This window comes from Uloborus diversus, chromosome 5 (genome assembly GCF_026930045.1).
Source record: "Uloborus diversus isolate 005 chromosome 5, Udiv.v.3.1, whole genome shotgun sequence".
In the NCBI taxonomy this organism is placed as follows: domain Eukaryota; kingdom Metazoa; phylum Arthropoda; class Arachnida; order Araneae; family Uloboridae; genus Uloborus; species Uloborus diversus.
The window spans coordinates 138,270,881-138,342,969 of NC_072735.1; positions in this window are offsets into that span (position 1 = coordinate 138,270,881).

Sequence of the window (72,089 nt, forward strand, 5' to 3'; positions counted from 1 at the left end):
GATTTTTTTCTTGTCGATCATTTAACATGCTATGAAACTTTAAAATTTGACACTGAGCAGAGTTCTATAAATCAGAAAAAAATATTTTTTAATAACAGCTACTGTGCAATTCAAACTGACACAGTATAGTTACGAATCCTTAAATGTAATCAGTATATTCGTGCTTCATTATAACGAGTTTTTCGTTGAAATATGATGCTCGTTCTGCATTTTTTAATCGTGTTCACATGTGCCCCGAGCTTGTTCACATCTGCCCCCTATAGGGGCATTTGTGAACAATTGAAGAATTATTTTAAAAATTCCTTAAAGCATACAATATTTTTTTAAAAAATCTGAAAAAAATCCACGTTACAAAGAAAAGACTATTAAATCATGAAGGCCCTTTTTCTATGAGAAATTGAAAATATTTCCTGAGAAATAAAGAAATGAAAAAAAAAAAAAGTTCACGTGTGCCCCCCTTTCCCCCTACATTTTTTAACAAGAACTTTTTAAACAAGTGTGCTAAAACGTATCTAAGTAAATAACAAGTACTACAATACATGGGTCATTCTTCAAAAAGTGTAACTTTTCTGTCACACGCCTTTTACAGTAAAAACTTTAAGGAGCAATTTATTTAACAATGATTTTCAATTTCATGAAAAATATATCTATTTAAACCTGCCAACAATTTTTTAATAATAATTATTATTTTAGCACATTTTTGGTTCGCAACATGTGAATTCTCACATGTCATACACCTTGTGTGACTGTTTATGTTACTTAATAACTTGTTTAATTAAAAGTATATATTTATTTATTGGTTATTCCTTTCACAAGTGTCTTAAATACTAATTGTTAAAGTATGTTTAATTTTTAACATTGTGTTTTAGTTCGCTTTAGTAGGATAAGAAGCCATGTCGCACAATAAATTCTCACCTCCGTTGCCTAAATACAAAATGCCATTCCTCATTAACATGTGGCAGTAATGACATCAAATTTTATTTTTCATGATGATACAAGGGATCCCCCTTGTTTATTTTCAGCCATAGTTGAAGTTGTGAGATTTTTGTCGGAAAACAAAGATAGATTTTGCTTCAAAAACTTAGTATGGTTATTCTGACTTCTCACCTCTGTGAACTTGAATTTCAGAGATATAAATTAATGTAAAAAAAGAACTGAACATGTTTTCATATGCTCAACATGTGCATCAATGTTATTATTTCTAAGGTGAAAATAAATGATGGAAAAGAAATACATCAATAATAGGCATTCTAACCAAAATTATAAATTGCTAGTATATCCTCAAATTTACTAAATACTATTTTTTTAACATACATTTGAAAGTACTAATTAAGCCGTACTTTAATTAAAAGAGCTTAATATTATATTCCCACTAATCATTAAAATAGATGATTGTTTGCGTAATTAACAAAATTACTACTTTGATATTAAATTGGCCTCAATTTTTAAATATTAAAAGTTTTTTATTTTTTTCTATTTCTATGAACAAGGCATTTTTTAAATTTTTTTTTATTTATGAGTAAAATAAATGCAGCTTAGCTGGGCCATTGTTTATGGTTACTTCTAGTAGGTAACACTTTCATGCAAGAACGAAAAAAAAAGAAAACAAAAGGTTTCGAAATTGAAAAACATTGGCGTTCAAAAGTTACCTTTTCTGGAGAATGACCCATATACATTTAAAAAATAACAATAAAAAAATATTATTTTCATCTATTTTACATGGGGTATCAAAAAACGGGAATAAATTTTAAAGATAAATGAATTAATAAAAACAAATCAAATGAAAAAAAAATAATAAAAACATCACTCATCTGGATTTTTAGTATGAATATTAACATTTTTTAATAAAAAAAACTCCAACAGGTCTGCATTACAATTTCAAACTCAAAACATCAAAGCGGAAATTAGCTGATTTAATTTTGTATGCCAAAAATATGGAGAAATCCCAAATTGGCCATGTTCTTTTTGAATAATTTCAGTTATGTTCGGACAAGGAACACTTCTTACAGATTTAACTTACTTATTACTAAAAAAATTACAGTCTGGAAATCAGTATACTTACGTCACTTCCGGCGTCTGTGCTGCGGAATCTCCACACGTTCCAGTATTTTCCGGAAATGTATTTTTCGAGCACGCACGGCGCACCACACTCACATGTCCTAGAAGAGCGCCCTCACAATGACTTTGATTTTTCCGTTCCACTTAGACTGACCGGTACAGTGGTCATCTAAGAACTTGATGGGAAGAGTTTTGAAATTCTAAAAATTGCACAAGGAAGACGGTGGATTTGATGCGGAGGGGAAATCAGAGCGGAACACTTTTACCTGACCTTCAGGCGGCCATGATTGGCCACGCAGCCGGCGCCGTCACCATGGAAACGATGCGCATTTTTAAGAGTCTAATCATCGGACATGTTCGACCACGCCTTTAACATGACGTTGACATTGAATAATTTGTGATGTAAAATTCTTTCGAAGAAAGAAGGAATTAATTTTGTTGATGGTCTGTTCGTGGAAAGTGTCAACATAGTGTTTTAATGGAACTCATGTTTCTTAACAACTCACTTATTGAAAAGCTTTGAAAGATTTGACTGCATGTATTTGATTGATTCTTTTTCCCCCCTGGTGAAACATTTAAAGATGAAATAATTTTACGTTGTAAAAAAAAATAATTTGAACTAAACACTTTACTTCTTTATAGCTGTCATTAGCTTTTTCTTTTCCTTTTTTCTTTCGGAAATTTTAATTTAGAGTTTTATTCCCTAAACCAGGAGTATTCAACCTTTTACACCCTTTATTTATTTATTTATTTTTTTTTTTTTTACAGAAACCTCATCTTGATGGGGGGAAAAAAACCTTATAAGAAATTGTTATTGCTTTTTTATTATTATTATTATCATTTTTTTCAATCACAACACAAACATCCCTTAAATAAAGATAAAAAATAGAAATATAGCTAATTCGGTTTTTTTTTTTTTCGCAGTTTTCTAAAATATATTCTGTGGCTAGTAAAAGAAATCAGCAGTATTTTAAATTGTAAAAAAAAAATAATAATAAATAAAACGTCGCTCCGAGTTCGTGTAATTCGCAGTAGCGTACTTCGGTGCATTATCGTATTACATAGTTCTGAAACTTTTATACAAGAAAAGAACAAGAAGTTCCGTCCAGAACTAAACGAGCCTACTTTCCCGTATACCATTATCGACTTTCTAGTATCTGATCCATATTTTCAAAATTAGCTGAAGTAGCAAATTATTTCAAACGTAACTTTTAGATACTTTTACCCGATTTCTAGAAATAAAATATGACTCGCTCATCTGAAGAAAGATATGCGTAAAAAATAAATAAACAAACAAAGTAGAAGCACTTTTAAACAAAGCCGCTAATAAATCTTTTTCCGTTGAAAAAAAAAAACTTTCATCGCTTTCAAAAAGGAAAAAAAAAAAAAAAAAAATCGTTATGAAAAATAATAAGCTCATTAATCGGAACTCCAGCGCTCGAATACGCTACCTTGCGGTGATTTACAAAACTGCCGATGAAACTAAAACATTGCCACGTTGCGTTCCACGTGTGTCTGTTGACGTAAACACAGGCAGTTTGTTCTGAGTATTTATTAACGCAATCGATGAGTCTTAAGTTTGCTTTCAGCTACAGAAATTAATTCGTCCCTTAGTAGTATTCTCGAGATTCTCAAAATAATGTTAGTTTTCCTTATTTCCTTCTAAAATATGAGTTTTTTAAAAATGGTGAAAGCGAAAACTGGATTAACAAACTTGGATAACGTTATACAAGGTAAAAATGTTTATTGTTTTGTATGAATTTGTAAGAATATGAGTTTTTTTTAAATCTTAAATTAATTTAACTAACCATCTTTTACAGCAGCATTTAGTTGAAATGGACGGTATGCAAAATATTTTCTTGAATATATTATCGTAGAACAAAATGAAAAATGTTTCACCGAGAAAGAATTTACTTTATTCCCTTTATTCTCAGCTGAAAGGTTTCGCCAAATTTGTTTAGGGTTATAGTTTTAGTATTGTGCGAGCAAAGTAGCCTTGGCGAGATTTCGCGTTTTTAGTTAAACCATTTTTAATTTTTATCATGAGTGGAATAAAATGGTAGTAAGATTACAGAATTCGATAAGTAAAAAGAAATAATGGTCAATCAAAGAAAAGAAAACTACCACCATATATCCGTAAGAATTCTGCAGATGATTTGCATAACTTGACATAATTAAATCGTAACTCAGAAATTAGAAAAATCGAAACAGAAAAATTTTAAATTAACCGATTCGGGAATTCGAGCGAAATAACTCAGCAACAAATGCAAAACAATAAGCGCTAGCCAAGCAAGGCAAAGAAGTATCATCTTCTTTCGATAATAATTTGTAATGTCATATTGAATTTTCTAGCATTAATTGTTGTTCTTGTCAGGCCACAATTATTATTTAGTTTTATCAAGAATTGATAAATATCGAATTCAACATCGTGGAAATAGCTGCTTAGAACTACGAACTACGTAGTTTGCATTAATCTTTGACGTTTAGTAATGCTTCTTGAATTCTCATTTCTTTCTACGTGGGCCAGAATATCCACAATACTTTGAAAATTAATTTAAAAAGAATAAAGCGAAAAATATCATACATACGAACAAAAATCACAACACTTTTAGCATTTTCTTCGTTACCACATGCGTTTGTTTTAGTTTTTAAGTCGGCCATTAGACTGACTGCAGTGCCCCCTATAGTTCGTTAGAGTTGCGAATTATGACAAAAAAAAAAAAAATCGTCTTTTCCCCGTTGCCAAAAAATCATTTAAAAAACGAATTTGCTTTCAAAATAAATAAAAAAAAACATCAACAAAATGTCAACTTAAAGAAATAATTTTCATTATCAAAAAAAAAAAAAAAGAAAAAAAAAATCGTCTGCGCATATCTTTATGTGGAAACATGAAGGACTCGGAATTTCTCCGCCAAACACTGAATACATAAATTAAAACTTAAGTGTGAAAATAAAGACAAATCATATCAACAATAATTATTTTAAAGTAAAAACCATGACTGTGGAGTTGGAGTCAATCTCGTTTCGGGGTAAAAGAGTCAAATTCGGGAGTCGAAGTTTTTTAATTCAAAGACTCGGAGTCGGAATCGGTCATTTTCCCTTTAAGTCCGCAACTCTGCCAATGTTTGCCGAGTCGGAGTTGGACTTATTTTGGGAAAAAGGAGTTGGAGGTGGAGTCGAAGACTTTAAGTTTTCATGAGTCGGAGTCAGTCATTTCCCTCCGTCTCCAAATTTTTGCCAAAGCTACGGAGTTGGACAAATTTTCGGGTACAGGAGTCGGAATCGGAGTCAACTGCACAAAAATTCGAAGAGTCGAAGTCGGGAGTTGGTCATCAAGAACTATTTCCAACAAAATTTGTTTGAAGTAAATCCGCTTTTAAGTTCGGAAAGATGCTTAAAAACATGGTTTTGTTTGCCAACTTCGGGGACTACGAAAAGTGATATTTTTCTGAATCCTTAGTGTCTACAGAAACTAACCTAATGTTTACAAAAAAATAGTGTCTCATAATTTTTTTTACAGACCATTAAAGATACATGAAAAGGAGTGAAACTGACAAGGAAGAGGCAGACAAATTTTAAATACATAAAAAATATTATACATGTACTTTTAAAATATTATGTATGTACGTTAAAAACATTATGTATGTACATCAAAAAATAGTTTTTTTCAAGAAGCAAACTCTTCATTCTGATGTATCATCGTCAGAATCACTGAATTCATTCATCCTGTTTTTGCATATGGAGTTATTTTCCTCCTGAGAGTTTATACAGCTACAGTCACTAGAGGAAAATTATGTGCACGAACTATTTTACGTCTTGCATGTACTACATCTCTTCGGAGAACACCGAGTTTTCGGGCATGTACAGGAGACTAGTTTTTGAACATTATCTGATGCAATGGAAATAGTGCTAAATTGTATTTCAATACTGCCCGCATTTATAGTCCATCCAATGTTCTGATGAACTGGGAGCATTGATTAAATCAGTGGTGCTCAACCTACAGCCCGCGGATCAAATGATAACCCATGTGCCCCGTCGTTGTATTCAGTGTTAAAAAACGAAAAATATATTCTAAAACCTTCCAAAAATACTATTAATCTTCTTTCGGTGTTATGAATTTTGAAGTCGAGTAGTCATAAATTGATTTCTGAAACACAGATGCAATAAAATAAGCATGTAGTAATTAAGACAGCAATTTTGGTTTGTAATTGTCTTTTGTTTCCCTTGTTTTCCCATGCTATCTAGAAAAACTTTAATCATATAAATAAATTTGATATTTGTTTTGGTACACGAGATTCCTATTAATGTGAGTTGTCGCCCGCAGGTAAAAAAAAAATGGTTATTCACCACTGGATTAAATTATTCAAGCATCAGCAATGAATATTTGCTTAATAGTTAGTGCACAAACGAGGGGATAGGGTAAGAGTTACAGTTCGGAATTGGTTCTTTTTCACTCTCCGTAGCCCTGGTAAAAACATTTGCGCTTTAATTCATTTCATTTTGATTCAGTCATATTAATCTCTGACTTTCATCAATGTTAAGTGTATGAGATATGATATTTCTACATTTATTAAAAACTTTCATTTTTATTTCTTGTCACCAAAATAAAATAATTTTTCGCGTTGCCGTTAATGCTAAAAAAATCGAAAAATTGCCCTTAAATGGCTAATTAAAATTTTTTTTTTGTAAAAATATTCTCATCAAGAGCTTTTTCCAACAAAGTTTTTCTTAAACAAATCCGTCTTTAAATTCGCATTTTATATTTGCCTTAAATTTTTCCCGCAAGCGCTAATATAAAGTGCTTTGAACTGTTCAAAATTGAACGAAAAAATATTCAAATCAAAAAATAGAATACCGGAATGAGGTGTCATCGGGAAGATCTTAAAAAAAAAAAAAAAAAAAAAAAAAAAAAAACCCGACTTCCTTTTACTCCAGTTTAATGTAATTTTCCCATTATTGGCAATTTTAATGTGATTCAATAGTTTACTCTCTGAATATCACCAACAGTGGCGAAAGAAACCAGATAAAAAAAAAAAAAAACGCCAAATTTGTAAACTTGGCGACCAAAAGACTGGCGATATATTGCCAAGTGTCCTCCAAATTATAACACCACTTGAGTTTACATCGAAATTAACAATGATTTCCTCCAAAAAAGTGGCAAAAGACCCATTTAGAAACACCCGAATGCAACCAACCAAAAGGGAAGTTGCACAACTAGACCCCACTAGGAGTCTACGTACCAAAGTTCAACTTTCTAGGACATACCGTTCTTCAGTTATGCGACATACATACGCACATCCGCACATATATACGTACGTGCGGACGTCACGAGAAAACTCGCTGTAATTAACTCGGGAATCGTCAAAATGGATATTTCGTGTGTCTAGGCACTTATCCACGTCTGGTCGAGTCGAAAAAAAAACTCAACATTTCATTCGGGGCTGAGCAAAATGGAAATTGAGGTAATTTTTGAGTGAAATTTTTTTTCGCGAATATAATACTTCCTTTTTTGTAAAAGGAAGTAAAAAAGTTTGTTTGAATCGAACGATTTGTTAATTTTTTTTGGGGAAGGGGGGGGGGGAGCACATATATCGACCGACAGACACATATTTTCCCCATCTCAAACCCCTACTTTTGAATTTCATATTTATTTAATTATGTTATCTATTTTTTTGACTTATTTTTTGTACTAAGCAATATTTTTACGATACATTAACCTTAGCACAGTAAACCACCTTTTATGTCCTTTTTTTTATATTACTTTGACGAGAAAGTAGGCTAAAAATGAACTCAAAATATCGTCTGTAATCAAAAAGCAATATTATTAAAAAAGGAAAAGATAAAACATCGTGATATGAAATATACTTTTTAGTTTTTAATTTATCGTCTGCTAATGTTTAATTTTATAATACTTTTTAAACATCGGTGGCATCTGTTAGAGTTGTTTATGTTCTTAAGATTTTGTAGGTCAATTATTGCTATTCGGTGATTCATTAGTCTCTTTTTTGTGAAGTAAAGTGCCTTCTAATTTTTTGTACTTAACAATGTCAATGTGCGCTGGCTCTAGTGTAATCATAGACTAATAATAAGAGTAGACCATAGACTAATAATAAGAGTAGACCGAGCTATGGCAACCCTTTTGCTGCTCATAAACCAAACCATGTGACTGGTGGATATCCTAGCAACAGTGGGCGTTAATCGTAGCAGACGATCAACGCCAGCGCGAAATAAAATAAATAGAATTGATGGAACACGGAAGAATGATCTTTTATGGAGTCCATTTGTAAATTTGTTATTCTAAGTTGTAAATATTTTGTTAATATAGTGAGTTTTTCGTTTAGATAGTATTGTGCATTTTCTTTAGTCAATTTCAATAACTCTCTAAGCAATAAAAGATGCAAGCGACCAAGAAGAATCAGCAAACGGTAAGATTTTTACCTACAGTTTCAATTTAAGATACCGATTAGTACATTTTTGCGTAACGCAAAAACGTTTACGCCATTTCGTTCACGCCAACGCTGACAGCTCCAAATGAAATAAAAGTTACCGAAAACTGATCAAAAACTATTACTAATGTCAAAATAATGCATAACTAAAAGAAAAACAGTTCAATCTCTGCACCTGGAAGTTTTTTTTAATGAAAACACATTGTCTTAAAATACATGTCGAGTGCCAAACTATAGATAATGCTGCCATCTAGCAACCATGCTGCCAAAGTCTTCGCCAAGCCCTTCCACTAGTCTCATGATACATCTATGAACCCATTTTCTTTATCAGCAAGAATGAGAAAGCTCGGTCTACTCCATAGACTAATAATAAGAGTAGACCGAGCTTTCTCATTCTTGCTGATGAAGAAAATTGGTTCATAGATGTATCATGTGACTAGTGGAAGGGCTTGGCGAAGACTTTGGCAGCATGGTTGCTAGATGGCAGCATTATCTACAGTTTGGCACTCGACATGTATTTTACGACAATGTGTTTTCATTAAAAAAAACTTCCAGGTGCAGAGATTGAACTGATTTTCTTTTAGTTATGCATTATTTTGACATTAGTAATAGTTTTTGATCAGTTTTCGGTAACTTTTATTTCATTTGGAGCTGTCAGCGTTGGCATGAACGAAATGGCGTAAACGTTTTGCGTTAACGCAAAAATGTACTAATCGGTATCTTAAATTGAAACTGTAGGTAAAAATCTTACCATTTGCTGATTCTTCTTGGTCGCTTGCATCTTTTATTGCTTAGAGAGTTATTGAAATTGACTAAGAAAATGCACAATACTATCTAAACGAAAAACTCACTATATTAACAAAATATTTACAACTTAGAATAACAAATTTACAAATCGGACTCCATAAAAGATCATTCTTCCATGTTCCATAAATTCTATTTATTTTATTTCGCGTTGGCGTTGATCGTCTGCTACGATTAACGCCCGCTGTTGCTAGGATATCCACCAGTCACATGGTTTGGTTTATAAGCAGCAAAAGGGTTGCCATAGCTCGGTCTACTCTTATTATTAGTCTATGAGTGTAATAAACGAATTCTTGAGATGAAGATCATTCAGAGCTGCGGATTGATACAATTTTTGATTTCCTTTTAGTTACAAAATTACTAAGCGAAAGTAAGTAATTTAAAAGGTATTAATATATTTTGCAACGAAAAATTGAGCAAAACAGTAAAATTTCGGTTGGAAAACTGTTTATTAAATTTTTAGATTATAAATATTGTGTTTAATAGCGCCATCTAGAGACAAATTTTTTTTGTGTAAGTGCTAACAGTCCACGGAACATAGTTCCTATTTCAATTACTAATTAAAACTTAATGAGACAATTCCAGCTTGTGAACATTGCATTTTTCTATTGAGTTCATCATTTATAATAGATTTCAAGCAAGTTCACGTAGTCCCTAAGATTGGTAAACGAACTTGAACGATATTTGCACTCGGCCCATAGACTACATTGACTTGCAGTTTCGCCGTAGGCACTAAATGCTAAGGGATTTGAACAACTCAAAATTGAACGGAAAATCGTTGAAATCAAAGAGATATTTTCTGTATACGGTCTTATTCAAAAAAATTTTTCCTACAAAGTCCGTTTAAAGCAAAATCACCTCTAAGTTCGGGATTGCTTCGAATTTCCCCGTAGGTGCTAATGTTAAGTTTTTTTGAACTGTTGAAAAATTGAACTGATAATCATTCAAATCAAAAAGTGAAATATAAGACTGAGGTGTCATCGTCAGGATCTTTCGAACAAAAAAAAAAAAAAAAAAGTTCAAATCGGACTGTTTACTGGAAAGTTATTAGGGGGAGACAGATAAACAGACCGACAAACCAACAGACATTTTTTCCCATCTCAATGCCCTACTTTCCAATTTTGAATTTTTCGATATTCATTTAATTAATTATTTTATTTATTTTTGACTTTTTTGTTTTTCGCGATATTTTTAAGGTGCATTAAGCCTTCTTTCATGCGTTTTTCTTCTTTCTCTGACTTTTACTGGGAAAGTAGGCTAAAACTCATCATTAACACTGTACCTTGTAGCGATGCTAATTGAGGTTAATTTTATTAATAAAAGTGTATTAGTGTTTAATTTTTTTTAAAAACTTGTCATTAAGTTTCTATCTTATCACAGCTAATTGGGTTGTTTCCCATTTTTTGAAAACATTTTTTCTGAAGAGTATGGTCGAAAACATGAGATAAATTACTTTTTTTACTTAATTTTAACTTTTTTTTTTCTGTTAAAAATTTTTTTTTAAATCACATTCATTGCTAAATCAGCAAATCGCTAGGGTTACCGGAATAAAGTTTCAAGATACTGCCAAGCTTCGCCGATATTTTATTTAACTAACAATTCTCGTTCCGCTAATAAATTGCTCGCGTGAAAAAAAAAAAAAAAAAATTTGAATTTTTGGCATCTTGAATTCAAATTATGCTTTTCGCAATCACGAGCGTGTGTGTTTGTGTAGGCGCATGTGTGTGGGTGCGTGGGTGCGTAAGTGTATGTATGCATGTGTGTGAGTGAGTGTTGTGTACGTGCGTGTGCGTGTAGGTGTTCGTGTGTGTGTGTGTAGGCTTTCGTGTGTATTTCTGTGTAGGCGTTCGTGTGTGTGTGTAGGCGTTCGCGTGTGTGTGTGTGTAGGCGTTCGTGTGTGTGTGTGTGTGTAGGCGGTGGTGTGTGTGTGTGTGTGTGTGTGTGTGTGTGTAGGCGTTCGTGTGTGGTGTGTGTGTGTGTAGGCGTTCGTGTGTGTGGGACATGGACGTCACCGCCCAGCAAAAGTGGATTTCGGGGGACAGTGATGCTCAGGACCAGCCGCGCCGCCGCCGGTGGACGGTGGTACTGCAGGCCTGGTCCAAGCTGAAAAAGGAACCGGAACATCAGGGATGGTCTAGTGAGAACAATAAGCAATCGTGATTGCTCAAAAAAAAAAAAAAAAAAATCATTAAAAGGCGATATCTTGCCAGAAAAGACAACCACGCGCTCCGATTCAAGATGGCTTTCATCACTTGTGACGTCACACGATGGAACATCTTTGTTCAATATCAGACATTTTCAAAAAATAATTAAAAAATAAATGTTGGAAAAATAAAAGTATTTTCTGGGTTCATGGTATTTTATTTTATTTTTATCATTTTTTCTTTTTGCTTATTCTACCGATTTCAGTAACTAAAAGGAGTACTTTTTACTGAAGAAAACATCCCTATTGTATTATGTTACTTTTTATAACTTATGAAATTTAATTTTGTATGATTCGTGTTCACTAAAACAGTGAAAAACCAATAATCCTCATATATGTAATAGCGAATTCGCTGATAGAGTAACGCTCTGATGTCATCAACAATGAAACTCGCTCCATAGCCTGCAAATATTTTTTGGTAAAGTTTGACATGCAGGGAAATACTTTATTGTGACAAAGTTGAACTGGATTCGGTACTCTTAATTACTTTACTGGTAAGACTGTAATTTAGGGGAATGTAGAAACGAAAAAGTAATTAACAATGAACGCTATTTACTGAAATTTAGGGTTAATCCACAGGACTTAGGGTTGAAATTTCTAGTATCAAAATATCAGCAAACAGGCCATCGTTCAATTGACGGGCGATTGTCTAGTTGAGTAAAAGAAATTTAATTAAAAGTGTCGCGAGATATATGTTAAAAAGTAAACTGGCTGTTTTTTCTGATTTCTCTAATTATTATGTGTTTCTAACGTTATTTTGCATAAGTAAAATGCATTAAACATTTTATTTACCCGTACTTTGTAATTATTGCGTGGCTCGTATTATGTTTTGTATTCAGTTAGTTAATTGTTAATAGTTTTTGTCTACTATAACAAGTTAGGTGATGCTACCTCGTGTGTGGCATTTTACCTGATGGAATGAAGCGAATTGCCTGAGTGTCAAGGCAATATGTTCCATAGCTGCAATTTTGTTTTTGTTACATCCTTTTAAATAGATAGTAAAGGAAGTATTAATATTTACGATACATTTTTCACTCAAATATTAACCTAAATTTCGGTTTTGCTCTCCTCCGATGAAATATTGAGTTGTTTTTATCGACCTGCCCGCTCGTACATATGTACCAAAGAACGTATGAACACCCGAAATATCCATTTTGACGATCTTCGAGTTAATTACCGTGAGTTTTCTCGTGACGTCTGTATGTACGTATGTGCGTACGTATCTGGCTAACTCAAAAACGGAATGCCGTAGAAAGTTGAAACTTGGTATATAGACTTTTAGTTGGGTCTAATTGTGCACCTCCCCTTTTGGTTGCATTTGGATGTTCCTAAAGGGGTCCTTTTCACCTTTTTGGAGGAAATCAGTGTTATTTTAATGCAAACTCAAGTAATGTAATAATTTTTGAACATTTGGCAATCTATCACCTAACTTTTTGTCGCCAAGTTTTGTCGCTGGCGACAAATTTGGCGATTTTTAATTTTTGAGCAATCACGATTGCTTATTGTTCTCATTTGACCGTCTTTGATAACCGTGCCTTTTTCAGTTTGGACCAGGCGCCTCTGCAGCACCACCGCCCACCGTCCTCTGCAGGCGCGGCCCGAGCACTAATCTGGTTTCAATTCATCGATATTTAGGGAGTTACTCATTGAATCACGTTAAAATTGCTGATATTGGGGAAAATTAATCTCTGTAAAATACTTTTTTGCTTCGGTTGCGACAAACTAGGGGTGAAAATATTATAGTGTTTCCGTGCTTCCTCCAAGGCACTACTATAATCAAATTTGCGTTAAAGAAAGTCATGTGGTGCACATATCAGCTCGTTTTTTTCATTAAAAAAAAAAAACTTCAAATTTGTAGTTTTTGGTCATGGCACATCTTACGCAGCATCTGAACCTACATTAGGAGAGGCAGAAGGTATTATCTTTTATTTTCCGGCAACATATTTTTTTTCTGTTTAGATGGTTCGGATTAGGTGTTAAGGGTCTTCTGAGCATAGCAATTTAGCCTTGGACTTTCGCTAAAAAGTAGAAACTCTTATATCCCTTGTTCTATTTTTTTGAGAAAGTGGAAAACTTCATAAAAGAGGGAAAGCTCTTTCGAAAGAAAGAATTGTAAGGGGTGTGGAAAATCTTCCTTCCCTATAATGTGCAATTTGTGCAAAATTTTATAGCTGTATCAAAAAAAAAAAAAAAAAACCTCTCCGAGGTGTGAGCCTCCTGGGTCCGAAGTAATTTTGTACCAAATTTCAAGAGTGTAGGCGTTATGGAGTCTAATGGACGTGGGACAGACACAGACACAACAACAAGATTATAAATTTAATTCGACTTTTCTCTTTACTTTTGTGGTGTAACCGTTATTTTTCATGCAATATGTCGGCTATTGTTGACTACAAAGCAAATAAATCATAACTATTATCATATCGGAATACATTATCAATGCTTGGATAGTTTTTGCATTTGCTCTCTTTTCTATTGATCATATTTTGATGAGATGAAAAACATCTTCAATAAACAAGGAAATGAACTTGATGATCGACTTCCATTAGGATTCAATTTTCTATTTGAAATTCTGTTAACGTATCGCATGGAGAAAACAAGAGAGGATGATTGAGTGTCTCTCCCACAACCCGTTGATGCACATGCGTGGATGGTGGATCGATTTTAGCGGTCACCGCGAGAGAATACACGAACGAATAGCGAGGTATGTTCGGAGTGGACATGTTTGGTCACTGAATAAAAGGGTAGTAAAAGATGGAACTATAAATTCAAGTGATCACTTTTTGTTGTAGCTCTAGTCAAGTTGAACAAACATAGTGACGCATTCGGCGTTTTTTTATTGACATGTTTTAATGAAAATGGCACACAGTGATTCAAAACAGCAAAAAAGCGGAAAAAATTCAATAACTTTGAGTACTCTCAAAAAATGCTATGGAAAATTGTTAAAATTGTTGTATCGTAATATTTATCTTCCTGCGGGCTGATCGAATTCACTGCGAAACCCCGATTTTACGTCCCCAGAATCAACGTTTTCCCCGCGTTTTACGATTTTCATCATCAGGTCCCAGTTTTTCCGTGTACTAATAATAAACCCGGATGGAAAGTTTGTTATTTATGAATTTCCCGCATTTTACGTTTTCCCTTGGCAGTTAAAAAGAAAGGAAAAAAAATGTTTTAAAATTTCGCAACGTCTTTCCTTTTGTGCATATTTAAACATAATCCACTCTGTTGAAAGTTAATCCATGAAAACAGAAATGCTACTGCTCCATCCGGTAGCCGACCCTGTGGACCCTTCGGTCGCCAATGAAGATGAATAAGACGAGGAAACACAACTCGTCTCTGCTTTCCATACTGCATTTAAGAGTTTACTAATAGTGAAAAACTATTTTCTTTATCATAAAGACCAGGAAAAAATTTTGCAAAGTATTTCAATACTGGAAGATGTAGTATTTACTTTGGATTCAATGACTCATTATTACTGACTATTTTCTACTTAAACGCCCGGATTCGTAACTTAATGTGTTAGAATGATCTAAATTGGTTTGTACAATAATGTTCTTTTCGTAAAATATCGCGTTTTTAACTTTTATAAGCGTTATCGTAGTAATCTTTATTATTATTTTTGTTTTCTTATCTGATTTTTGCTTTCTATACAATTCCCATATTTTACGTTTTCCCTTTTTTTTTTTTTTTGATTTTTTTATTTTATTTATTTGAATTGACGTTTTCCCGTATTTTATGTATTTTATGTTTGATTCAGGACACTGAGAAACGTGAAATCAGGGTTTCTCTATAGTTCAAATTCATTTCTGGGTTTAGGGAAAAATATAAATCAGTTGTATGCCACACGAAGGTTTATTTACAAGGTTTATTTACCCTCGAACAATATTTTCTGGCAATGTTGACAAACTGAGAACAGCTTTATACTAGAATGATTTCAAAAAGGAAATCAGAAATTTCAAACGTTTGATGATTTTCTAATTTCATTGTATTATGAACAGAATGGTTATTTAACTTTTTACATAGAATTCTGTATGAGTTTTAAAAATTCCTTTCTCATATATACTTCTTTAAATCTATACTAAACGGGTCCGAAAATTGTTATTTTCAGGTTACTGCTTCATTGCATATAGAATAATGCTCCGTATTAAACCATAACAACGTAAATCTGTTTTAAAAAATCCTTAATATTTATTGATGAATGTTTCAAAATCCCTAACTTTCGAAACAGTAAACAAACGTTTTTAGGCTCTCCTGCAAAGTAGTGAAACTGTGACATACGTTAGTCTGGAGCATGTCAAATTTGATGACCAATTTCTTTGATAAAAAAGCAATTTAGCCCCGTCATAATGTTACGGTTTATTTTTAGCTTACAATATTGGTGTTTGTAAATAGCGAAAATCTAACAAAACATCTGCCACGACTGCAGTCGCAGGTGGTCGCAGCTAAAATGTTGTTGTTTATTTACAGGGAGGATTAAACTATTGATATATGCAAATTTTAGCCCACCGGAAGTCGCCGATAAAAGTATATACCACAATATTTTTCAATATATTTTTTAGAAAATAATGTTTTTTTATTTCAGGTAGTTCTCAATTTTCATGAATTTTTTATTTTTAACTACGATGTAATATGCATCCTATAAGTGTGAAAAACCAATCAGAAATGACTTTTATTAAATTTTAGTCCTCCTTATTGAACGAATGAATTAAAACTGAAATATAAGGCGTGCGTCCGAAAAAAATAAAAACATAATTGTTCAACAATCTTGGCTTATTTTTGTAAAAACGAATTTTTTCTCTCAAAAAACTCTTATGGAGTAAGTTACTACAACTCAAGGGCTAAGTAATTACGTCATGAAATATTTTTTATCTTAAAACTTAAAAATGGCTATTTTTTCCGCCCTTGAACCATTGTGTGGCACCACTTTTCTTGGTAAGAAGAAAAATAGCCTACGTGCGTCAATGCCTATGGAGAATGCGCAATAATTTAGAAAAGGAGATTGCTCCCTCAGTAATTTTTCACATGAAAACTTCGAAATTAGTTGACACAAGTTCGCAAATTTATTTAAAATCACTAAGTTCCTACTACTTTTCTTTTATGGTTCTTTTGCTAACTAAAAACAATGTTAGTAAATTTTATGCCGCTGTCCATCTCCGTCAGGACAAGTGGGAGTAAAGCGAACAGGGCCTGATTACTGAATAGGCGAACTAGGCCCTGGCATTTGGGGGCCCCGATGTTTAGGGGCCCTCAAATGGCTTGAATTACTGTAGTATATGGCTAAAATTGTTTCAGTCAACATAAAGTTTGAATACAGGGAACCCCAAAAAAGTATTTTGTTTAGAGTCTCTCGATGACTTAATCAGGCCCTTATAACGAATACGTCCCCCGTTTCCCGTCTAGGACCATAGCTCGACATTAATGTAAGGTAAGGGCAAAACAGGGCGATCCAAAAAAAATTTATGGGGAAGAATTTCATGCATCTTATTCATGGCCCATGGCTTCAAAGTTAAAATGGAGTATGACTTTGACGATCCTTCGTTTCTTTTCTATTTTTTTTTTCAAACGTAGGGGAATGTGGGGCAAAGTGAAATGGTGAAATATTCACTGTGCTTTTAACACCACCTATCTAGTAATAATTTAACTGTGTGGTACCTTTATGTAGTTTATTTCAGTATTTCAGTCAAGAACAAACTACCTCTGAAAATAAAAAAAATATGGTAATACAGGCAATTTCCACAAACTGATACTCATATTGTAATATTTTGTTGTAAGTCAAAAATTATTTTTGTTATTGCTAAATGATAAAGTTCTTGCTATTAACATTTTAACTATATTGTGACATACTAATATTCGGTGCCATATTTATTTGTTTAACACTATGCTTATTTACATTTTAAATGCTTTGTAAGTTGCAGTTAGTCAATTGCAAATGGGAAAAAGTGGGTGAGGCAAAGTGAAGTAGTTCATTTCATTTACTTGTTCAATCTTTTATCAAATCACTTTCACTTACCTATCCATTTATTAATTATTTTATTTACATTCCTTCATTTAGTAATTCCCTTATTTATACATTCAGTACCCCATTGTCTTATCCATTCACTGTTTTATTCACTCATTAATTTTTCCTCATTCACTTACTTATTTATTCATTCGTTTATTATTTCATTTCCTTTTCAGTTATCCATTTATTCTTTTATTTGTTCATTTAATTGATCAAAAATATCTTAAAAATTCGAAAAGAAAATCGTTAGAAAAATAGTTTGTTTTTACTTTGCCCCATGAAAGAAAAGAAGTAAAAAAGTCCCCATTTTTTGGAGGTACAAATTTGCTGCCGAAAATAAGAAATAATGTTTCAATTCAAGTTTTGTTATGAAACTAGAAAGTCGCCCGTCATGTTATGACGGGTGAAAATTTGCTTCTACATTTGTACGCAGCAATTGAATGTTTGGTGATATTTTGGTAGTTTAAGTTTTAACCCCAACTCCAGTGGATGAACCCTAAACTCCAGTAGGTAGCGTTCATTGTTGACCATTTTTTCGTTTTTTCATTCCCCTGAAATGACACAGTCTTACCAGTAAAACAGTTCAGTTACCGGATCGAGTTCAGCCTTGTCACAATAAAGCCTTTCTTTGCATGTTAAACTTTATCAAAACATATAATCAAATGATCATGTTGTGGCGCGAGTTTCATTGTTGAAGAGATGCGGTGCAGATCCAGCTTCTGATTTATTAGGAGTCATTACTAGGATATGAGCATACGAAGATACGAATGAGGAGAATTGCGTCATGTATATCGTCGGCACCATGCTAAATTAACGAATGTGAAAATGGTCACTTTTCAGGAGACCCAAAACACTGAATATATTTTTTTTTCCACCTTACGCGGTTAGTTATTTTCAATGTTTTAATTTTCATACATAACTGTAAGACTAAAAAAACAATCTTTTGAGCTAGTTATATTTATAGTGGTAGTCCCCTTTTTGAGTAGTACAGCAAACATCGAATTTGAAAAATTCAATTTTTCACATCCGTTAGTTTAGCATGGTGCCGACGATATATCCGGAGAGAGAGAATTAGCAATGTGAACTTACTCGTAAATAGTAGGGGGGCGTACTATATTCCGTGGGAAATTTCGTGAGGAAATTATAAGACCAATTTTAATATATTCCTTATGGTCTGTGTAACTATACCTTACCGGGTGTTTTGCTTGAATTGTGTCAGACGGCCTATGTGGCGTCATCAATCCAAGATGGCAGCTTTGATGAGTTTTTGCAATTATGAGTTAATTTTTGTGTATTTTGTGATAATTTTCTGGTGAATTTACTTGATTAATATTCTATTCATCTTCTTATTATAAATTAAAAGCAAAATATTTAATTTATTTGTTTATTAACTCATTTTTAAAAAAAATCTGATTAATCTTCTTTTTTCACTTTGGCTCTCAGAATTAGCTGCTTAAAAGTACCTCGGGTGAGCTTTCGCAGTTAAAAATACTTTTAATTTTCAGGCTTAGATCACTAAAGATTAGTACAGACAAGCCTCGTTAATTCGAACATGATTATACCGAACTACATTTGCAATTCCCGTCCTTCTGTTGAAAATCACTTAGCACGATTTTTTTTTTTTTTTCAGATAAAACGAGCTACTGTTTAGACAAATTCACTTTGAAGGTTCCTTTGAGTTCGTTTTAACGAGGTTCGACTGTATAATCGTTTAACAGAATTCTGATAACCTGTATACCCCCTAAACTGTTTGACCGAATATGAATATCGTACATCGGGGGTGCTCTTAAGGAATTTGTAGGGAGAGTAGAAGAGAAAGCTTCCGAGTAGAGGAAGTATTGTTTGCCTGCTCGTTGGTGAATAGTCAGCAAATCTACAAATACGGTTATTTTTTCCTTAACTTATCACTGCTATTTTATTCACGATGTCTTCTCTCCCAGAAACTCATTTACAGTTTCTTTGCCTCCATCTACAAAAAAAAATCAAGGCTACAAATTAATTATAAACTATGTATTTTTTGTCAGATTAAGAGGAAGTGTCCATTAGTTAAACCCATTGGTTATGATAAAGTGTTAGAATGTATCAAGAAAGTAGAATGGAATGACAAAGAGTATATAGATTACTTACTGATAGATTAACGAATGTGACTGTAGAAGAATTGAAAAATGAAAACGCATCATGGCATGCAGAATGCTACAAGAAGTGCACTCATAAAGCAAGCCTTGACAGAAGTAATAAGAGATTACACGCAATAGATAAAAATAAACCATCTTGTTCTACTTTCTACAACATTGTCTTCATGAATATGAAGACAATGTTGTAGGCTGCACACAACGAGATTCAAAAGTGTCATTATTGACAAAAATAAATATTTTTTCTGCCTCGGAGAAGGCGGTGTAAGAAAACCATTGGTGGCAATAAAAACAGATTCTGCAGGTCAGCAGTTTAGCCATTGAAATTTCCAAAAATGAAACTTTCAAGATTAAACTCAGTGACTGTACAGATCCAGGAGACCCTCTTGCAAAGAACATTTTATATCATAAATCTTGCTGGGCAAAACATGTATTTAACGTTTTGCGAAAAAAATGCGATCCTGATGTCGTAACAAAGTTGCAAGGCATTTCTAATGAAGCAACAGACGTAGAATTTCTGTGTGCATTAAATGATTTTCTTGTTCAGGGAAATGTTACTACAATAGCAGATCTTGAAATGAATTATCAGTCAATTGCAAATAAAAATGAAGGAAAAAATAAAACGCGAAAAGAAATTAAAAATCTCATTCAAGAAGAAATTGATGACGCTATACTTAGTAATCCAAAAAGTATAAGTGAGTCGCAACGAGTATCTTTAAAGGCAGCTATAGATATTTCCCTATCTAAGGCAGAAGATGATTTTATAGAGATTGGAAAAAACATGAGAACTATCTTTGAAGCTGAAAAACATTTTACCCAAAGCAGTTTTATCTGATCAAAAATGGACATTTACAGGATCTTTTGAACAGAATCAGATAGTTCATGTCGTTCCAACTGAAGTTGAACAGTTTTTTCAGTGGTGCTGCAACGGAAAATTCGAAATTAATTCCATTTCTGCGGTGCAGCACAATATCATGCTGAATAAAGCTAAAAGACTCACACATATTCATGTATAAAATACTGCCTCCGTACCAAGCTTCGAAAGAAACTGTTCATTGACACCCTCGAGACATGCCTTTGGAGTTCGTTTTGGCCTTACTATGCACTCTGCTACCCAAAGCAAGTATATAATTGATTTTTTTCATAAAATAGGTGTTTCGATTGATTATGCTAAAGTTCTACGTTTGGAAGCACAGATAGCGAATGAGGTAATAAGGCGCATGGATGAGAGTGGCGGTATCTATATTCCTCCTGATTTGATAAAGACAAGATTTTTATTTTGTGCTGCAGATAACATTGATATTCTTGAAGACACATCTTATGGTAAGGGTACTTTGCATGGTATTGTAATGGTACTTTATCAAAAAAAGAAGACTCGGATAGACAAATTCCACTTCTTACCACACCTTCAGCAGCCCGTTCCCTTTCAACATTACCTCAGTCCCTGACTGAAATAACGTCCTATAAAATTGCAAAGACAAGTAAGCCTAATTGTTCAGCAGTTGGGGAAGTATTAAAACATAAGAAAACAGAAAGTGCGATATTAAAGGCATTATGACCGCATTAGGACCAGAAAAAACTAAAATAATATTAGGACTCCATGCTCTATCAGGATGTAATACAACAGGTACACTTACTAAAAAGGGAAACCGTATTTTTGGAAAATTTATAAGACGGCAGACAAAAATACTCTTGATGCTCTGAGTCATCTGGGGTCAACCGAAGAATTTAGTGCAAATGATAAAGTTGCTATTGAAGGATTTATTTGCTCCATGTATGTGCTGCTGACCAAGATATCAGATATTGGAGAATTTCGTTGGTTCATGTTTTCCAAGCAGTAGGCTCAAAATGAAATTTTGCCTCCTATAAGAGCATCTTTTTCCCCATACATTTTGAGAGCGCATTATCAGGTATTAGAGTGGCGTATAGCTGACCAGCAGCACCCTAATTCACCATTACCGTTAGACTTAGGATAGAAAGACAACTTCTATGCTTCAGTTATGTGTATACTTCCTTGTGCATCTGAATCCATCTTGAAACTAGTTCGATGCAGCTGTGTAAAGGGCAAATGCATTGTTTCATGTAAATGCAAATCTTAAAACATTTCATGCACTGAGCTTTGTGTGTGTGGAGGTGATGAGGACTTCGCGATTGTTTGTTTACTTTTAAATCTATGTTTTTGAATTAAAATCGGAGTTTAAATAATTTATTCATTACTTCGAGTTCATAAAATGTAAATAATAAAATTGTCATTGCTTCCAATATTAAGTAACGGAAATTGTAAATTTTTCTACATTAAAAAAAAAAAAAATGCTTCTTATAACCCCAAAACACGTGTATGCAAATAATTTTACAAGTTTTTGGAATAATAAATTTGATTTTATAGTACAAGCTTTCCAAAATATTTTTAACTGCTATTGTTTACTAAAAAGTTTATAAAATCTGTATCGAAAATCAAAAATAATAAAATAATTAACATATTTTATATAGATAATTTGATTTTTAATTTGAAATATAATAGTATTAAAATATTAAATACATAATGTAAGTTGAAAAATTTTCATAATATGCCTCAAAAATGAGTTAAAACCGAAAATTTTCATCAATAACTAGTGCTGCCGCCATCTTGGATTAATGACGTCACACAGGCCGTCTGACACGAATTCAAGCAAAACACCCGGTGAGGCATAGTTATATGGGCCATAAGAAATGCATTAGAATTGGTCTCACAATTTCCTCACGAAATTTCCCACGGAGGGTCTTACACCTTAAATATACAACTGGACTAAACGTAATATTCGCTCAAAACAGGGGTAAGGGGGCTCTCCTTTGGAAATGTTTCGAAATTGTAGCTCTAAAAACGCATATTTAGACGATATTTGATGATGTAAGAAGGACGAGGTGTTCAGGGGGTATCATTCCTTCCTGGTAAATTATTCGATATTAAAGTCTTGAAAACGAGGTGGTAGACCTTGACCAACTTTGGTTCTTTGGTAACGCTAGAGGAAAAGCTAGGATTCAAGGAGTCTATCCTAATTTTTTTTTTCAAAATTGAAGTTTCAAAAGCAGAATTTAACATCACGTTCAATGATACATTATAAAAAAATTCCGAAGCGTCAGAAATGATTTTCAGCAATGTTTATGGATGTCACCAATTTCTTGTGAAAAAAGCGTACTTTTGTGAAAAGTTTCCTAAATTGCTACAAGTTGCTATTGCATTAATGCAGAAGATACATATGCTTATCTTCGGGTTTCGCCTGCAGTTTTGTTATGACCCCTCCTGATTGAACAAGTCCAAGGGCGAAATGCAGTATCTGGATATACTATGGCTTTGCAGTCGTCGCAGGCAAATTAGCTGTTCGGTACTTGTTTGCAATTCTACTTTAATTTGTGCCATATTTTCTAAAGCCTTCCAGGTAAATCAGGAAGGTGCCAAGTTGTTACTTTAAAGATACTAAGTTTTCTTGGAAAACTTCCTAATTTTTTCAGGAAGTTTTCAGAAAGGTTACTGACTTTTTTAGCAGGATTTTCCCCCTGTGTTTTGCCAGATGTGTTATTGATAGAAATTAAGCATATTGCCCCCGCCCCCATGACTCTTCTCCAGTGGCTGACCCAGAAGTTTTTGTAAGGGGGTCGAATCTCAATGGCCAGGCTATAGCTACTACGTAAAAAGTATCAATTAAGCCTATCCCCCTAAGGGGGATGGAGCACCCCCCCCCCACACACAAATGAGATAAAAATCTTTTCTAATTGTCCCTTCTCCTCTTATTTTTCCAATGGCGTTGCCGCCCTACTAGCAAAATTTCTTGCAACAACCTTGACAGATCTTGATATTATACTGACGGCGTCAATATTGACATGTTTCATACTGCATAAAGCTTGCATAAAGATTAAAAAGCAATATTACAATAACAACACGTATGCAACATTGTATTCATCTTAAAATATCAATATTGATATTACCTTACAATAACAACATTGCATACATGTTGACGCCGTCAAGATGTATTGATTTCATGCTGTCGCCGTCAAGGTAATTAGTACACAATAGAACAGGTGGACCTTCGTTGATACTTGCGCATGCGCACAGTTCTTTCTACCCAGCGTCCCTAGCATTGCTGGCACATCTCCCTCCTTTATCCTATGATTCAGTCGGTTCAGAGGAGCTGCACGTGGCGTTGGCGTTGCGTTCTTTAGGCTTCGTTAAGTTGGTTGCTTAGTTATTAGTGTGGAATAGTATTGTTTTAGGAATAACTTATGAATGAGTGATAATTGCATTTGTTTATTAATATAGTACTAAACAAGTCATATCGCAGACGATGTGCGATCAATGTTAGAAATGGTCGAAAATAACTTTTTTCGTCCCTAGACTTTGAAACAAAGGACATGAAGCCCAGAATTTTGTATTATCACTTCAATCTCATGAGTAAGATTAATTTTATTCAATGGTTATTTATGTTATTCTTTAAGATAAATTCATGTGTTTTGTCCATGGGATATTTTCAATGCTGACATCCATTTGGAAATGTACTTTATTGTATTTATTTACTTATTTATTATTTTGCTTTCTTTACTCTTAAATGTGTTATAAAAACTTCCGCAATTATTCCTAACTAGGCATTTTATGTCTTTATAATACAATTAGAAGCATGAATTAAAAAATAAGTCAAGTATTACCCAAAACGAAGAAACTTTCATTTTTTAAATTAAATTGCGAGTACTATTAATACCTTTATATGAATTTCCGATCAGATGTCAGCTTTAAGGAAATATTCTTAGGCTAGAAAACTATCTTGAAGAATAACAGAAATAATTAAAGAATGAAATTTAATTCAATGAATGAAGTTTAAAGTGAAAATAATACAAATAAATAAATAGATAAAACACCTTGCAAACGTGCTGATTTCATACTGTCATGTCAATGTATCCTGACATTTTCCTGTCATATCAATACGTATGCAATATTACAAAAGCAAGATCATCTTGCCTAGACCTTGATTTCATGCTGTCATGACAACATCTTGATATTATCCTGTCATATCAATACGTATGCAAGATTACAAAAGCAAGATCATCTTGCCTAGACCTTGATTTCATGCTGTCATGACAACATCTTGATATTATCCTGTCATATCAATACGTATGCAATATTACAAAAGCAGCCTACCTTGATATTTTCCTGATATTATGCTGCATACACCTTGTCAGTCAATATTGTGGCAGCCTGCTGACAGCATAAATGGAGTAACATAACAACATTGAGGCAGCATTAATGCAAGATGATTTTTTCTTGCATGTCAACCTTTATGCAATACTGAGGCAAGATATTTTGCTTACTGGGCGGCGCTATGGATCAAATTGTTCCAAATTTTCATCAAAAGTCATGTTACGTTCGGCAGACAGACTGGTCACGTTACCGTAAGCTTTGAATAAATGAGATTACAGTTATAAAATAGTTGGAAAAGCATAAACAATACACACATTAGTCTGAGGTGGAAGGGTGCTCTGAAAAAACGCTCATTTGAAATAATTGTTATTTTGAAAAGGAACAAAAATCTCAAAATAGCAATAGCCCAGTAAATGAACCCAGTCAATCCTTTGAGTTTCTACACGCTAAGAAGAAATTCCTTACAGAACCAAAGGAAAAAAAAGAAAAAGAAAAAACCTTACTTCCACTACATTTACGAATCTAAAAAATTGAAGTAATAGCAATCACAGAATAAAGTTCTTGTCACAGGGGGGCAGCGGACCCTTTGACCCTCCCCTGCCCTTCTCTCATGTATCTTGTATCCGCCTCTGCCTCACAGCGAACCATTGGCTCTATGTCTTGCATTAAAGCTTTTTATTTTTGCTCTTTATTGAGCTCATTGATGAAACACGTGGGTTTTTGAAATTGAGGGATATTATGTTGCTGTTGAACATTATTTTTCTATTTAAAGTTACTTTTATCCAATTCTATTTTTTTAAATTTGATGTCGTGAAAATGAGGGAAAATTTGAATTTCGGATAATGATGATGAAAAGCAATTAAATGCGCAGAACTGAAACGACAATCGAAGGATAGCTAGTGGCGTAATCTAGTGTTGATTTTGGTCATAATTTCACTATTTGACTTAGATGAAGTTTTTATTGCAATTTTGATATGCAAAGGTGCAGCCGTGCAGCAGCGTGCGAAGGATGGAGGCGGGAGGAATGTTATACCTGTTACATGAATTACTGAAATTCTCAGACGTGCGAAGCCAAATCGAAAACAAGAGCTGTAGGCCCTTCCCGGCTCGGAACCACTAGTCTAGTACAAATCATTTTCGGCTTTCTGTATCTCGGGCAAGAGTTTTTTTTTTGGGGGGGGGGGGGGAATATGCCTGTAAGTTATTTTTTTTCCAAAATTTAACATTTGTTGAATTCAAAGACTTCTATGCGACTACGAAGGCAAACCCCACACCTGTATATTGACATAGAGGATTTTTTCCCCCCAAAGAAGTTTTTTTTTTAAATTCCTGTTAGAATATTGTTGTAACACTATTGTGAGTTTCTGTAATGAATCATATGAATACAAAAAACATAAATTTAACCATCGTTTGATGTCGGAAGAATTTATTTCTCTTTCATGAAAACCAAAGCCTCCTTAAACACAAACCATATTAAGTTTAGTGCTGCTATCTAGTGACAACGTAATGAATCACTTTTCGAATATTTATTTGTTTTCCCACATTTTAAGAGAAATATTTCTTGGATATGAAAAAAAAAAACTTCTTGACTTCTAGTGAATAAACAGCAGAAGTTTATTTTTGTATTTGTACTATCAATGATTTAAAAAAACAAAAAATCTCGGGACATTTTTGACCACTGGTATTTAGTGTTGAAGAGGAAATAAACATAAAAATTTAATTTGTGTACAAATATACATTATACTGCTGAAAAGTTCAGAGTCAAACGAACAAATTCGATTTTTTTTTCTCCATTTTAGAAGATGTACTTTAAGCACAGTGAAGTGGCGAATGGAAGTTGGAATCGAATAATTTAAATCTCAATCCTCAATGATAAGGAAGATGGAGTATCGAAATTGTTGCCATTATTTTCTTGTCTGCAGCTCTTGTTCTCCAGACTTAGTCAAGCCATCGGCCATCGCTTCAAAAAACGAATTAAATTTCATAACTATCTTAACGCTTGTGAAATGTTTATGGTCTTTAAGCTTCTCTACCATTCCTTTACTCCAATACCGATAGTATTATTGGTACAAATGTACCATAATGTACAGGAAAATATTGCGTACCAGTGCCACTGTTTTTTGTATGCAATGCGCAATTTGTATATGCTTGTAATATTCGAATGGAAGGAAATACTTTGTATGCTAGTATGCATACCATCTTTATCTTCTTTACCTTTACTAATAATAAAGCTGAAAGTCTCTCTGCCTGGATGTCCGGAGGATGTATGGATGTCAGGATGTCTGGATCTCTGTGACGCCCATAGCGCCTAGAGCTTTCGGCCGATTTTCATGAAATTTGGCACAAAGTTTAGTTTGTTGCATGGGGGTGTGCACCTCGAAACGATTTTTCGAAAATTCAATGTGGTTCTTTTCTATTCCAATTTTAGGAACAAAATTACCATAAGATGGACGAGTAAATTACGAAAATATCATAACGTGGAGCCGTAACATGGGTACAAGCCAATTGGCGAGAAAATTCACCATACATTATTTGTAAATATACAGGCGAACCAAAAGACCTTTTAATTTTTCTGTTACGGGCAAAGCCGTGCGGGTACCACTAGTATTAGAATAAAGGGATTTTTGGGAGGAGTAACTGTCTAATTAGTTCCTGGTCTATAAAATGATTCCGCTTCTTACGGGGATTTTTGTTTTGCTATTTCTTCTTTCTATAAATAAAAATCTATGAGATTTCTATTTCATAATAAAAATATATTATCGTCCCTCTAAGAAATTAAATGTTTTCATTTAGTACCCACAAACAGTGGAAAGAGAGGAGGGGTGGGTATTCCCCTCAATATGATGGCGCGTCCTCCACAATTGCAGCTGGAAATTCGGTAACTATGCTTCCTGAAACATAAAAAAGTACGAAAGTCTGGGATAAAACTGAAAAATATGGAAAGACTAATGAAGATTTAAAGTTTTCTTTGATGACTAGTTAGTTTGAAAGTCAACTTAAGAGAAGATTTGCTGCTTGGATGTAAGAACAAATTCCCTATTTAAAAAGTATCTTGTATACCTACCTTCTAGAAAAATTCAGCTTGGATCATGTCTGCATCGCTTCGAATTGAGAAGGGGGAAAAAATTGTTATTTGGAATGGGGAAAATTTAAAATTAGGGGTATGTTTTTTAATAAATATTTTGTTATTGAAATCATATTGGAACTAAGTTTTGTCATCACTCTATATACTCTACTAAGTAGGGGTGCGACATCGATGTCGATGTTTTGGAAACATCGATGTTTTTGTTAAAACATGTTAAACGATGTTTTTAACATCGATGTTTATCTTTCGATGTTTTTGGACTATCGATGTTTTGGTTTCGATGTTTTTTCGATGTTGATGTTTTTGCATTTTAATTGAAAATTATCATAAAATTTGCTCCAATTTTCTCGCTAGGTAATTAAGTTAACTTATAAAGTTGCCAAAAAAATTCATTTTTTTTGCACCCATTTTATAACATCAATTTTTCTGTGTAGAGAATGATTTTTGGGAAGATCACTACAAGATAGTAAAAAATTAACTAAAGAGTGAGGAAGAGGTCAGAGCTATTGGAAGAACTTAACACTGGTAATCTGGTGCCAGAACTTGCAGTCTATTTCAAGGCCCCAGTTTTTAAACTAAAGGGATATCCTATACGTTACTAGAGTGAAAATTATAACTGGTAAGAGAGAGTTGGTTAAAGTTGCTTTAAAGTATTTGATTGTGATGGCAATTTCTGTTCCATCGGAAAGAGAGTTTTTCTGACTGGTGGGCTAGTCTGCGAAAAGAGAAATGCGCTTTTGGGGGACAAAGTAAACAAAATTCTTTTTCTCCTAACTGTCAACACCAATATTCGGGTTACTTATCGACTTCCCCCAACAGTTCGTCCCTCTATTACTTACAATTTGTGTTTTATTATTAACTAATAGTACAACACGTATTTCTTGCTCTTAAAAATAATTGTTAGAATTAATTTTGTATTTTTAAAATAATTAGCACAACTTTTTCTCATCATTAAACTGACGGTAAGTGCTCTGATACATTTTTCTTAGATTCTTTTTTGATTTTTACTTTTAGTTTCATTCAGTTTGAAAATATTTCCTTATTACTATTACTAATTGTATTAATCGGTGCTTGTTTTATATATTATCAATTTTTGCCCTACTATAATACCAAGATGTTGCGAAATTATTCTTATTGAATTATATTCATGATTTGAGGTTCAGTATTTTCAATATATTCGTCGGATACGTATTCTTTTGTATTGCTTAAATTAGTGTAGTATATTGAAAAGTGTATGTTATACATTGCTAAAAAGATCGATGTTTTTTGGTCAATGTATCAATACCATCGATGTTTTAATTTCTAATATCGATGTTTTGAAATATCGATGTTCTGAAATATCGATGTTTTGTCATCGATGTTGCACCTCTACTACTAAGTAATTGAATCTGTTGTAGCCTTCTTTAACGGCGTCATATTTCATTACAGTTCTTTTATTTTTCATTCAAAAAGATTTTTTGTGTCAGATAAGAACGAACAAACTTTTTCTTTGTTCCTTTTTCTTCTGTCATTTTAAGATTAACAGAAATCTGAATTAAATTTCTAGGAGAAAAGAAAAATCTGATTTTTTTACATTAAAAATGAACGTCCTTGTACGGCCTTTTTAAAAATCGATGCGTTTTAATTACTCAAAAGGATGAATGTGTGTTCTCTATCCTCTCATTAGAAGTTACATTTCTTAAACACTTGCTGAAATTCTTCAGTTTTTTACTCTAAACTTCCGTGTTTCTTTTATGTTTAAGGAAGCAAAATTATCGAATTTCCAGCGGGGTCAAATGCTTTGTCCAGGAGGTACCTATGATTACGAGAGGGGTCCATAGTGTCGATTGATATTTTTTGATTGATACCATTGATATTTTTAAGCGGGTGATTTCAGAGGGACTTTGGTTTCATTTTATGGAGGTGCTCCGTAGCAATTGAGGAGGGTGCGCCATCATCCTTAGGGAATTACGCACCCTTGATCTCTTCCCAATCTCTGTCTCCCTTCCTTCTTCTGTGGGTAATAAATGAAAGCATTTAATTCCTTAGAGGGCCGATCATATATTGAGCTTCATTATGAAATTGAAATTACATAGATTTTTATTTATAGAAAGAAGAAATAGCAAAAATAATCCCTGTAAGAAGCGGAATCATTTTATAGACCAGGAACTAATTTGACCTTTCATTCCTCTCAAAAATCTCTTTATTCTAATATGGTATATATAATAACATACATTTTTTCTTTCTTTCGAATATTACAAGCATATACAAACCCTTTAACAGCTGTAAAAATATCTCTCGGACGGCACTTTCAAATTTCAATAAGGTTGATGCATTTTTGGTGACTGAGAACTGAAATTGTAACAAAACCTAAATGAAACGTTGAAACGTACAAAAGTAACAAAAAGGCTGCATAAATGGGGCCTTACAGCCTAAGTTCTTAAACTGTAGCTTACGGACCCCCGAAAGTCAGCGCGTCCGTTACTGGTTGTCTGCGAAGCAATTATGACCCAATGTTTCTCCTACGCTTTCGCGTTAATTCAACTAACTTACTGAATGATAATCTTGCTTGGTCAAGACTTTTCATTTACTATTACTTAACTTTTCATTAACATAACTAGATAATAATTATTTTTCTCTATTTCTAGCTCGACAGCCCTTTGTGGGCCAAGGACTTCTGCGGAGAGAAATCCGACGATGGATAGTTCTGCTTTCCTTTTTGAAAGGCCAGGTTCGTCAACTGATTACTTTCCGTGCTTTAAAACTCTCATTATGTAGTCAAACCACCTTAAAACATTTAATTAGCTATAACACTGGTAAACAAATGTACTGGCTCATGAAATATTCATAGTATTTTTGACGCTAATTTCAAACATCCAATCAGAATCTGCCCATTATCCAGCTTTTGCACGATTGTAGGCTGTAAGTTATTTATTTTCCCCATGTTTCTCTATAATTTCCGAACGTTAAAAACACATAATTCAAAATTAAAATCTTGTCCTGAAGATAAATGTGGTGATAATTAGGATTGCTGTTACTGTAGTTGTGATGGGGAGGGGGGGGGGGGGGGGTCGGTCTCATTGGCACTAACTTTCATGACGTATGCTGCATAAATTAAATCACTTCTGTGCTTTTATACTTGAATGCAGATAAAAAGAATGCATTGATTTTTGCTCTAAGGGAAAGGATTTAGCATACTGTAATAGTAATAGCATTGACTCTGATGGATATGTTTTCAACCCAAAGAAATTAGTTGAGACTTGGTATCGACTCTTCCAAAACTAGTTTTAAAGCTATAATATTTCATAATAGAAACATGCTGCCATCGGTTCGAGTACCACCAATCCATACAGTTAAATTTAAAGAAACATGTGAAGATTTGAAGGTTTTGTTTCTGTAACTTAATAAAAGAGAAAAAAAAGAGTAAAGTCAAAGAAATTGCGAACTTCTGAGCGTTTTTTTTTTTTTTTTTTTAAATACATTTCGAATTTGCTTTTTGGTAATTAGTTTTTTTAGTTAAAATTTTACATAAATTGCCCATTCAAGGATTTCTCACCTCCCTTAACATTTCATGTCATAAGAAAGAGCTCTTTCCCGCATAAGATGAGGTGTGCTACAATTTTCTGAACCAATTACAACCAATCCATTTACCAATAGCAAACGAATTACACACGCATGCGAGCAAACCATACAAATAATCAATCTATCTTAAATCCAAAACGTATCGATAAAGGATAGGGATTTTTTCGAATGAAACTGATCTGATCACTCTTCTCCCTCATAAGTAGTGTAGATCTAAAGTGGTATATCAAGCAGTGAAGATCTAAAAATCAGGTGTTTCAACTAGTAGAGAGATCTAAAAATCATTATGTTAATGTAGATCTAAAAAGTAAGTTTCTACTAGTATTCTACTTTTTTTAAAGTTGTAATGATGGTGGGAAGTTGGTAGCAAGGTCTGAATACAAAAAAGGCTCGGGAAACTTGAGCTTTTCCTCTTAATTTTCAGATGAGGGCTCAAAAAATGACAGCAAAATTCCAATTTCTGACTCTAAATGCATTTTTAAAGATATTGAAAACATTTGAACTGGTTCAATCAAAATTTAAAAACTGTGGATACATTTCACAAAATGTGGCCACAAGCTATTTTCAAATGTGAGATTTCGCCCAACTGTGACAATAGATTTTTAAACCATCTGAATTCTTCTGAACCGCTTTTAGAAGCTAAGTGTAACATTAGTGAGCTTTGTTTCAATGTGAGTAGAATTTTTAGAAACTTTATACCTGCAAACACTAGGTGAGAGGGGGGGGGGGCTCGAAGTCAAAATGATCTTTCACTAATTTCAGAGGTTAATCGGGCTCCGGTCGGTAGATTTAAAAAAATCGCTGTTTTTTCCGTATTTCCTAAGTCATATTAAGAATACCGTTTTCGCATTAAATTCGATTTTCTATCACTTATTCTTAGGCTTGCCAGACGTCCCGGTTTTCAGACAAAATCCCAGTGTCCCGACCGGTTTACTTCAAGTCCCGGAGAAAGATTTTGATGACAAATGACCAAAGAGGTCTAAAAATAGTAAGATTATTTAGGATAAATACTATACCATTTGTAACATTGACTTGTAAAATTATAATACTGGAGTAGATTATGAGTATTTTTACAACAAGATTAAAACCAATAAAGACTGTCTAAAAAAGTCCTAAAAAATGAAAAGTATATCTAATTATTGTTCAATTTTTTGTTCCTCATCCAAAGTGTTTTTTTCTGACTAAAAAAAATTGTAAATAGATCTGAGAAGTGAAATGTTCAAATTTCATCTGTTCATGTGATTTTTTATTACCTCTGTTTAGAATCATAATTAGCAACCATTTATTCTGTTGAGAATAAACGGCCCTATAAAACACCTCAAAATTCAGCCACAGTTGTGTACCCTTTTGAATACTAGCGACGATGGGGGGGGGTATTCCTGCGTCCCGGTTGAACAGTTCAGAAATCTGGCAAGCCTACTTATTCTACATCGGCATAGGCGTATTTGAGGCAGCTCAGAGATGCAAGTGGTCATTTTCAGTTCAGAGTAAAACGCGTTTAAAGATAACCTCCTACGTAAGCTTTCATTGTATTATTTTCCTAAATCATGCTATACAGCAGCACCCACCAGGGCTGCAAATATGTACTATCTCTCTCCCCAAGGCAGAGGAGAGATTCACCTACCAAATTGTACTGGTTATCTCCAAATTTTTAATTTTGCCACTTACATCCCTTAGTGTCTCATTTGTCATGTGAAATCAATTTCAGGAAGGCATTTTGACAAAAACACGTGCACGGATGATGCAAGATCACAATGGGCGCTTAATGGAAACAAACGATTTACTTTGATAATATAAGGGTTGGTTAAATAATCTTAGATTATTTTTAAATCTAATGAGAGATATTCTTATCTTTAATCATATAACGTATTAAAATCTAAAAATTGCATCAAAGTTGCTAAATTTACTAAACTAGTTTTTACCACTTAAAAGAACGAAGTTTTATCTAAAGTATGTCTGATAATAAAATGTTTTAATCTGGGTATCGGAGTTTTTGTTTAATGTTTTAAACTAATTTATCTTAAGAGAACAGAACATTATCAGTAGATGATGATGATAAAGAATTATCTGCTGACAATATCAATCCAAACATTATTGCGGTTTTAAATAAATTTAATTCTTGCATTGTTTTAACTGGGGTGCCCCCCTCCCCTACAAGTAAGGGCGCACCTCCCTAAATATGGCGAAAACCTCCTACCCCCCAAAGCAAAGGCCTCCCCTACAAAAGGGGAAAAAACCCCTCAAAACACCCCGCTAAAAATTTTAATCGCGCTGTCTGCGTCGTGATACCTCCCCCCCCCCTTAGGTGGGCACCCCTGGATTATATTTTGCAACCGACTTTAACTTTAATACATTTTCTTTCTGCTTTCACGGAACATTTTAAACAACGTGTTTTTAAAGTAGTGAAGGACGGTTAGGTCATTTTAAAAAAGATTCTTCTTTTCTTTTTTTTTTTGTGCTAAATCATATGGAATTCCTGTAATAATAAATAATATTTAGCACAGCTAGCAGTTTTGTTTGTTTCTTTACGATCGCTTTGCCAAAATTATCTTTTTTAGATTGTTTGTGTGTTTCTTTCCTTACACCTAAACGGTCTCTAACGGCAAAGTTTTATTTAAATGGATTTTTTTTTCAGACTGAGCTTTAATAGAGAAATCCAAAATTTCTGCAAAAAATACTCTGATTTTCATATAAATGGAATTTTTTTCAGAATGAGGCTTTAATAGAGAAATCCAAAATTTTTGCAAAAAATACTATGATTTCTTTTTCTCTTTTTTTTTATACTGAAAAATACGTTTTGCTGCCGTTTTAGGGGTTGTATATCATTGCAGAATGTCAAAAATTCACTCTTTTTTTTTAAAAAAGAAAATTTTAACAAATCTACCGTACTTAGTAAGGAGTTAATCACGTAATAAAATAAATGAATATTCGTTTATTCTCTTTTAGAACCTTTTTTTTTTATCATTGCTTCATGAATCTCTTCCTCTTTCTGTTAAGTAACCAGTTAAAAGTGATGAACGTCGGTGAAATTTTTATAAAAATGTACTTTTCAAAGAATCAGAATGCAATCAAAGGCCGTAGCCGAGTTTCTATGTTAAATCTGCCCTTGCGGCTTGTTCGACTCGCACTTGGGGGATCATTTTGGTGTCGAATAAAAATAATTTAGCCAAATTTTCGACTCTTTATCTCAAACAACCTTCGAGTTAAAAAAAAAAAAAACCGTTTTTTTTGATAAAAAATATTTTTTATAGTAAAATTCAAAATTAATGAATGGTAATTTTCCCCCTTAGGAATAAAATACATAATTTTTAAACGAAAAGCCGATTTTTGGCGATAGAAATAAAATTTAAATATTTTTTTTTCAATGTTTTTCTGAAAAGTGTCACTCACCAAATTTTGTCAGAAAATATCTTTAATACTCTTCTAGACTCAGGATTTTTTTCGAATTTTTTGAAGGTGTGGAATAATACGAAAAAGTGATTTTTTTTTTCATAATTTTGTGTTTAAACAAATTTAAATATTTTTTATTGCCAAAAAATTCATTTGAACTAAGTCAGTAAAAAATCGTTTGCTAAGTAAAAGAGAGAAAAAAAAATACATTCGAAAATACTATTTTACCAAAGAAAGAACACATTGAAAAACCATTAAAAAAAACAAGTCATATCCTTCATGAAAAGTTTTTAAAAAAATATTATTCAATGCTAAATTGTATATAAAGAGAATTATATAATTTGTCCACGCTATTTTGAATAATTTTTCAGTCTGGATCCAATAAAGACAAAAGAATCGGACATTATAGCAACTTTTTTATAATTTAGACACCGTTTAACAGTAAGGTTAATATTCGTCACTGTCTTCATTCTAGAGATGGGCAATGTCGTTCAATGGCAGAGGATCGTTCATTCTTTTGATCCGTTCATTTGAACGACTTCGTTCATTTAAAACAGTTGCGAGTAATCTCTCTCCACGACATACTCACGTACGTTCGAAATGGTTCATTAGACTGATAATATTCTTTGAGGGAAAAATAACTAAAATTATCTAAAAGTAAGAAAATAGGCCTATGAAAAATGAATCAAAAAAAAAAAAAAACTTTATTCAGCTTTAAATGTAGAAAGCAATTATAGTTCATTTTGTAAAATATTTCTTAGTTGCCAAACGGTAAGATATGTTTTCAGAAAAAAAAAAAAAAGTCATTAAAATTTTCCAGCTACAGCACTCTATGAACACTTATAGTATTACCAATAGACCTTGGTATAGCGAAAGAAGAAACAACAAATTTTTTGGTGTCTCGGCCGTAATACCGGATAACTTAATTTGAAAAAAAGACTCGCCTAAAAATGTTAGGGCGCTTCAAAATTATTCCACAGTACCAATAAGGGGGGGGGGGGGAGCAACACTTTTAAATGGGGAAAAAGTAGACAGAAATAATTCTTATTAAAATATCTCTGGATATTGAATGTAAAATAAGCGACTTGGAAGTCTCCAAGCAAGTTAAAAATAAAGCCAAATCAATATATATGGTATGGTAGTTAATAAGCAGGCTTGCCAGACATCCCGATCCCGGTTTAATCAGGACAGTCCCGGTTTTCAGATAAAATACCGGAGTCCCTGCTAGTTTGCTTCATGTCCTGATAAAAAATATGTTTGATTACAGATGACTAAAGAAGTCTGAAAATAATTAACTTGTAAGAATTATCTAGGGTAATTACTTTCTCACTTGTCACATGGACTTGAGAAATTAATATCTGATTAGCTTGTGAGGATTTTTACAAGATTAAAACTAAAAAGACTCGAAACAAAGTCCTTGCCAACGAAAGGGGTATGTAAATTTAATTTTTTATTCCTCATTCAAAGTGCTTCTTCGTACGAAAATAACGTGTAAATATTTTAATGCAAGAAGTAAAATTTTTAAATTTATATGCTTGTGTCCTTCTTATTATCCTTGTTTAAGGTTCATAATGAGTAAATGCTCTAAAGCCAGCCAGTAGTGTGCATCCTTTTGAATACTCATGACGCTGAAGGTGAGGGCGGGGGTACTCCTGTGTCTCGGTTGTACATTGTAGAAATCTGGCAAGTAGGGTTTCCAATTCCGGTCCCGAATCCCGCATGATATTTAGTGGGATTGAGAGCGAAATCCCGTAAGATTTCCATTCCCGCAAAGGTTCTCCATGCAAATGTTTCCCAACTTTTGCCGCTTAAAACGAATCTTTTAACAAGAATCTTGAAGTGTGAATCACCTTCCTCGTATTTCTACAAGAAGAGCAAGAAACCTTTTGTGTCTCATACGATGAACGGTGGATTTACCATTAAAGACCACAATAAAAAGACTATTTTTCTGAGAATTAATTGCTATTCTCATTCGGAGGTTTTTGTCTTTATACTTCAGCAATTCAGAAATTGCGTAAAAAGTTGGAATATTTTCGAAAACTATCACTGAAAATTGAAACTTAGAAAATTGCGCTTTAGAAGAAATTGAGAAAGTGCATTACAAAATGTAAAACACGCGGGAGTAGCCTGAATACAATGTTGAACGCGTCAGTAAGCTTAAGGAAAGCACTCAAAACCTTCAACTTACTGAAAGTGTACAATATTTTTCTCCGAGGAAGCTAAAAAAAAACAACAACACATTATTTATGCTCTCTAACCTGTAGAAAGTGGCTGCCGACGTCTTTGTCATTGTGAAACTGTTATTTTAAATGTGGATGCTGGTTGGTACCTTGAAAATTATTTTAGGTAAGTTAGCTGACCAATATGCAATATTCGGCACGACTCTAAAAGAGATGTCAGAAACTTAGATGAAACACAATGTATCTTTTAAGTGAGATGTAAAATTAGCGAAGTTATCCAAAAACTTTTACTGAGAATGCAACTTAGTGAAACCGATTAGCGTCCTCTCCCTGCTGTAATGAATCGAATGATACAATGACCAACGTTTACAAAGCAACGAGGTTAGGTATTCTTAATACAATTTAAATTGGATACAGCAGTACACAAATTAAAGAGACATCGTTTTTGTCCGAAATTTGCAGTTCTTGCGCAAAAGCCAAGTGTGACTCCCTTAAGAAAAAACAATATATTTTAGAAGGTCATGAAGTTTATGGGGATATTTTGTAAAATATCCACAATTAATTAAACTCTGTAAAACCAACTACAGTGGAGCCAAAACATTCTTTTTCATCAAGAGCATTATTTTTTGCTGAAAACTCCCTTACCATCCCATGCGATGCGAAGGGTACACTTTAGCGCACGAAACGATAGTTGCTAATTGGTATGTGACTTTGCATTACTCTACAAATGGTGTACGGAATTCCAGAGAGCTACTAATTCAAGTAACAAAAGCAGTATTTCCTAAAAAACACAACAACTAAAGAAAAATGATGAATCAAGAAGAAAGTAAAAAGGTTTGTACTAATATAGTGTACTGCATTGAGAAAAAGGATATTTGAAATTTATTGAGAGTATTAAAAAATGTGATTTTATCACAAGTGCATCAATACAATGTCCCAAACTGCTCAACGTTCAAAAGAACGGTCATTCATTTTTTGAATGAATGAACGAAACCGTTCATTATTAGGATTCGTTCTTTTTGACCCGTTCGTTCATGAACGACACATTCCTACTTCATTCACAACGACATTGATTTTTTCATCAATGAACAGACGGCTCAATGTTTCGGCAGGCTTTACTATTTTTGCCAAATATCGAGCATGAGACAGAAAATATGTGTCAAAATCAAATGTCTCAAGCTGTATCATATTTAGCTGAGATGAAGAATGAAGACGTAACGATTTAACTCCATTATGTCAAAATCACACCTTATATTATAAAACTTGAAGTGAGATCGCGACATATTAAGTCAAAAAAATATCCTTGTTTTCTTGATTATCAGTTAGAAAAGAATGACATCACTAGGATTACTCGATATTGTTGTGACTGCTAATGGTAGGCGCACTGTTGAATGTTGCTCACATATTGCTGCGATCATATATTTTCTGTCTCATACTCGATATTTGGCAAAAATAGTAAAGCCTGCAGAAATATTGAGTCTTCTGTTCATTGATGAAAAAGTCCATGTCGTTGTGAATGAAGACAGTGATAAAGACTTCCTTATTTAAAAAATCTTCATAAATTGTTTAAAATAATTGCATCTAATGTCAGTTAATATTGACATTAACTGTCAGTTAATAGTGACATTAAATAACCGTTAAATAGTGTCTTAGTTATAAAAAAGTCACTTTAATGTTCGATTTTTTTTTTGTCTTTATTGGATCCAGACTGAAAAATTATTCAAAATAGCGTGGACAAATTATATAATACTCTTTATGTACAATTTAGCATTGAATAATATTCATTTAAAAACTCTTCATGAAGGATATGTCTTAGTTTTTAATGGTTTTTTTAATGTTTTTTTCTCTGGTAAGATAGTATTTTAGATTTTTTTTTTTAATTTTCTCTTTTATTTAGCAGGCGATTTTTTACTGACTTAGTTAAAATGATTTTTTTGGCAATAACAAATATTTAAATTTGTTTAAATTCAAAATTATTTTTTAAAAAAATCATCATTTATTTTTTTTTTTCGTATTGTTCCACACTTCAAAAATTTGAAAAAATTCCAGAGTGTAGAGGAAAATAAAAGACATTTTTTGACAAAATTTGGTGAGTGACACTTTTCAGAAAAACGTGGAAATAAAATTCAAATATTTTTTTTCAATCGCCAAAAATCGGCTTTTCGTTTAAAAATTATGTATTTTATTCCTTAGAATAAGGGGAAAAATTACCATTCATTAATTTTGAATTTTACTAAGAAAAAATTTTGTTATTGAAAAAACGTTTTTTTTTTTTTTTTTTTTGAAAAACTTGAAGGTCACTTGAGATAATGAGCTGAAAATTTGGCTGAATGATTTTTATTCGACACCAAAATGATCCCCCAAGTGCGAATCGAAATAGCCGCAAGGGCAGATTTGACATAGAAACCCGGCTACGGCCTTTGGTACTTAAACTAGCTTTTTTAATTTCATTTTGCCCAAAGCGGGGACGGTATGCCATCATATTTTGACCTGCAGGAAAAAAATATTTTTAACATTGCGAGGTAAAAGAAACCATATAAAGAGAGTTTTTTTCAGAAAGCCATGTGTCAATAAACCACAATATCAACCTTTTGGAGTGAGAAAAAAAAAGTCGAATATGCGTCTTCATAATGCATATCAAACTGTTCCGTTGAGTTGACATAACAAAAAAATCAGTCCTTAAATGCTGTACTACAACGAAATGTTTTAGGCAAAACACATTTTGTAAACTTGGCTTGAAGATACAAGATAAGGATAAAGCAAACACAGCTAAAATATTTTTTGTGCCTTTATCTTTTCCTTATCTTTCATTTGAATAGGTTAAACATTTTAAGACTTGAATTTACAGTCGCTTAGATTTATTTGTATTAATACTTTTAAGTTATGACTTCTTGCATTTATTTTTTTAGAAGCATCTCATATATGTATTGTTTTACCGGGAGTGATGTACATAAATCTATAAATCCAAGAAACTCCAAAGTTATTGTGACGCATTAAACAGATAAAGGCAATCATTTAAGTTTCCCTGTAGCAAACATTCTTCCCATTTTAATCATTGAGTCAAAGCTAATCTCTTTGAACACCACATTTGTTTGGAAAAACAACCTACTCGTGAACTATCTAGAAATTTCAAGTGTCACTTTCCTTCTTTAATCTCTTAGAGCAGGGGTTCTTAAACTTTTTCGACTCGCGGCACCCTTTAAAGAATTAAAACTTTCTCAAGGCACCCCAGTACATCTCTATTATATAACTAGTGGCACCCGCACGGCTTTGCCCGAATTGGAAAATTAAAAGGTCTTTTGGTTCGCCTGTATATTTACAAATAATGTGTGATGACTTTCTCGCCAATTGACTTGCCCATGCTACGGTTCCACGGTATGATGTCTTTGTAATTTACTCTTCCATCTTATGATAATTTTGCGCAGGAAAATGTTCTTAAAATTGGAATAGAAAAGGAACAAAATCGAATTTTCGAAAAATCGCTTCGAGGTGCACACCTCCATGCTACAAACTAATTCTGTGCCAAATATCATGAAAATTGGTCGAACGGTCTAGGTGCTATTCGCATCATAGAGATCCTGACAGACAGAGAGAGATCCCGACAGAGAGATATCCAGACAGAGAGACTTTCAGCTTTATTATTAGTAAAGATAAAGATATAAGTGCACCAAATAAGACCAACCTGAGGTTCAAAACCTAGTGTCTCGCTCATTTATGATTGAATTGGCTTCAGCTTTTGAATGCTCATCACTCATCAGATGACTCATAAAAACTAAGAAAAAAATAAACAAGTGAAATTTTTAAGTTTTAATTATGTTTTTCAGCAGTTCAAACAAAGGAAGACGCTTTAGCCTTATTAGTAACACAAATTAGGTTTCAAGAACAATAAATAACTTTTTTTTTAATTCTAGTAACTAGGCTTGCCAGACGTCCCGGTTTAACCGGGACAGTCTCGGTTTTCAGACAAAATTCCGGCGTCCCGGCTGGTTTACTTCACGTCCCGGAAAATGATAAATTTGATTATAGGTGACCAAAAAATCTAAAAATAATTGACTATGAAGGTATTTTAAAATAATAACAGTCTTTTCTGTGCCACACAGCCAGACTAACGTAAGTTCAAAAAATGCAATTTTATGTTTATTACTGCATTGTATGCACATTTCTAGTCCACATAATGGCAGGCAAACGTAATTCCGGAAAATTTATATATATATATATATATATATATATATATATATATATATATATATATATATATATATATATATATATATATATATATATATATATAATTTTTTTATCAGTGTTAAAAGAGGGCGCGTTCTATCCTTTGCAAGCGCCGCACAAATGTTTTTCTTATCTTCTGTAAAGTAGCAATTAATGTGACTTACGTTAGTCTTGCTCTTATAGGTACAGATTTGTAACATTTACCGCTAAAATTAATATCGTATTAGCTTGCAGGGATTTTTACAACAAGATTAAAAACAAAATTTTTACTATACTACATCAATGAGGGGATGACCTCATTTTGCACACCCACCTTAAATATATATTGATACCATGGTCACTTCGCGGCACCCCTCGTCTCTTTCTACGGCACCCAGTTTGAGAACTCCTGTCTTAGAGTAAGAAGTAATTAAAATAAAGATATATATACCAGTGTTGAGGTAAAGAACGGATGGCCGAAGGGCTGTTTAGAAAAAAATTCAAATCTAAAATGATTGTTTAGCAATGTGTTTATATTATAACTGCTATGCGTTTCGTTACACAATGTGTTTGGTATATTACACTATACTGCGTTCATGGAAAAGATAGACCAGAAGTAAACAATCAGGTTGCTAGAAGGTTTGCCACTATTCCACATTTGGAGAATTTTCTAGAACAAAGAAAAAGTAAACCAATAGTTTTTTTTTTTCATTCGCTGTCTGATTGGCACTAATTTGTTCTTGTCCTAGCCAATCACGTAATTGACGTCGCCAAATGACGCGTTTCTCTTATTTACATCTAGTCTTTCTTTCCTATGAACGTAGTATAGTGAGGTAGCGTTGTCAAAATTTACCTTCTAAAAGACGGGTGTTACAGTTCTTACAATATCTTATCAGTATTGGCAGTGGCGGATGGGACAGCATGAACCGGCCCTGGCATGTACAGACCGGCCGGCCTTTTAAGAGTTCCTCTTTGAAGAGGAGACGCCCCCCTCTCTAATTTGTTTCAAATATAAAAAAAAATAATGGATCTAGCTTCTAGTTTTAGGAGGGATTCATCACTAGAGTCTGATGACTCAAATTAGGAGAATTGCGTTTTACGAATGTGGAGAAAAAGAATTAGTAATACAAACACTTGCATAGTAAAAAGTTAAATATCCATGTAGATAATGGGGGATTTGGGGAAAAATTTCGAAATTTCATAGCTCTAAAAACGCACTGTTAAACTATTTTTAAATGATCTTGAACGATGTCTGGGGGGGGGGGATTGGAGAATTCGCCATGAAAATTTTCGAAATTAGAGTCTTAAAAACGCATGTAATGCTATCTTTGGAAACACTAGGAGAAGAGGTGGGGTTCAAGATTTCTCTCTAAGCAAAATTTCTCAATTGAAGTTCCCAAAGCGCAAATTTAGAAGATAATTGACGCTTTTGGGGTGAGGGTGTGTTTCTTGAAATTTGTTCTTTAACAAGTTTGTTAACGATAAACTGAACCCCTCCCCCTCCTCGCCCAAGACTGTCTCTGTAGTCACACCTTGCAATAACGCTTGAAGAGGGGGAGCTTTCTATGTGATATCGCGTGAAAACAGAATGTATAATTGTAATGAACATGTTTCAAACAAAAATTCAGAAGATTATTAATTATATTAGAAGAGGATTTAGAAGCGATCCCCAAGAAAATTGTTGAAATTTTCAGTTCTAAGAACATACATATAGGCTATCTTTGATGGCGGAGGAAAATGGATAAGGTAAAGAATCATCCGAGGAGCAGAATGGTATATTAGCCTATCCGTCTCTTAAGTGGCGACACGCTCCGGCATCTGCCATTTTGTGTCGTTCCGCAACTTTCTCCCTATCTCAACAGTAGAAAAATACAGTTTCGCTCATTGAAAAGTATCTTTTTATCAACGAATGTTTACAGATTTTTAATCGTAACCTATGCAACTGACAATATACATACAAATTAATGTTGAATTTTTACCTTATTAAAGTTTTTTTTTTTATTATTAAACCGAATATTAGTAAAAAGGTGTTTTGAAGAAATTTTCGACCATTTTTAAGAGTAATTTTTTTTCCCCATATAGACCTTTTGAATTGCAAATTACTTGAAGTGTTTTAAATATGCGTTTTATTATTAGAAAGTAGATGTAGTAGAACCAGGGGCAGATACAAAAAAATCTCTCGGAGGGGGCCCGAGAAATTGAATAGCACCTCCTCCCCCCTGCCACATACGATGTTTCATAACAAAGTTTTCATTACTTTATTTCAAAATGTCTTTTTTTTTAAATTTTTTTTTTAGGATCCCTTAAACTAATTATCCACTTCTAAGTACATACATATTATGTACCAATGTACTTTGAATGTGGACGTAAAGCATCTTTAACGTTTCAAGCCAATTAAATACTAAACCAAATATAATGTTACCGAAATGCTATACAATGAGCAGCTTTAATTTTAAGAACAATGTCGTAATGACTATAGCACGAGGGCATGGTTATTCAATAAAAAAATCTTTAGCAAACAAAAATGCTATTCTTCAAAATATGCTCTATGTGTGTTTTGTGTTCTGTTTAATAAACTATATAAAAAATAGTGAAAAAAAAAAAAAAACAGTTCAATAAATTCATCCTTTTGGAAGGGACATGGGGCTCCTGCCCCCCCCCTTAAATCCACTACTGAGTAGAATGGTAGTGAGCTAAATTAACTATGTCATAAATTGTTTGTAACTTGGGCAACAGTTTGAACTTATTCATGCAAAGCAGTATCATTTATATTACCAATGTGTGTAGTTTTCTTATGAAAAATTATTCACTTCTAAAAAATTGCAAAATTTCTTTTTGTCTTAACTAAGCAGGACTTTTCCAATTTTTTTTTTTGAGCAATCACGATTGCTTATTGCTTTCATTTGACTGTCTTTGGCGTTGTGGTACCTTTTTCAGCTTGGACCAGGCCTGCAGCACCACCGTCCACCAGCGGCGGCGCGGCTGGTCCTGAGCACTGTGCACCGGAATCCACTTTTGCTGGGCGGTGGCGTCCATGTCCCACACACACGAACGCCTACACACACACACACGAACGCCTACACACACACACACACGAACGCCCACACACACACGAATGCCTACACACACACACGAATGCCTACACACACACACACGAACGCCTACACACACACACACACACACAAACACATACACGTACATGCACGTACACAACACTCACTCACACACATGCATGCATACACTTACGCACCCACGCACCCACACACATGCGCCTACACAAACACACACGCTCGTGATTGCGAAAAACATAATTTGAATTCAAGATGCCAAAAATTCAAATTATTATTTTTTTTTTACATTAATTTAACCAACACTTTCATGTTTCTCATGACGATTTTGAATTAAAAAATGCTTTTCATTTAAACCAGATTTTTAAGGATACTATTAGTTCTTAAAAATTCAAACTGATAATAAAATATTTTAACCAGTTTTAAATCAATATAAAACAAAATAATAATTGATACCAATAGGAATTCAAATAGAAGAGTGCAGATTACATCTGTGACGAACTGTTATAAATAGCAATAGTAAATTAACAGGTACTGGGATAAATCATATATATATTTTTATCATTGAAAAGGTTTTCACATCAAAGTAAAAATTAAACGAAAACAGATATTTTCCGGACAAAAAAAAATCTTCACATAATTAACTTGGCTTGAGTTACATGTTGCTATAATCTCAAAGATGCTTAATTTTGTAATGAATAATTTCATACTTTTAAAATCTTAATTTTTATGCGCAAAATAGATAAATAATTAACTTGGCAACACACTGAAACTCATGGCTATGACACAATTAAAAGCAAAATGACGTGTTCTTAAAATAATTTTGCTACATTTATGAGACATTTTGAAACTAACTAAACAATTGAAAATTCACATTAAAAATAAAAAAAATAATCAGTATATTTAAATTTTGACGGCTTTGTTATCTTAATCTCATAAAAATCAGTTTTAAAAATAGGGCAAATATTTTACTACTGCTAGCAATTTATTAGGTGCCGTTACATAGTTGAGCTTTACAATATTTGAAGGAACTATTTATGATGATTTTAGTGAATGTCCTTATTATCCCATGAAAATTAACAAACCATCAGACAGTTTCATGAAAAGTAAAAAATATTACAATTTCAACAAGAGTTTCAAAAAGTATCTGAATTGCACAGCAGTAATTGATAAAAACATTTAAAATACATAAATAATCTTTCAATGTATTTCGATATAGAAATTTTGAATTGTTAGAACATCTTAATGCACTACACCAAGGCATCTTCACATTAAAGATAGCGTTTGATGAAAAATATGAATAGCAAAGAGAAAATATATAGTATTCCGCACAGTGAAATCACACAGGCAACGACACAAAATGGCGGACTGAACCCACGTGACTGCCCGCCTCCAATCGCAGTCGAAAGCGGCACGCCAGTGCATGGATCAAAGTGTGTCGCCACTTAAGAGAAGGATCCAGGGCTTTATATTAGCCAAAAGGAAGGTAGGGCTCCAAGTGGAGGACATGTTAAGGCATCATGGAAACATAAGCCCTGTGTGTTAAGATCAGCAGATATCTTCTGAACTATGCCCGTCGCAAGATTTAAAAAACACCTTCTACGTTTTTACACTTCCCGTGTATGAAATGGGCAGTCATTTAATTAGTTCAGACTTATCTTAAATACAGAGGTAAAGAATGAGTTCAGCTTCTGGGTTAAAAATACATTCTAGATGATTTTAGGTAATGTTATGGAGTGAAGAGGTTCGGAGATGTTCCCCAGGAAATTTTTTGAAATTGCATTCTAAAAAATGGGATTTCAGCTCTTCTTTAATAACGTAAAGGGGACCGACAATTTTTCGAAGTTAAAGCTTAAAAAGCGTTATTTAAGTCGATTTTCAATGACGTGAACGGGAGGAGTTTTCGGGAGACCTCCCCTGAATTCTTTCGAAATTGAAGCCCATAAAAAGAAATTTAAGAAGACCTTTAATGATGCTGGTGATCGTGTTGAGAATGCTCCAACGAAAATATTTCGAAGTTATATCTTTTAAAATTCAGTTTTTAGACGATTTTTGGTAATGTTAGTGGGTGAAGCTGTTCGATTATACTCCTTTGGTAATTTTGCGAAATTTGAATTCTTAAATGAAGTTGTAGATAATCTTTGCTTTGGAACCCTAAAAACGAAAGTTCAGACCATCTTTTAGGTTAAAAGAGGGAGGACAGGGTAGGTGACCTCTGAAAAGCTTCTAAATGGAAGTCGTAAAAACTAAATTTTTGGTGATCTTTAAGGATGGGGTACAGACGTTTCTGCAGGATTTAGGTGATCACTCTTCTGTAAACTTTTCGAATTTGAAGTCTTGAATAAAAAGTGTAGGCTGTCTTTGATGGCGGTAGGCGATAGAAGAAGGGACAAGGTTCCGATTTGGAAACTCTTCCCCGGCACTCTTTCAAAATAAAAGTTTTAAAACACGTTTTTCCTGCTTTTTGGTGGTGTAAAAAGAAGGGATAAGGTTCGAGGTCCTCCTCCCTTCCCCATTCTTGGCTAAGTCCCTATGTTTTTTCATTTAAATTGTTGATACAAATTTTGTGGGAAAACCTCCCTCAGTATTTTTTTTCCAAGGTTTTTCCATAGCGAAATTTCCAACTTCCAGTCTGATGTTTGTACATGTTTGAAATTAAAGTTTTAGGGATTCATTAAAATAATCTTTTACCATTTTGAACTGATGTGGTACTTTTGAGTGACACCGTAAGTCTTCTTTTCCCAACTTTATTTTTTTTAACCAACGTGTCTTCTAAATCTCTTGATAAAGTTTCGGTTTACTTTCGTTTCGTAGATTCAAACACTTAGAACTACTGGTGTGACTATTCATTACTATATTTCAAATCACCCTTACAGCATTTTAAATTTTTTTCTATTCAAAACATGCTTCGGCGGCCCCTATGAAATGGTCATTGTTATTTATCTGTCCATTTCTTGTATTAAGCTGAAGCTTATCATGGGTTTGTGCTATGTACTCTGTACTGGATACTTCTTTTCGTTAAAAAAAAAAGTTCGAAACATACATTTCAGCGGCCTTCAGTTAGGTAAATTACAACAAAGAAACGTGGATGTTCCTAAATAATATTCAAAGGTTTAATTGCTAAATATTCAAAGGTTTCATTTTCTTTTAAAATTTTGCTGAAAATTACTTTTTTTCACTGGAATTCTACCTGTTAATTTATTATTATTACTATTTCAATATTTTAAAACTGAGAACGTTTTCTATTTTCCTTATATTTATTTATTATTATTATTATTATTATTTTAGTCTTCACTGAATTCAAATTGGCAGCTTCGATTCGGCCGCCTCCTTTGGTGACGGCCCTGCCTTGACTTGTTCATTATCCCATACAAACCAGAGGCAGTTGTTAAGACCTTAGAAGGTCCTGGATAGTTATGCAAAAAAATTGTCTTATCGGCCCGACACACAGAAAATCATCTTATTACTTACAGCATGAGTTTGTAGAGTTATTGTTTTTTATATCTTAATTTTGCAACCTTTGATTTTCTTGCTTCCTTATAAATCGTTGAGAAATGTACCAAATTATTATGATATTACCATAGATTTTTTTTTAAGAGAGGAAGAAAGAAGGAAAAGAAAAGAAAAACATTTTTTTTTACTATTCCATACTAAAAGTCAACGCGGCCCAAACAAAGGCGGCCCACCGGGCAAATGCCCGGCTGCCCGCCGGGCCCATCCGCCCCTGAGTATTGGGGAAGTAGGAGTACAGGAGGAAAACGGCGTATCTCTTCTAAGGCTGGGGTCGGCAAGTATTTTTAATTTGGGCCTGGATATTAAAAAAAAAATTCCATGCTATACAGTTTTTTTCTTTTTAATTTTAGTTTTTAATCACAAATTGATATTAAATACACTCGACAGGCACATTTGTACTCAAAATCAGTGGGGGAAATTGCATGTACGGTTTTGAGATGTTGCGAGTGAGGTCCACCCAAGAAGCAGTTTCTTCATGCAAAACATATGTTGCAGGTCGGCGCCGTAAATTTAGAGCAATATCATTAAAAGTTTCCAAAACGTACAGTGGCTCCCAAAAGTGTTCGTACACTTTGAAATTTTTTAGTAAAACCAAAATAACGCAAAAGCGAGTTCGAATATGAAGTCCAATATTTTTTTACATCATTCCTATGTCATTCAAAATAAAACTCTGTAATTTTTTCCAAATATTGACGGATCTTCTTTTTGAAATGGGTCAAAAAACGAAGAAACAGAAATAATACGCTTGATGAAAACACGTGCAGTGGCTCCACTGCTATTGGTTTTACTAAAATTAAATATAATAATTGTGGACAGTTAGGAAAAGATAAGCATTAAAATCCTCACCTTCTGAAATGGATTTTTCTTTTCTTATACTGGGTATTTGCTCAAGAAATGCATATTTCGGACAAAAACGATGTCTGTTGGATATGAGTTTTGCTGCATCCAATTTAACTTGCATTAATAATACCTTTGTTGCTTCAATAGCGTTGTTCACTGTATCAGGGAATTTGATACATTACAATAAAGGGTGATTATTGCTCGATTACACCAAGTCGCAGTTTCAGTAAAAGTGTTTGGATAACTTCGCTAATTTTATCCCTCACGTTAAAGAGGAATTCAAAAACATGAGCAGCTTAACTTATTGCACTATCATGAGAGTCATCCCGTGTTTCATATAAGTTTTTGTCATTCTTTTTAAAGTCGTGCGGAATACATAAATAACGTAAATAATCATGCTAATGACTCCAAAAAGAGATCAAAAGCATGATTTACTTATTGGGAAAATGCGTTAAATTTTTTCGCATCAAAAGTGTGAAATTGCCGCCCCCCAAAAAGTGCCGCCCGGAGCGGACCGCCCCCTCCGCCCTTCCCTAGCTACGCCACTGTGGTGTACTAAACCATTACTAAACAAACAAATATTTCAAATCAAGTACACTAAAAGAAAGCCCATATAATCTACACTGGTTATCATAAATTAAAGAAAAATCACAGAAATGACGATTGCTCAAAAAGTTACATGTAGAAGTTTGAAACTTACCCAAAATATGCAACACATAGTAAGATATAAAATAACGTAAAAAGAAGTTATCAGACAATTAAGGCAGTATAGAAATTAACTCATCCCTAAAATGAATGAATCGAAGGTGTCAGTTTGCTATAGAAAAAGTACCTTAAATATGGAATATGTTCCCCTCTAGAAGCAATACAGCACATACAGCGATGTGTGATGCTGTCAATTATGCAGTCTATAAGTTCCAAAGGAAGCAGGAGCCATTGCTCTTGCAAAGCAGTATCAAACGCGGCAAGGGTCTGAGGGGGCGGGTTGATAGCAGCTAGACGCCTCCCTAAGGCATACCAAACTGCTCGATAGAATTCAAGTCCGAGGATTGAGCTGACCACTCCGTGCGGAAAATTAGTGCCTGTTGAAGATAATAATCTACGATACTAGCTCTGCGTGATCTTGCGATATCGTCCTAAAACAGGAAAGCATCACCTATTGCTCCGGTATATGGGCGTACATAAGCATCAAGGATGTCATCTCTATAAACCTGAGCATTCACGGTTACCCTTGGAAAGACATTGAGGTCTGTGCGTCGATCTAAATAGATGCCACCCCAAACACAGACGCCACCTCTTTCGTATCCATCTCTTTCGCGGATGTTTGACGGATGATAACAGGTTCCAGGTTATCTCCATATCAAATAACGCCAACTATCGCTTCCTAGACTAAATCTAGACTCATCCGTAAAGAGAAAAGCCCTCCACTGATTAGGCGTAGAGTGGACAGGTTGTCGTGCCCACTGTAAACGGTCTCTTCTATGGCGAAGTGTTAATGGCACACAAATGGCTGGTTGCCTTGCATACACACCACCTTCGTGAAGTCTTTTACGCACAGTTGACGTTGATACTAACCTTCTGGTGGCTGCAAAACTGGCGGATCTGATATGAGTCGGTGTAGTGGCTCTATTCCTGCTTGCACATAAGCTCCAAAAGTAGTTATCGGCGCTCGTCGTAGCCGTTGGCCGCCCTTGGCTGAATCTCCTGGATGCCGAATATGTCGTTTGAAATTGGCTCCAAAGTGTAAGAACCACAAAAGGACTCCCATTAAGCCATCTGGATACCTCTGTTTGAGTTTGCTTTCCCTCTAATCACCCAATTGCTCTTTATCGTAGTTCTGCAGGCAAATGATCTCTGGAGGTCATTGTCACAAAATGGCAATCTTGGATTTCTTATGGCATTATCACAGCGACGTTTATAGGCTTGCTCTCAAACATGGACTTTTTATGCTACTCACAGATTACGCTCTCCGATTTTAGCTTCACTAATTTGCATATTGCACTTTTACTGAGCAATGTTTACTCGACAACATATTCAAATTTTACACGGTTTGGCTTATTTTTGAGAGAGTTATCGCTATTTTTGTGATTTTTCTTATGATAACCAGTGCATTTTGTTTTAAGATAAAAACCACTTTCTTCACTGTATAAATTAGAAAGATATAAATTTACTTCTACAAGCTTCGAAAAGTTTTGAGTTCTTCAAAAGCGAGTGTCTCTCACAAAAGAGATCCTAACAAAGCACGTGCTTTAGCTATCAAGGTCTTCTACTCACCATGCTTTTGCCTTTTCCCTTCCTTCGGTATGATTTTTTTCGACTGCACACAACCCCCTTCCCTCATTTTCAGTGGGTGGCCCGTATTTAGACCACCTCCTCTATTATATTCAGTGATAAATCTTGTTTTGAAATATCTGTGAACGAAAAAAGGTGTTCGAGTTTGCAGTTTAAAAAGAAAAGCGTATGAGAAATTTTGTGCTAGACGTTCTCTCCAATTTCAAACTTCCTTTTTGGTTTGTGGGTGCATGAGGGCTGCTGGAATTGGGAAATTATATATATCTTAAAATAAAACAATGCGTGGCTTCCGCTTTTTATTAATAATAGTGCATGATACTTCATCTGAGGCACAGCAGGTACACATTTAGTGACACATTTTATCTTTCAGCAAGATTCTACTCCGTGTCATGTCTTAAATCCACTCATAGATTTTAAACAGAAAGAAGAATTTTGGTATTAAACTGGTCAAGCAACTCCACCAAACTCCAAACGATCAAGTATTTGCGGTATCGTCAAATCTAAAGAAAGCGGTTCAAGACCTGGTGCCCGCCAACACAATTGAGCGCGTTGCCGCATTGATGAGGGTGTGGAAACAGTGTCAGAAACGATTAATGTAAACAGGTGGTAGAATCCGTGTGTGATAGGATTAAAGCATTGAATCCAGCAAAAAATGACGCATTCTAGTACATTCAGTAAATTACCGCCCATTAGTCAGGGCTAAAGCAGAAATACATGAAATACACCGCCAGCTCAGTTATTTCCAGCCGAGGACTGCAGTTTCGTGCTTATTAGCACTCATCAGCCCGGCATAGGAAAGTGACTGAGCTGGAGATGGAAAACCTCTTAAGGAAGCCAAGAGTGCCAAACAAACTGGTAGCTAATATAGAATTAGCACAGACCAGACGAGTGACCGAAACAATGGTTCGGTTCAACTCGAAGATCGAAGGCAAGGCAAGGCATGGTACATTCAGTAAATTACCGCCCATTAGCCAGGGCTAAAGCAGAAATACATGAAATACACCGCCAGCTCAGTCATTTCCAGCCGAGGACTGCAGTTTCGTGCTTATTAGCACTCATCAGCCCGGCATAGGAAAGTGACTGAGCTGGAGATGGAAAACCTCTTAAGGAAGCCAAGAGTGCCAAACAAACTGTTAGCTAATATAGAATTAGCACAGACCAGACGAGTGGTTCGGTTGAACTCGAAGATCGAAAGGTAATTTACTGAATATACCATGCCTTGCCTTCGATCTTCCGAATTGAACCGACCAATTGCTTCGGTCACTCGTCTGGTCTGTGCTAATTCTATATTAGCTACCAGTTTGTTTGGCACTCTTGGCTTCCTTAAGAGGTTTTCCATCTCCAGCTCAGTCACTTTCCTATGCCGGGCTGATGAGTGCTAATAAGCACGAAACTGCAGTCCTCGGCTGGAAATGACTGAGCTGGCGGTGTATTTCATGAATTCTAGTACAGTAAAACCTGTGAAGTTGACCACCCTTGTAAGTTGACCACCTGTCTAAGTTGACCGCTTTTTTCAGGCACAAAATTAGCCCTTATCATATAAATCAACCTCTGTAAGTTGACCTCCTGTTAAAGTTGATCACTGAAGTAGTGCACCGCAGGAGGTCAACTTACACAGGCTTCATTGTATTGATATTGTTTCTTTTGAAAGTGTTTTTTCCCTCTTTAATTTGAATATACTAATTTTTTGACTCAATGTAAACTCTCATCACTATAAACTTTTGGATTATTCTGTCTAAGATTATTTTTAACTGATAATATTTGAAATGAAATGCACACTTTAAGGTCTAAGAAAGGTGGCACGTTCATTTAAATACCTAATTTGCACTAATATTTGGTTAGAATAAACTTTTTTCCAAAAAGTGAGAAGTATTCTATTATTTTGAATTTGGGTTGTAGTATAAAATAATTAGCCATTATAATATAAGATGTCGTCAAATTTGCCCATTGCAGTAAGCAGTAAATATTAAAATTATTTATGGTTTAACTTTTACTAGTGTAAGTATGGACCTGCAGATTTGGTGCCCCATGTTCTCAATTCTTAATCTGATCCTTGATGCCTGAATCTGGTATGGTATGTGGAGAAACAAGGACTGCAGAGAAAGAGTAAAACCGATCTCCACTCAGAAACAACATTCCCCCCTTCAGTTCAAGGGCTGATAAAGATACCATGTTAGCCTAGTCGGAAAGTAGGGGCCCGTTCCTTGAGAGGGCCGAGCTCGGAATCCGAGTAGCATAAATTTGACAAGCTTTATGGGAGAAGAAAGGGGGCTACCAAATTGACAAGGGGCCAGACTTGGCTCTCGGCGGCCCTGCTTCAATTAAGACACTCCTTAAATTACGTGTCGATCCTTTCCAAGAAAATGCAGCGTGGAGTATTCAGGTGAGTTGTTAAGACATGGTTGTCAAATACGATAAATCAAGAATATTTTTCAAGTTTGCTTATTAAGTATTCAAATAGACGAACTGAAAGGCTTGAGTTAAAGAAAAAAAAAAAAAAAACACTGGTAACCTGGATTCATAACCTGACTAATAACCTAATTAGAGTAGACGCGAAAGAAACATGCAGTTTACTTTTTCTGAGAAGAATAAGCTTTCAAAAGGAAATTAGTTTTCACATCACTATTCTGTAAACTATGAGCTTCAGTTATAGCTTTCATTTTAAACGTTGCGGCGACATGAGTAGAATACTTAATGCTTGAAACCTCAGTTTTATTTTATAGTTTTTACTATTAATTTGCGTTGTTGCTCTTTTTGTTATCAAAGAAGACTTCGAAGAAAACTATCTCTAATTGCGAAGACCGGGTATAGAGTTGATACACTTTTTTGCATCATGAATTTTTTAAATTTTTTTTACTAATGTTACGTACCAAAATACAGTTTCATCGAATACTATTACTTTGTTTTCCGTATGATTTCAAAACCTTCGTTGAAAATGTATATATATATATATATATATATATATTAAAAAAGTAATTCGTGAAGTTCTGTCTGTGGCGAACCTGCGTCCATGAGACCTATAGCACCTGAAGCCTTGAAATTCTGTAAAATTTACTTCTAGGCCCGGGGGATTGCACTTGAGGTTTTTTTAATTTTAACTTCGAATTAGTTTTTTTTGTAATTAATTTTTCAAGCTAAACTTTTCAAAAATTGCTATTCGCAACTCCAGAACTCGAATACGCTACCTTGCGGATATTTACAAAACTGCCGGAAAAACTAAAACATTGCGTTCCACGTGTTCATTTTGGGCAAAACAAACAGTTTGTTATGAGTATTTTTTTTATTTGCGTAATTCATCATTTGGAATCGTCATTCGCAACAGCGTAACATCAAAAATATCTGATATAAACTGTGAGTACACATTTTATTTATCTTGTTCTGAGTGAATTTGAATAAGTATCAGTTTTTCAATTCGATGAAAAAAAGCGGACTTAACAAAATTGACTGGACACTAGGGCCATGCTGAAAAATTACTCTTTTCCTTAACCTAATTCCACATTAATAACCTTTAATCCTATTTAAATAACCTTTGTTACTACAGCATCCAACTGAAATGGACAGTATGCAAATAAATTTTCTTGAAAATATTTATCGCAGACCAGATTGAAAGATCCAGAAAGAACGTTAAGAATTTGAACAATAAAAAATAAAAGTTTGGAATTTTTATCGCTAAAATATCGCGCAAACTTTACTTTATTGCTCTGCAAAAGCTGTCATTATCGGTGGAAGAGTTTCGCCAAAAATCTGTTTATTTTATAGGGTTATGGTTTTAAAATTGTGTGGAAGAATAATGTATCTTGACAAGATTTCGCATATCTGTTAAATCATTTCCATGACGAATGAATTAAATGCATGATAATTTCATTTGATATCCAATCATATAGTCATAGAAATAAATTATCTAGTGTTAAATTTTACTCTTGACAGTCTGTCACGCATGTGCACTATGTGACAAAAATGTCAACAAATGCCGGAAATGTCACGAAACTGGACATAATATGTACTAATGTTTAGAAAAAACGGTACAAAATGAAAATGCTGTTCGAAGCAAAGCAAAAATTTATGAATTCCGAATTCAACATCGTGAAAATGGCTGCTTCGGAACAACTTACTGTGTGTTCTGCATTAATTTTTTACTTTGGTAATACTTTTTGATTTCGAATCTCTTTCTACATGGGTCAGAATAACCAAGAGACTTTGAAAAATCTTTTCAAATGAATAAAGAACAAAAAATTCTGTCATTTCCTAAGTTTATACGTTACAGCGTGCGTTTGTTTTAATTTTTTCATCCGCCATTAGACAGTGACTGCAGCGCCCTCTATAGTTTTTTGGAGTTGCGCATTAAAGAAATGAAAGATTTCCGCCACTCACACCCGCTAGTATTCTATGGCGTTCGAAAAAGATTGTTTTTCCGCGTCAAAAATAAATAAATAAATAAATAAAAAATTAATTTGAATTTTGACCTCTTGAATTCAAATTATGTTTTTCGCAATCACAATGTGTGTCATCGTCATTCGCATCAATGTGTGTATGTAGGCGTGTGTGTGGGGGGGGGGGTATGTGTGTTTGTGTGTAGGGGGTATGTGTATGTGTGTGTAGGCATGGTTGTTGTGTCTGTGTGCAGGTATGAGTGTGTGGGTAGTTGTGTGTATGAGTGTTTGTGTGGGAGGGATGTGTATGGTGTGTGTATGCATGTGTATTTGTGTCTGTGTGCAGGCAGGCATGAGTGTGTGGTTAGTTGTGTGTAGGTGTATGTATGAGTAGGTGTCTGTATGTATGCTTGTGTGTGTATGTTTTTGAGTGTGTGTATGTGTTTGTGTGTGTGTGTTTATGTGTACCTGCGTGTATGTATGCATGTAAGTGTAGGATATTGATACAAACTGGAGACGGTTTTCGCTATAGGAGCAGCATCGTAAGGACCCGGTCGACGGTGATGGTGCGGAGGGTGGCGGTGGGAAAATAAAATCAAAGGACATCAAAACAGTCAAATGAGAACAATAAGCAATCGTGATTGCTCAAAAAAAAAAAAAAACATGTTTTAATTTTCGCAATTAATTAGAACATCAGATATAACGGTTTCTATTTAAAGGAAAAATTCTAGGCTCAAGCGAAAACTCAAGTTCGGAGCTGTTGAAAACATTTTTTCAAACGCACAAAATTAAGCTATGAAATTTGGTGCAAATAAATTGGAAATAGGGGGGAGGGGTACTGTTTGAAGAGTTTCTTTAAAAATAATTTTGTTACACGTAATTTTATCAAGTTCCTTTCGTCTTGGTGTTGGAGTGAGATTGTAATATTTTTCTAAATTTAATGAGCTTTTTACTGAAACTCTGTTTTCTGGGTTCTAAAAAAGTTCTAATAATGTGTAATATAATCTGATTCTTCTTAACAGGCGCTTTAAATCTTCGTTAACCAAATAAGGTAACCAAATGAGATTGCAAAGCAATCTTCGGGAATTAGTGAGCGGTAACGTGCAGGGGACAGAGCCCCCGAGTTATACATACATCTGTATATATAAAGTAGTTTGTCCTGACTGACAATCAACGCACAGCCAAACCTACTGAGGCTAGAAAGCTGAAATTTGGAACATAGGTTCATTATGTCCACTTGAACATACGTCTATGCCAAAAAATGGTCCGATTTTTTCGGTTTTTGTACCGTTGGAAAGCCCGTAAAAAATAATCATTTCGAAAATATCCGCAAGGACTAGAACCGCAGACACCAAAAAATGACAACAAAAAAAGTTATAAGCGTTTGAAGTAAAAATTAATTTATTTCAAAAAGAAATTTCCTCCTCCATTTTTTGCGCAAGATTAATTTTAGCTTGAAGAAAAGCTGAACAATATTATTTGTTGCCATTTCTTGCTTGAGTATCAAGAAGTATAATTCCTTGCAATTGGTTTTTAACGCATTATGGCTTTGTCTGTAGCAGGGCATTTAAAATATATTCCCTTTTGATTAGGTTTTTGCAAGTCGATGTTTTCATGTACGATTTTAATTCGCAACTCCAGCGCTCGAATACGCTACTTTGCGGTGATTTACAAAACTGCCGGAAAAACTAAAACTTAGCCACGTTGCGTTCCATGTGTGTCTGTTGACGTAAACACAGGCAGTTTGTTCTGAGTATTTATTAACGCAATCGATGTGTCTGAGTTCGATTTCTGTAGCTTTCAGATACAGAAATTGTATCGTCCCTAAGTAGTATTCTCGAACTTCTCAGAATAATGTTAGTTTTCCTTATTTCCTTCTAAAATGTGAGTTGATAGAGAAATGGTTAAAGCGAAAATTCTGGATTAAAAAACTTGGATAACGTTATACAAGGTAAAAATTTTTATTGTTTTGTATAAATTTGTAAGAATATGGAGTTTTTTTTTAAAAATCTTAAATTAATTTAACTAACCATATTTTACAGCAGCAATCAGTTGGAATGGACAGTATGCAAAATATTTTCTTGAATATATTATCGCAGAACAAAATGAAAAATGTCCGAAAAAGAATTTACTTTATTCCTTTTATTCTCAGCTGAAAGGTTTCGCCAAATTTGTTTAGGGTTATAGTTTTAGTATTGTGCGAGCAAAGTAACCTTGGCGAGATTTCGCGTTTTTAGTTAAACCATTTTTAATTTTTATCATGAGTGGAATAAAATGGTAGTAAGATTACAGAATTCGATAAGTTGAAAGAAATAATGGTCATTCAAACTGAAAAGAAAACTACTACCATATTTCCGTGGGAATTTTGTTGATGATTTGCATAACATGACATAATTAAATCGTAACTCAGAAATTAGAAACATCGAAACAGAAAAATTTTAAATTAACCGATTCGGGAATTTAAGGGAAATAACTCAGCTACAAATGCTAAACAATAAGCGCTAGTCAAGCAAGGCAAAGAAGTATCATCTTCTTTTGATAATAATTTGTAATGTCATATTAAATTTTCTAGTATTAATTGTTATTCTTGTCAGGTCACAATTTTTATTTAGTTTTATCAAAAATTGATAAATATCGAATTCAACATCGTAGAAATGGCTGCTTAGAACTACGAACTACGTAGTTTGCATTAATGTTTGACGTTTAGTAATGCTTCTTGAATTCTCATTTCTTTCTACGTGGGCCAGAATATCCACAAGACTTTGAAAATTAATTTAAAAAGAATAAAGCGAAAAAAATTATGCATACGAACACAATTTACTAGACTTATTAGCATTTTCTTCGTTACCACGTGCGTTTGTTTTAGTTTTTTCGTCCGCCATTAGACAGTGACTGCAGTGCCCCCTATAGTTCGTTGGAGTTGCGAATGGATGTGTAAGTCTTTAAAAAAAATCTGACTCTTACTAGTTTTGTTAACGTTATTTTTAAGGGTGAATGATACATTTTGTTTTAATGGCGATACTGAGGAATATTTCTCTTATTTGAAAGGTGTTTTTTATGCTCTTAGACCCCCCATTCTGATGAATATTTTGGAAACTATTGCAGACGAGGATTTTAAAAAGCCGTCTACTCTCTTGAAAACTGTTACCTTTATTATATCGGAGACAGGTTTTTTTTCGTTATAGGTACTTTACGGCACATTATTAATCTTGGCGATTGTTTTTGTTTAGCTTATTTTGTTAGCATGTTTAATTATATCTACGTAGAAACTACTTATTTGGTGAAACCATGCATTATTTTGTCACTGAGCTTTTTTTTTAAAAAAAAAAGAACAAGAATTGAAACAAAACTAATAAAATGAAATGTAATTTTCCAAATAATTAAACCAAGCCATTTAAAGTAAAACATCCGCCAAATGAAAATCCCCAGTAATTCGCCAAATAGATTTTAAATGATCCATTAACATGTAAAATATATGACATGAATAAATCGAGTCATAAATAAATGCAAACGTTCAATTAAAATAGAAATTAAGAAAAGACGGAGCAGACATGAGGATGATGTAAGCGTATTTTTCAAATTTTCTTACATTTTACGGGTACGGGATCCAAGATTTCCTTTTCGTAGTAGATGTACTGTGTTTTTACTTTCTTCTGTATCTAATACATAGAAAAAAGTATTGGATTCGTGCAAATTTTCGAATTTCGAATTTTGACGGATTCGAACGTTTTGAGGTGTGCTGAGTCCATTTCGGCTATTTTTGGAAAATGTCTGTGTGTGTGTGTGTGTGTATGTGTGTGTCCGCGTGTGTGTCACGTCTATGTGTGACCAGTTTTTTTGTGGCCACTCTACAGCAAAAACTACCGCATGAAATCGAACGAAATTCGGTACACATATGTGCCCCTATGTGAACTTGTGCCCATTGGTTTTTGCTGCGAATTCCTCCAAGGGGGGTGGAGCAATGGGACGTTTTTTGAGTTAAGCGTGCTTCCTTTCCTCAGGAACTAACTGGCGGAATCAAACAAAATTTGGTCCATATGTTGCCATTAGCAGGAACAGGTGCTGATTCAATTTTGGTGTTAATAACTCAAACGGGGGTTGAGCTATAGAACGTTTTTTGTCGTCAATTGTAACTACTGTATCTCAAGAAATAATGAACGGAATCAAAGAAAAATTTATCGACAAGTAGCCCCTAGAGGTATAAGTGCTGATTCTATTTTGGTGTCAATAGCTGAAAAAGGGGTGGCGTAATCTATTGTTCTTTTTTTTGATTGTGAGTGCCGTATCTCAAGAAGTAATGCTACGTTCTATATGAAATTTGGAATAAATATGAATTCATATGTAAACAGGCGTTGGTTCAATTTTAGCGCCAATCGCTCCATGAGGGGGCTATCTTTTTTTTTTTTTTTTTTTTTGAGCAATCATGATTGCTTATTGTTCTCATTTGACAGTCCTTGACGTTGGGATTATTTTTCAGCTTGGACCAGCAGCACCACCGCCCACCGGCGCGGCGGCGGCACGGCTGCTCTGTTCCTGAGCACTGTCCCCCGGAATCCACTTCTGCTGGGTGGTGGCGTCCATATCCTTCACACGCATGCTCATACACACTCGCCAACGCGTGAGCGCCTTTACACACATACACAGGCCTACGTGCACACACTTAAGCCTGCACACACACAACTATACACACATAACCCAGGAGGAGGGACATGTTTGGGGTGGGAGCCATTTCTAGAAACAATAACTCTAATGAGTAGGGTCTTGTCGCAACTCGTGATTGCGAAAAACATAATTTGAATTCAAAGTTTCAGAATTCAAATTAAATTTTTTTTATTTGATTTGTGTGACTAAAAGTAGCTTTAAAATTGCAACAATGACAAAGATAAATCGTAATATACTGCCGTCTGCGTTTGTCTCATGATTTTAATTGTATGGAAGTGATCGGAAATATTATCTCAATGATTTAAAATTGTTAACTGTTGCCATCTTGTGTTTATTAACAAATTAATGTTTAATTATTTCAAGCAAGGCTTTAAAAATAATTTTAAATTTTCATTCTTTGCTTTGCTTTTGAGATAAATTCGCAACTCCAACGAACTATAGGGGGCACTGCAGTCACTGTCTAATGGCCGACTTAAAAACTAAAACAAACGCACATGGTAACGAAGAAAATGCTAAAAGTGTTGTGATTTTTGTTCGTACGTATGATTTTTTCGCTTGATTCTTTTTAAATTAATTTTCAAAGTCTTGTGGATATTCTGGCCCACGTAGAAAGAAACGAGAATTCAAGAAGCATTACTAAACGTCAAAGATTAATGCAAACTACGTAGTTCGTAGTTCTAAGCACTATTTCCACGATGTTGAATTCGATATTTATCAATTCTTGATAAAACTAAATAATAATTGTGGCCTGACAAGAATAACAATTAATGCTAGAAAATTCAATATGACATTACAAATTATTATCGAAAGAAGATGATACTTTTTTGCCTTGCTTGGCTAGCGCTTATTGTTTTCCATTTGTAGCTGAGTTATTTCTCTCGAATTCCCGAATCGGTTAATTAAAAAATTTTGTTCCGATTTTTCTAATTTCTGAGTTACGATTTAATTGTGTCATGTTATGCAAATCAACAACAAAATTCTCACGGATATACAGTGACTCCCAAAAGTATTCGTACACTTTGAAATTTTTTAGAAAAATCAATATAATTCGAAACAGAATTCGAATATGAACTTCAATATTTTTTCACATCATTCCTAATGTCATTCTAAATACAACCCATTGGTTTTTTCAAAATATTGACGGATCTTCTTTTTGAAATGGGTCAGAAAACGAAGAGACACAGAAATAACACTCCACAAAAGTCATCGTACACTCAAATATTTTCGAATAAATGCATAATTAAAATTATCTGCCATTTTATTAATATTTTTGCATTGTGTTGACCCTTAAGAGTCATTTGGCTTTAATTTTTTGTTCATTTATACCTTAATATTGTGCTTATTATTGTAAAATGGCTGGTATTCGTAAAAACCCACAAACACCATTCAAAATTTGAATTTTTTTCCCACAGTAGTGGTAAATTGGTTTGAAAGGTCTCTAAATTAGTTAATTTATTTGTTTGTATAGTAAATTAGTTGCTTGATAAATGTTTTAAAGAAAGGAATCGGACCGAAAACAAGGTAAGAAAAGGTGAACCGGCAAAGTTGACAAAACGTGATCGGAGATTTAAAGTTAAAAAAATTATGAAAAATACACATTTGAGTGCTGTAAAAGTTTCTGCAGAGTTAAATGAAACATTTTACATTTAATTTTCACCTAATAATGTTCGCCAAGTTCTCTGATTAGCTGGATTAAATGGGACCTCTTCCCGCAGAAATTTTCTTGGTCGTGCTAAAAACAGAAAGCTTACATTTTTCGCCGCAAAATCAATGATAAATAAGCTAAAAACGTTTTAGAATCACGTCTTACTTACAGATAAAAATAAATTCAACATTTTTGGTTAAATTGTTGTATAACTGTATGTAGAAGAAAAAATTAAGAACTTATCTTAAGAACTTATTTGGATCAGTTAATCAGGACGGTGGAGGTTTTCTAGTGTGAGGGTGCATATCAGCATCAGGACTTGGTAGTTTGTAATTTTTTGATGAAATAATGAATCATGCTGTTTCTTTAAATATTTTAAAAACCAATTTTGAACTCTTAGCCAAAAATTTGGTTATTGGAAACAACTTTGTTTTCTATCAAGATAACGATAAGAAGCGCACGGTTTTCAACGTTTGCGTGTAGTCCCTCGAAAATTGTCCTAAATTTTAGAAAATACCCCCTCAATCTCCAGATTTTAACTTAATGTAACGTATTTAGAGATATCTGTAGGCTAGATTTCGAAAATAGGGCTTTAAAACGAAAGTAGAGCTAGAAACAGTAAGACTCGAAGTGTGGTTGAACACTTACTCAGAAATTACACAAAAAAAAGAAAGAAAAAGAATGAAATCTATTCCCAGACGTTTAAAAGGTGTTATGAATACTGTATGATATTCTACTAATTAATAACTTAATAAAAAGTTAGATTATTCAATAAGATATAGACATTTTATAAAGTGTACGAAGTCTTTTGTGAGATGAAATTTCCGGCACTTTTTGGTTTTTGATTTTTTAAAAATTAAGTTTTAATGTTTTTAAAAAATTTTTCATGTAGTTTTGTTAAAAATTGATCATAGATCTTATAATAAAATACCCATTCCGAAATATTAATTCTAACCAATGGATTGGGGCCTATTTCGTTGAAAGTCGTAGGTGTACGAAGACTTTTGGGAGCCACTGTATGGTGGTAGTTTTCTTTTCAGTTGATTGACCATTATTTCTTTTCACTTATCGAATTCTGTAATCTTACTACCATTTTATTCCACTCATGATAAAAATTAAAAATGGTTTAACTAAAAACGCGAAATCTCGCCAAGGCTACTTTGCTCGCACTATACTAAAACTATAACCCTAAACAAATTTGGCGAAACCTTTCAGCTGAAAATAAAAGGAATAAAGTAAATTCTTTCTCGGTTATTCATTTTGTTCTACGATAATATATTCAAGAAAATATTTTGCATACTGTCCATTTCCAACTAAATGCTGCTGTAAAATATGGTAAGTTTAATTAATTTAAGATTTAAAAAAAACCCATATTCTTACAAATTCATACAAAACAATAAAATTTTTTATCTTGTATAACGTTATCCAAGTTTGTTAATCCAGAATTTTCGCTTTCACCAATTATTAAGGAAATAATGAAAACTAACATTATTTTGAGAAGCTCGAGAATACTACTAAGGGACGAATTAATTTCTGTAGCTGAAAGCAAACTAAGACACATCGATTTCGTTAATAAATACTCAGAACAAACTGCCTGTGTTTACGTCAACAGACACACGTGGAACGCAACGTGGCAAAGTTTTAGTTTCATTTGCAGTTTTGTAAATCACCGCAAGGTAGCGTATTCGAGCGCTGGAGTTCCGAATCAGGGATTGCGATGGTTGTCAAGTTTTGGCATATGTAATTTTGTGTTTGTTGGGAATATTGCTTCCTCGTTAAGCATGGGGAGGGATCAGAATTATAAGAAAGCTATAGAAGAAAGTTTTGTGATGACCACAACATACTAGTTTAATTATGTTGTTTTTCTGCTGGGTAATTTTGGTTTTGAACATTTTCGTTAAAAACATTGGATCTCTAATTGGTCGGAGTTCGCTTCGCTCGCTAATTGGGTGCGTTACTGTAGCGCGGTCGCTTAGCGAGTTTGGCGAAAAGCAATAGAATTGCGAGATTTTTTTTACAATTTAAAAGCTACTGTTAATGTAATTTTGAAATATATTTTGTTTATTTGGCGAAATATTAAAATTGAAAATAATTGTTTTCAGCTATTTAAAGGCTGTTGACGCATTTTAGGAAAATAAATTGATTATTTTACATCAGAGGGGAGAGGGGGGATTCTTTTTAATCAAGGAATCTTTTTTCTTTCATCATGTTGCTAATCGATCGGAGTTTGCATCACTTTTAAATCGGTTGGGTTACGGCAGTGGAGCACATAGTGAGTTCGGCGATAAACAATAGATTTGGGGAATTTTTTTACTTCTGAAAGCTACTACTGTTAATGTAATTTGACATCTTTTTCGTTTATTTGGCGAAACTTTATATATATATATCCGCTTCACTCGCAAAAATGCTGGGTTCCGGTATCGCGGTCCTATGGTGAGTTAAGCGATAGCAATAGTTGGAAAATTATTTATAGTTTTAAAGCAACTGTAAATGTAAAATAATTAGTTACCCAAAATTATGAAGCACAACGATGGATACTAATTATTTTAATTTTCAGCACAAAGGTATTTATTTGTTAACTGTAAATGTAATTCAATGTTTTGGCGAATTGTTTCGAAATCCAAAGAAACGTTTGATTTGTTTTTAATTTAATAAAATACGGTATTTTCTTCTTCTTTTTCTGACGATGATTTTCGAATGTCCCACGGGATTTTTTTTCGTAGATGGGATGGCTAATCAATCGGAATTTGCTTCGCTCGTTAAGAGCTGGGAAAATTTCTTGCAATTGGTTTTTAACGCATTGGGGCTTTGGCTGTAGCAGGGCATTTAAAAGATATTCGCTTTTGATTAGGTTTTCGTAAGTCGATGTTTTCATGAGCGATTTTCATGGATGCGTATAGTCTTTGAAAAAATCTGATTCTTATTGTTTCTTTAACGTTATTTTTAAGGGTGAAGGATATGTTTTGTTTTGATGGCGATATTGAGGAATATTTCTCTTTTTTGAAAGGGTGCTTTTTATGCTCTTAGACCCATCCTGATGGATATTTTCGAGACTGTTCCAGACGAGGATTTTAAAGAGCCGTCGACTCTCTTTGAAAACTGTTACCTTTATTTTGTCGGAGACACGTTTTTTTTTTCGTTATAGGTACTTTACGACACATTATTAATCTTCGCGATTGTTTTTGTTTAGCTTTTTGTTAGCATGTTCGATTAAACCTACGTAGAAACTACTTATTTGGCGAAACCATGCATCATTTTGTCACTGTACGTTTTTTTGAACAACAAATAAGACTTGAAACAAAACTAATTAAAAAAAAACCTTACAATGCCAGACACTTCGCACGCTGGCCTTGCGCAGCCAGACACTTCAAAGTTGGGAAAAATCGTGTCCAAAAACATCATAGTATAAAGCGTGATTTTTTTATATTTTGTAAGGGGTGCTACTAGGAGTTACGCCTTACAATGCCAGACACTTTGCACGCTGGCCTTGCGCAGCCAGACACTTCAAAGTTGGGAAAAATCGTGTCCAAAAACATCATAGTATAAAGCGTGATTTTTTTATATTTTGTAAGGGGTGCTACTAGGAGTTACGCCTTACAATGTCAGACACTTCAAAGTTGGGGAAAAAGTGAGCAACTTTATGTATTTTTATGAAATGTGATAATAACACCTTTTATTTCTTGGCACTAATACATTACATATTTAATCCTGTTCTAACTTGCGGGAAGAGTGCAATTACTGAGTATCTTTTTTAGTTGTATAGGTACGGCTTCTGCCGTACAGGGTCGTTCCTCAATTTGTCGCACTTTTATTTAGACCTACATAGACTCTTTATCACATTTACGAGGAGCGACTCAGACATGAAAAATCGTATTACTGGTCAACCTTTTCGTCAGTAACGGATACAAGGGGGGGGGGTCATGGGGGTCATGACCACCCCCCCAAACAAATGACAGTTTTTGAATGTTTGCTTGAAAAAATAAAAAAATTAATCGAAATAAAAAATTTCGAATTCAATTTTTTTGGGCAGAACAATGAAGGGAAGTGGATACAAGGAGCGGGGGGGGGGGGGGGGATCATGACGGTCGCCACCCTTTCCCTTAATCTGCGACAATACTTTGAACTCATTACAAGGTTCATTGAATTTGAGTAGTGAAAATGACTGCTTGAAAAAAAAAACCAGAACGAAACCATAAATAAAATTTTTGAATTCCTTTTTTTGTGGCATCATATGTCATTTTTCTATTGATATATAGCTGCACTTGAGACAGTTTTTCTACGGCGCTGTTCATCAGGTGCCGAAAAATGAAAAGTAACAAAGAAGTGTCTGCCACCCGATCGCTATGATAGTTATTGTAAAACTGCAGGCAATTAATTGATAAAACATTTGAGTGTGTAAATATTTTTATGTAAAGTATCTGTAAATTATTATTCCTTTCTGTTGTGATCTTTAGACAGTTTCGTTTTTGTTCGTGCTGTGCTATTTGTAAATGTGCTGTAAATAGTTAATTCAAAAAGTTTAAATCAGTGTTTTGGATTTTGTGTCGTGCAAGAAATGTAAAATTTTAGTTTCGTGTTTGCGCGAAACTTTCCTTAAGTTAGCCCCTTTTATTAGACGGAAACTGTGCAGAAAAAAGCCGCGTTTTGTAAGAAAAGGACTTCCTATGACAAAACCAATGAAGATTCGGGTGACAAAATATTGCTGTCTTTTTTGCAAAGTTAAAAAAAAAACTTCTGTATCAGACTCTGAGACTGCGACGTCTTCGTCCACCTCCGATTTTTCTGCAACTGAAAAGAATCAATCGGTGTCAACCGAATTATTCAGAAAATGTTTAATTTTTAATTAGATTTTCGCCGCATTTTTAAGTGAAGTTGTAATAGTATATTACTGCATACAAGATGGATGTGTCATTCTCAGATATATGAATGAAATAAACCTTCTTCACAGAGAAATCAGTACATAAAATATAATAAAGAGCAGTGACCGTCATAAGAAGCTATTATCTTAATGTTTATTTTATTATAATTAATTTGCAATATAATTTTTTAGTTACGTCAGTTGGTTAATGTTTAATTGCAACTTTTATGCCAAACAATCCTTCACTTCCGGCCCAGACCTATAACTTTCAGGTTCCGCTACAAATATCAACATGTCCTATACGTTTTATGAACTCGTATCTGAGGGTCTCGATCTGATATGCCGTTCAAAGTCGCTAAATTTGAATAGGATTAAAACTTTTTTTCAGCACAAATTCAAAGTTCACCGTTAGAACAGAAAATATCATACTATTACTTCACGACTTTTACAAGATGAATCCCAGAGGTCAGACCAAATGATTTATTTTAGTTACTATTATTTAAATTTAATTTAACCTGTTCAAGAAAATTGCCGTTCGTGAGACCACATTCTTAAGAATGACCCAGGGGTGTTTGTGATCCAAAATTTTCGAAAATCATTTACAAAATATAAAAATTCAGGCTTTATACTATGATGTTTTTGGACACCATTTTTCCCAACTTTGAAGTGTCTGGCTGCGCAAGGCCAGCGTGCGAAGTGTCTGGCATTTTAAGGCGTAACTCCCAGTAGCACCCCTTACAAAATATAAAAAAATCACGCTTTATATTATGATGTTTTTAGACACCATTTATTTTAAGTGTCTGGCTGCGCAAGACCAGCGTGCGAAGTGTCTGGCATTGTAAGGCATAACTCCTAGTAGCACCCCTTACAAAATATAAAAAAATCACGCTTTATACTGTGATGTTTTTGGACACGATTTTTCCCAACTTTGAAGTGTCTGGCTGCGCAAGGTCAGCGTGCGAAGTGTCTGGCATTGTAAGGCGAAACTCCTAGTAGCACCCCTTACAATTTATAAAAAAATCACGCTTTATACAATGATGTTTTTGGACACGATTTTTCCCAACTTTGAAGTGTCTGGCTGCGCAAGGCCAGCGTGCGAAGTGTCTGGCATTGTAAGGCATAACTCCTAGTAGCACCCCTTACAATATATAAAAAAATCGCGCTTTATACTATGATGTTTTTGTGCACCATTTTTTCCCTGCTTTGAAGTGTCTGGCTGCGCAAAGCCAGCGTGCTAAGTGTCTGGCTTTGTAAGGTTTAACTCGTAATAGTACCCCTAATAAAATATTAAAAAATCACGCGTTATACTATGATGTTTTTGTTCACCATTTTTTCGCGCCTTTGCTACCTCTTGCCCGCCAAAGCCAGCGCGAGTCAGCTTAACTAATAGCGAACCCTTCATATCTGCTCCAGTGCGCTTACGCAGGAAAATTTTGCGCCTTTATACTATGACGTATGTCTGGCTATCATGGGCTCTTGGACTATAATGTTTCTGTCTTTTGCTTTTATTTTTTCAAAACTAGAAACGAAGTTTTTAAGAACATCATCACAGGCGGACTATCCTTTTGAATTTAGAAGAGTGCAGTTTCCTGTTAAAGTTTGCTTTGCAATAACCATTAATAAGTCTCAAGGACAGACATTAAAAGTAGCAGGGACCGATTTAAGAGAAGACTTTTTTTTCACACGGCCAATGTTATGTAGCTTGCTCCAAAGTCGGTTCATCAAGCAGCTTAATAATTTTAGCACCAGAAAAAAAAAACTAAAAATGTTGTATACAAAGAAGCTCTTGCTTAAACATAGGTATATCAATAAAATGTGGATGGCCTGTGTTTGCAAAGATAATCAATACTTTAAAAGGATCGTTAATAACAGTTAAAGATCGGTTAAGGACAAAGGTAAATATGTAAGGAGTCCAGGGGCCCCGGGATCCTCCCCAAACTAGAAAAAGTTATAGGTAATAAGTAATTATTATAGGGGATTTTCGAAACTAGGTGCACCAAGCACTGTTAACCCCTGCTAATTCCATTACCCGAGCAACGCCGGGTACGGGAATGCTAGTTATCTATAAAATCATACAACCATTTTCCCAAGACAATTCAACAGAACAACATCTTCACATTTAAACATTTTTTTTTTTTAATTTTAAGTTTAAAAAGTTACAACTTTTTAAACAAAGAACATAATGACCACTATTTACATTGCAGTAGGTCATACGAATTTGTGCTAATAATAAAATGAAAAAAAAAAATATCACCAATATTTTTGGAGAAAAAATATTTCAAATTTGGCACGGATCAAAGTCCGGATCATCATCATCTTCTTCAAAAAAGGGAATGTCTCCCTCCAAATCTTCTGTACCAGAATCTGTCGGAACTCTATATTTCGGCACCAAATGCTCAATTCCTTCAGACTCAGCAGTTGGGGGATCAATATATTGCATTTCTAACCCTTGTTTGCCGTAACCAGGATAGACAGCAGCGATCTCCCTGAGGAATCGATCAAGTCGAGCGCCATTGTTTGCCAAACCCTGAAGACGGAAACGCCGATAATAATGCAGTGCCATATATTGGCGAAGCATTGGCATCGACCTTCGCGACTTCAGGGTTGTTTTTAGGATCCTGTTTTCATTTTCAAGGGTATTGATCGTATTTGTGGGATCTTTTTTGTCTACAAACTGACCCTTGATGGTTCGTTTTTTTGTCGCATCGGTAAACATACTTTTAACGTTAAAATACTGTTTCGCCTCATCAGTATATATGTAGCTGGTATCTGGGTGTCAGTGCTTTTTAATAAGGGGCCACAAATCTCTCTTACTCTTTCCATTTACAAGGAAAAATAAAATAATAGTTTAAAAAACTAAAAAAACACGCTTTCGTAGCAAAATGAACTAAAAAGTGAAAAATAATCTTTGGATGGTAGTAGTTGACCAATCACTTAATTTTAATGTAATACAAAAAAGCGTGGTGTGCTGTCTATTTACATTTTTGCTTGGACAACAAATGGAAGAAATTCAAGACAACTGATAAGAAGCCCCCCACGCTTTTTTGTATTACATTAAAATTAAGTGATTGGTCAACTACTATCATCCAAAGATTATTTTTCACTTTTTAGTTCATTTTGCTACGAAAGCGTGTTTTTTTAGTTTTTTAAACTATCATTTTATTTTTCTGCTTTTTAGTCTTATGTTGGAGAATTATCAAGCGACGAAATTATTTATAAAACGAGTGCAAGGAAATATCATAAAGCTAAGACAAGGGCACCCCGATGGGAAGCTACTGTGAGTCATCGATGTATGTTTGCAGAAATCATATTTATCTTATACATATAAAATCTGAGTATCTATCTATCTATCTATCTATCTATGTCCAAGCTTCTTCTCCCGAACGACAGTGAACTGACCATCGAACCAGGTATCGATGGATTCGTTATCTTCCCGTCTTCATGTTTGGCTATTTAACATAATCCTCCGATAATAATTAGCGGAGATATCAATTAAAAACTATTAATTATGACTCTTAGATTTCAAAATCAAATCCCTATTTTTCGAAGGCTTTCCTCCATTTAAATTATTATTCAGTGCTTCATCTCAACTTTCCATAACAATGCTTTTATTAAAATGTATGTGAGCGTGAAGAAAATCATTGAGATGAAAGATCTGTTGCCATTTTTTTTGCTCAGGTAAAATTCTTGTTTTTGTTTTGAGGCTTTTCCTGTAATCAGGGGATTTAAAATGTTTACTTTATGGGGGTTTTCCGCAATCTGCCACAAAATTTCACTGACTTTTTTTTTTTTTTTTTTGGTTCAAACCTGAGTGTTGAACTCGCGTCACTTGACATAACTTTCATTTTCGAGGAGGACCGTGCACGTCGTAAAGTAAATGAGTGATTTACAAGTTATTTGAGTTCTTTGAGGGTTTGTACCTGGAAAACGGATTGATGTAATTCTTGTACGACCATGTGGATAGAATCCATCCAAATATTTATCTCAGTGGTATGTTGCATTAATAAACACCCGGGCAACGCCGGGTAGTAGACTATTTTATGTAAAAAGCGGATTGTTATTGTGCATAAATATTTCCGATATAGTCTATCAGATGTAATTCAGTTTAACGTGAGTAAAGATTATAGTTGATAATGCATATATTTTCCCCTTTTGTGCTGACTGAAAATGTACTCATAACTTGTATCATTGATAACGATTATTAACGTTGATGAGGTGTTTTGGCAAAAATACGTTTTACTGGTGTTTTGCAAACCTTGCTTTACGCGCATTTATTTATTCCTTAACGCGTTAGAAACTAGTGTCAGTGTACTACAAAAGCATCAACTGGACTGCTCTTACATTTTTTAGGTAGCCCGTGCAACGCCGGGCACGCAGCTAGTCTTATACATATAAAATCTGAGTATCTATCTATCTATGTCCAAGCTTCTTCTCCCGAACGACAGTGAACTGACCATCGAACCAGGTATCGATGGATTCGTCATCTTCCCGTCTTCATGTTTGGCTATTTAACATAATCCTCCGATAATAATTAGCGGAGATATCAATTAAAAATTATTAATTATGACTCTTAGATTTCAAAATAAAATCCATATTTTTCGAAGGCTTTCCTCCATTCAAATTATTATTCAGTGCTTCAACTCAACTTTCCGGATGAACGCTTTTATTAAAATTTACAGCGTGAAGAAAATCATTGAAAAGAAACATCTGTTGCAATTTTTTTTCTCGAATATAAAGAAATAAAATTAGGCTTTTGTTTTAAGGCTTTTCCTGTAATCAGGGTGTTTAAGTTGTTTACTTTTCGATTATTTTGCCGTAATCTGCAAATTAATTATTTTTGACTAAAGGAAACAACCTCATTGAGAAATTCAAGTCATAAATATTCAATTAAGACATCATATTTTTTGTTTTAACGGAAAATAATGACAAGCTTATAATTTTACTGCAATTTGTTTTCTGACCAGTAGGATTCTCAGTGCATTTATTACAGCCCCTGACACATTTGTCTAGAAACTAGTGTCAGTGTACTACAAAAGCATCAACTGGACTGCTCTTACATTTTTTAGGTAGCCCGTGCAACGCCGGGCACGCAGCTAGTAAAGCACTTAATAATGTAATAACAGAATAAATACCTATAACAAAACTAATACAGAGGAATTTTAATCAAGAGCTCATATTGTCTTGATTTCAAATTTTCACCATCATATTCCCAATTTCTATAAAGTTTCTTAAAGCCCCCGTATCTCAAAACCTCTTTATCTCGTTTTTTTCTTTCCTGTGAAGTTCGAAATCTACAGATTCGACTGTATGCAATATTCCCACTGCGCCACTCACAAAATTAAACATATTCAACAATTTGCAGAATCTATGTCGAAGAAAGGCTACATATACATGGATTTAACAAATCAATCTCATTTCTAAAGCGAAGTGTCAAATTTCAATCAATTATCGAAAAATTGTCGCAGCAGAGGGTCTTTACGCTTGAGGGTCACTCATGGAGCAGATTTTCAATGGCATTGGGGGGGGGGGGGGAGCAAAGTGAATTTTTGACCTTTGTTACTCAGAAAAAAGTCATTTGATTTTTTTTCTTTTTCTTTTTTTTCTTTCT